Here is a 72,089-nt window from a genome sequence, read left to right on the forward strand (position 1 = left end):
CTCAAGCTCCCCTTTTCAATCTTAAGAGTTGTTCATGCTTTTATATTTACATAGAATGTGTCATCTTTGGGCATGGGAGTTATCGCTTGTCATGCAAAGGGAGGTTTGTTTTTCTTCGAGGGGAAATATTTATGAGAATGGGTTGTCCTCACCACATAAACGTGTTTCACACTCATTTCACACACTCTTACACAAGTGTTGCCTTTATCCTCCCAAAGTCTATCATCAATGTCACACTTATCGTAAGCTGCCACAAAGGTTGTTGCATTAAGAGAAGTATGCCTTATATGTTTTGGATGGTATATGTTGTATCTCTAAGTTTTCAAGTGTGTGATTATAGTCAAGTTTTATCACTGTTCACATCAGTTTCATTAATCCCACACTTCGCCAAATCTTGGAGTTTCCTTAGCAACCTAGCCTCATCCAACTTTTCTGAACTCTGCACTTCACATATGTAACCCTCAAGACTTTCCCTTTCCTATTGGAACTGTGAAATGTGCAGAAATTCCAACCTCCCTTAGCATTAAAAACTGCAAAGTGATTTCCTCCAATCTCCTTCCTTCAGCCGGAACCCACTATCTCAAGAAATTGTGTAGTTTTGTCCCTTGACTACCCAGTCTACCTTGCATCCTCAAACTGCGTAGATGTGTCCTCCTAGGGCCTCATCCCATAGCAGTGGCTTGCATCCTAAAACTATGTAAATGTGTCCCCCCAGGGCCTCATCCCGCAACAGTCATTGCCCGCTGAAACTACACAATTATGTCTCTCAGGGGCCATGAAGAATGATGACATGATAGATGACTCTCAAGGAGCTAAGGAGAAAAATAAGAAGGAACCAAAAAGGAACCAAAAACCTTGAGATGCCTCGCTGAAGGAATGTGGCCATACCACATTTCATAGGGAGCCTTGTTTCTGATAGCATGAGATGGACACCTATTATTTATATACACAACACATAGAACCACATCAGCCCAAAACCTTATGAACTTAACTTGTGAACTATGCCAAGTTCATAGTGAAAGTAATACATTCTAGTGAACTATGTGTTGAAAAATGCAACAACAAATTCTCGATTTGATTTTTCCTTGATTAAATTGAAAAAATTTAAATTTCCACATCAATAGACAACTTGAATGGTGTTAACTTGTGTGACATGGCTTATCTCACGTAGTTTACTCAGTAAATTCGAGTTGGAGGAGTTAGAGTTCAGTTCTCCATATGTGATTGCTAGTTTGTAGCAATAAAGGTCAATTATCTCAGGTTATTGTCAGTTAAACTAGTTCTAACTTTTGCAGGAACTAGTGGAAGGTCATTTAAGCAGTGGGACTTCAGTCAAACTCAGTGATCATCCAGTTAACTGATCAATCTACCCAAGATAGTTAGGGCATGCAGAGAAGTCGAGTTCCCTAAGGTTGGTGGAGATTTCGAGGAAGTTTTAATTTCTTGTAGCTCACACAGTTGCAAAAACTTACTATAGCCATAGTGGAGGAGGTAGCTTGAGTAGGAAGGTGGTTTGGAAATCCGAGGCAATTCCAAAAATCAAGTTTTTTCTTTGGACCCTCCTCAAAGGGAAAACCCTCACGGCCGAAAATTTGCAAAAGAGGGGAATTAATGGCCCCTCTCGTTGTCCTAACTGCTTAGCTGTTGAAGAATCAATACATCATCTCTTTATTGAATGCCCTTTTGCCATCAACTGCTGGAGGAACTTGTCTCATAACAATCAAATCCCATGGAACACCCAAAACACCATAGGATAAATTCTTTACAAATGGAAAAAAAACTACCCCTAGCAGCACAGGAAAAATCACAGTGAAGAGAGTCTAGGACATTCTTCCCCAAAATATGCTATGGAATATTTGGCTGGCATGAAATCGGAAGGTTTTTAAGGATAAGGACTCGACTGTTAGAAGCCTTTGCACCAAGGCAAGGAGTCTTTCCCTTGAGATCATCTCAGTTAAGAATCCGAGAAGTATAAATGTCAGTGAACTCATCATAGAAGAACACATTTTCATTGGACACCTGTTAGACTAAAACACCAACAATTAGAAGGGAAATGCTGCTAGCAACAGAAACAACAATGTTTCCCCTAGCTGGAAGATCAGGCTAAAAGAGGAAGAATTTTCAGGTTGGCTTAAAAATAGCAATAGGCATTATCTCTGTTTCGATGGGGCCTCAAAGTCAAATCCTGGGGTAGCAGGGGTAGGAGGAGTTATTTTTAATGCTAATGGGGATAACATACTCTCATACGAGTGGGGTCTTGGCCACACTTCCAATAACAAAGTAGAAGCCGTGGCCCTTTACCAAGGTCTTATCCAACTTGGGAAGCTTGGTATAGACACAGTCACGATATTGGGAGACTCGACGATAGTCATCAGTGCAATGGTTCAGAACAGGGATCTGCCCAATGCTCCCCTTTAGCAAATTATCAGATGGTGCCAAATTTTAGGACACACCATGAAAGATGTGCGCTACTATCATGTTTTGTGATTGTGCAATAAAATTGCGGATAGTCAAGCCAACAAAGGTTGTGCCAGATCACTGGGCTGCCTTATCTGCAATGGCGTGGAATCATTTCAGCATATACCATAATGAAGAGACCTCCTGGATCCGAACAACATCTTAGCTCATCCAATATACCTTTAGTTTCTGCTATTCTGTTTTCCCAAAGGAACAACAGAAAAAATGGAACAATAGAAAAGGAACAGCAGAAAAAATGGAACAGCAGAAAAGGAACAACAGATAAAATGGAACAACATAAAAGGAATAGCAGAAAATACAGCAAAAAAGTAACAACAAAAAAAACGGAACAACAGAAAAGGAACAGCAGAAAAAACGGAACAGCAGAAAAAACGAAACAACAGAAAAGGAACAACAGAAAAGAAAAACGCAGCTCCAACAAGTTCATCAATCTATGTTATTATGTATTTTCTTCTAGCTTATACCACCTTCTAGAAAGAAATGTGGTTTCCTCCCTACCACGAGATTAGTCACAGATGAAATCCCCCCCCCCCCCCCCATGCTCTTCTCACAAGCATGATGTTCTAGGACAACCTAATGTCCTTGTCAACTCCCTCTCATCTTCCTTGTCACGTTTTCTAGGACTTGCGTATTCAACAAGAAATTTGGGATATGAATGCCATCAAGGTAGTAAATCAAGGGGTTTTCAAGTCATTTTTTTAGGGTTGCCACTAGCATAGTCTCACAATATGATCCATCCAGTCCCTAAATTGGGGTCTAGCGCTATTTCAATTAATTATTAGATGATCATGGTGGGCCATAATTCCAAGTTAAATGTTATGACTCTTCATAGGATATTATTGGAGATACTTGAGGAGACACCTCTTTGGCTAAAGGGTTAAAGATTTTGACTTCAATATTGAACCATCAACCATATCCTCAACATTTTTCCCATCAACCATATCCTCAACATATCGAACCAACAACCAAGAAGATAACAGAGGTGAAGCATGGGCATCCTCTATCGCCCACATTGTTCAGGATATATATAAATCTATGAATGCCTCTACACTCCACCAATTGTGCATTAATAAAATTTTGGGTTGCCCCACTATCCACCAAGATGGGTACACATTGTCCCTGCAATGTGCCTTTGATTCCCAAAATTGCAAAATTGGGATTTTCCATGTTAAAATTTTAATTCGAGACTCACCATGCATTGGAAGGCAATTAACACATTATTAAGACATTAAAAATGAATAATTCACACAATACCAAATACAATACATGCATTGATTTTTATCTCACAAGGTATTTAGATGCTAATTGAGCAAGTTCACATGAAGAGAGAAAGGAAATATCATGATACATTGTTCAATTTGTAATCAAGAGCATTATATTGGATAAGGGAGAAGTAACATTTAATATCTTTCTCATATACAAAGGAAAAATTATGAAGCAATGTAAAATGCCTTTCGTGAAGCAATGTTGTTGTAAAGGGTGGGGATTTTGGGTAGAGGGTTATAGGTTTTGGATGTATTAAAATAAGTATTTGGTAAAACTAGGGGATATGTACTAAACTAGTCATGAAGTAGTATTGACTATTTAGTAATAGAAAGAAAAGGGTATTCTAAATCGTGAACACACTAATGGTTGTTTATCTCACCACTTGAAAGGATGTTATGAGTTCAATGAACCACATGAAGGAGAATATTATATGCTAGTAGTAATTTTTTGCAACGTTCCAAATCAGATGTGAATGGAGAGGACTTTGCAAAGGTCTTTTTGCAAGGGTCAAGGGTTTCTAGGCTTTGATAGTTGATCAAAATGGTGGAATGAGGACGAGTTATCCAATGCAATGTGATCATAGGAGGTGGATTCAGTTGTATGTTTGGATGTCATGAAGATGCTAAAGGTTGCGAGGTTCGTTCTGGCAGGTGGAAAGGACAATGGAAATTGTTCTTTGCTAAGGAAGAGTAGATTAGACTCCTCTTCTTTGGCAAGAGATATACAAAACAAGGGGTAACTAACAAATTCATTTGTGCATTTTGACATCATTGTCGATGACATTTATTGTGAATGGGTTGTCATGTTGATTAGCTAGTGTTGGGGAATAATATGATGGAGACAAGCAAGAAATCTACTTTCACTACAAAAAAGGGGCAAAAAAGAAGTTAAATTTTTTTGCAAGGAAATTCTAAATACATTATCACATTAGTTTAGTGGTTGTAATTTATTAATATGATCATGGTGGGTCATACTTTCTAAGCTAAATGCTATGACTCTTCATAGGATATTTTTAGAGAAACTAGAGGAGAGACCTCTTTGGCTCAAGGGTTCAGGAAGGATTTTGACTTCAATATCAAACCATCAACTATATCTTCAACACTTGTGCCATCGTGGAGGAGGGGAGACATTTCTCTTCAAAATTATTCCTCTACTTTGTAGATTTTTCGAAGTTGTTTGATGTTATCTTCAGGGAGGCATTGTTCCATGGATGAAATTTGCATTTCAAAGATTTTGTTTACTTTTATTATATGTCTACTAGTTTCTCTAGGAATTTTTTCTTCTTCCTTGTTCCCATTTAAAGTGGGCAAGTCTCTGCTTTAAAATGTCCTGATATTGTTTTGCAATTACCCAAATCCACTTCCCTGTTGTGTTTGCTGAGGCAATTTTGACTTGGCCCAAATGATATGTTTCACAAAATATGAGATTTCCTTGCCATTTTTAACATTTACTATTGATTTGTTTTCCATTTTGGGATGAGGCCACTCACTAAATATCCTCAATGAAAATAACACATGAACCTTGATGAAGCCCTAAAAGAACAATCCCTCGTTCATCCGTAAAAATTGTCAAATTTCGCTTTGAACAAAACAAAATATGCTCAATACTAAACTACCCACATAAATGGTATTGAGATTTAAAAAAATTTACTCGAAGTCTAAGTTTTCGATTCCTTCTCGAGTCAAAAAAACCACTGGCGGTATCGAGTTGGTAAAAGAAAGTAGGATTTGTTATCCAAAATCCTAGCTTAGTGCCCTGAATCCCTAATGTGACTGATACTTTGATTAATTGAGCTGATGTATCGATCCTTTGTCTCATGGCTAGTTGTGACAACTCGATTTATTGATTTAGCGATCTAATCTCAGTGTTAACTGTGGTAGTCGAATTTGAATCAATGATCCATTTTCCATTTGTAGAAAAACCACGAGTTCACTGAAACCATCAAGAGAACATGGACAATTCTTCATGTTCTTCCACTCCAACATAATTATATTATCAACATTATAAAACATATAAAATATGTATCAATTTGTACCAGGCAAATCTACTTGAAAGGATCATAACCTATAAGCTCGACCATGAAGTCTTACTCCAATAACGTCAAGATAATTAAACAAGTGACCTTTTAATAGAAAAGATTTTTTAACAATGGGAACTCAACTAACTAGGTTGACCCTTAAGATTATGTATTTGTACCATTCACTTTGAAATTTGGGAAAAATAATTTTAAATTTATAAAATTACTAGCATTATAAATGAAATATTTATAATAAACTCATTTTTGCATTAAAATAAAACTTTTGTTAACTTAAAATTAAAAAAATTGTATTACCAAACTCCTCCAACAACCAGAAAAAACAAACAAAAAAAAATATCAGAAATAATAGTACTCAAGGTGTAAAGAAGCAATAAATGTAAAAGACACTCATACCGATGAGAACACACTTAACATAATATCAATGAATTTTATGGTTAAAGACTTACGTAATTACATTAGCGTAAGTTTTAGCGTAGGTTCTAGATAGAGCCACATTCTGTGGAGGGGGTCTTATGCCTCCCATCCTACCCTACCTTTTCAGTTTCAAGAACAAATCTCTTTCTTCCGGAGCATTCCGCGCACTCCAATAGTGAGCAGACTTCGGAGGGATCGAATCCCATTACCACACTCCAATAGCGCGCAGACTTCAGAGGGATCGAATCCCATTACCTCAGTTCAAGGTAAGAATTCTTTGAATCAAAATTATCCTCCACTTCCTTGTCGGAGCTTGATTCTATTTCTCCTTCCCTTGGTTTTAATGCTCTGAAAATTTACAGGTGTGCTATGTTTTTTTGATATTTTGATATATGTCCCTATATAGGTTTGGTGTATAAATCGGTGACCTTCTTTGCCAATCTATTTTATATCCTAGGCATTTTGTTCAAGTAAATCCTGTATTTGGTGTGTCAGTCCCTACTGCTTCCCAGTATGCATAGGGTATCCAGGTTTTTGCCCTGTCTTTGCTACAGCTTTCAAAATCTCTTGCATGTATTATCTGTTTCTCTTGATATTGCCTCAATATAATACAATTATGCTTTTTCGTTCTGAAAAAAGAATAATGTTGCTGGAAGTTGTTCAAAGAAGAAATTTTAAAGAATTTATGCTTGTATTGTGAAAGTTTATTTCTTTTCATGATCGACATGATTTTGTCCAGCTGATTGTGAATGTAATTTTACAAGCTCTAGGTTTTTTAGTGAGGGTTTATGGTTTTGGTGGTAATTTTGGAGAATAATGTTTATATCCTATAGAGCATTATTAATGCCTTTGATTTGGCTTTAGCCGATGTTTGTTTTGTGCTCATTTTGTATTTTTCCAAAATGGAAGCTTGATAGTTAACAACACCCGCCTACCTAGGGTTCGAATCAGGGATCTTGGATGAGGATAAATCTAAATGATCAACGAACACCCGCATACCATGGGATTTGAATCCACACCCTACGATGCTTTTTTTGAATTTTTCCCAAACTGGAAATTGATTGATAGACAACGACACCCGCCTAGCGTGGGGTTTGAACCCACTACGCGAGATGATTGTTGTCTGTTAAACTTAGCGATGGTTGTTTAGTATTTTTCCAAAACAGGGGCTTGAGAATAATAAATCTCGACGGTTCTAACAAACAGGAGCTCAGAGAATAATAAATCCAGAGACAAAAATATTTCATTTCAAAATATGCAATAAATCAACACAACATGCCAAACGTAGGGTTCGAACACACGACTACAAGATTAGGAACCTTGGGCGTTAACTACTGAGCTAGATGGGTTACTCCTTTTGACTTCCCACTTAAATCAAACTCCAGAATTATTACCTTCAATGAATTTCGGTTAAATTCAACACAAGTAGTTTAATATTAATAATTCCACGTTGTGGACATGCTCTTGAATTGCAGTAACATCAACTTTTAGTTTGTTCTCGGTTTTGAGTGTCCACATTCTTGTTTTTCTTTTCAAAGGATGGGGATGTTTTAATATATATATATATATATATTCAAAAAATATGATGGAAATATTAACTACGTAGACCATGAAACAATAATTCGGTCACATTTTCGTTCCATTTTAGACCATGAAACAATAATTCAGTTGCATTTGGCTTTTACATTGAAATCAAGGAAATGGAGGCTCAGTTGTAGTGAAGGGAAATATGGAACTAGGAAGAAAGAGAAAGTAGGGTTTATTTTATTTTCGCTGGAACCCCTTTTTGTTGTTGATCTCATTTGTTTATCGATAGGGATGATGTAGGTGCTCGTGATAGCACTAGTTGAGACATGCCAATGGGGTTGTGGCTTAAGGATGATGACGTTCCCATGCTAGGCTACCCCGAGGATTCACTTCTCTTGGAGGTGCGAATTAGTTGTTAGGGCCAATATTATGGTGAAAATTTTGGTTGATTTTGATGAAAGAGCACCCCTTGGTGTGGCAAGTCAGCCAATGGAATTCATTTGTTGTCAAGTTATTGAACTTTTGTTCATGGTCAGTTGTTTAACTAACCTACGGGTCTTTTTTACCCCACCGAGTCCCTGACATTTTTGGGCCAGTTGTAATGCTTTTTGACCTAAATACAGACTTCAAACAAAATAGTATGCAATAGGCACCACTAGTACGATTGTCGTTGTATACAGTAGTCACCACTAGTTTGATTACCATAGTATGCAGGAACCACTAGACTTTATGCAATCTCAAATGCTCTTGAAATCTGGAATTGTTGATTTCATGCCTTAAAGAACCAAATTGATGCCACTAAATTTGGATCTGATTTTTAATTGTTGTTTCCTTTCTTTCAAAACCTCTTCCAGTTATTATTAATCTCTTATTATTTGACTACTCTGCCATTTACCTCTGAAATAATCAAATTTACTTCTTGAATATCTACAATAGCCCCAAATTGGTTGATCCCTGCCTTAGAATACTCTGCCACCTCATTCAATCTGAAATCATCACATGCCATGTGTATAGAGTAGATAGAGCACAAAAATGCTTCATTGTCATCACCTATTAATGCAACAAAAGGAGACAAAAAATCACTCATTTGTTGGCAGTCTCCACTGTTCGAATCATATAGAACATAAGTCTCAAGGATGGTGAGTAATTTTTCATAATGATGCTTACGAGATGTTTATAGGCATTCATCATTAATAGTAACCACAAACTTTTCTGGAATGAGATTATATTCCTCCATAGATTCATTATCTAAGAAGGCCTCACTTTCTCTATTCCTATCATTATTTTGTTCCAATTCTTCTGAGGAAATTCTCTGTAGTTCATTATGTAAACCATTATGATAGCAGTATGTGAAACATCATTGAGTTTTTCTAATAATCCCTTGCATTGGATACAGGCTGCCTAAAATCTCCAACTTATAGTTTGAAAGCATGACTAGTAGCGACAGGCATAACAAAAATATGTTATCACCACTGTCAAGTGAAATTATAAGTAGTAGAAGAGAACTTAATTTCTTCAGGTTCCATCCTCCAAAACCATAACACAGGAATGAACTTTACAATCTTGTTGACCTTAACTTTCTTACTTGTTAAACAATTACAATGTTTTTCCCATTTAATGGTAATGGTTTTTAAAAGAAAATGATCATGTTCTCTCACAATTATTTGATAGTAGGCTCTACCTGCAAAATGGAGAGTGTACTTAATAAAGTATGGACTATCTTCAGCCATAAACGATGACTAGGGTCTTTGAAAAAAATTTCTATAACCGACGACCTTTCCATTAATTTCTGTGGTACATTTATCCATTGTGTACCGTCCTGTCCACATGAGTTGAAAAATACAAATTGAAACACCTAATACAAATTCCCTTGAAAATAAATCCTTTGGCTTCGAGATGGTCTTCGTTTGATGGTTTTTGTTTGCAGTTAAGATCCACCAGGATCACTAAACAATCCAATTCAGATGTCCATGAATGTAGCAATTTATTCCTATAGCATAAGCAATGATCCTAACTAGTGTCCACAAACTTTTCTTTGCAGATTTCTATTACATTATTCTATACAAAATGGCAGACCAGGTATTTATGTTGCTTTTGGTATTTGTATTATTTATGTTGTTGATTTAGTTAGAGGATGGATTTGTTTTTAGAAATAACTTTAAAATGATACTTCAAAAGTTTGTTTGTGACTAGTTAAATGCTTGTTGGAACACTCTAATAAGCTTGCCTCAAAGTGTTGGACAGATCTTCAATGCTCACTCAACACATTGGTAGAGTTTTGTTCAGGGTTTTGAACCTAGTTCTCAATTTTTTTCATATCTAATTCCTACAGAAGCACTAAACACTACCTTGAAACAACAAAAAAACAAAAGTACAAACAATCAAGTGATCAAAGAGCCAAAAAATGCATTGAAAAACTACATATTCATAGATTCACTCCCTATGTTTATTCATTGGTCATGTTCTCTTGAAAAATAAGTAATACCCAAGTTAAAAATTGCAGTCTTATTGTTTAAAAAACGTGGTGCATTTAGGGAAATAGCACATCGTCATCTGAATATTCAGATGAACAGGAAACAAGACCTACTCCAGGTATAGATGAATACTTCAATGAAATGATATATTGCAGTTGCAAAATGTGCCAAAATAGGAAACTAAAGAAGCGAAGGCTTGTTGGTATCCATAGATTGGAACATGGAGTTTATATAGAAGAGGTACATTATAATTAACAACTTGTTATTCTTATAATAAATAAATATGCACATTATTTAATACATTATTATTGATCATTTCATTTGATTTTTTTATTTATGAAAAGCTGCTTCTAGTTCCCAATATTCGTGAAGAACCAATGGATGATATTGATAATAGCGACTCTCAAGATGAAGGACAAGACACATTTATGGAAGAAGCCACTTCGCAGATAAATGAGGCTGGTGTCAATGAATTTATCCAAGAATTCTACACATCTTTTGAAGAATTTGTTGATTCACCCCTAGCTCATTTGGCTAGGACACCTCTTTATGCAAATGCTAAATCTTCTATATTAGCGACACTTATGTTGTTGTTGAACTTTAAGGTTACACATGGACTGACAAACACATGCTTTACTGATATATTAAGGTTGGATTGATATTCCTATAAATTAATTCTCTAGATGTCTTAAAAGTTTTGAATATTGTGTATACTTATAAAAATCATTTGTTGCACTATGTAGACTTTTGGCAAACAAAATACTTCCAAAGGACAATAAGTTGCCTCATTCTCATAGAGAAGTATCTTCAATAATGAAAGACATTGGAATGGAGTACAAGACATATGATGCATGTCCAAATGACCATATATTGTACTATGGAAATAATGCAAATTTACAACAATGCCCAAAGTGTCACACAAATAGGTATCGTCAAGATCAATTATCCAAGAAGGTTCCTTATAAAGTATTACGACACATTCCACTAAAGCCAAGGTTTGAGAGAATGTTCAAATGCAAGGAGTTGGCAAAATATATGGATCATCATGCACAAGGGAGGAGCCAAGATGGTGTCATGTGTATGGTTACGGATAGTAAATGTTGGAAAGATATTGAGGTAAAATGGCCACATTTCAAAAATGAGCCAAGGAATGCAAGAATTTCTCTAGCAATGGATGGCATAAATCCTTTTGGAGATCTTAGCACAACATATTCTATTTGGCCAGTGTTAATTATAAACAACAATCTCCCCCCTTGGATGGCAGTGAAAAAGGAACATGCAATGTTAACTCTTATCATACCAGGTACTAGAACATGTGAATGCAATGTTTTCTTGAAGATTATATAAAAATATTTCAATTCAGTTAATCCTAATAAATAACTCTTTGTTCACTTAGGGAAATATCAGGTAAAGGATATGGATGTATACATGGAGCCCCTCATTGATGAGCTTCGTGAATTATGGGATGGTGTAAATATGTTTGATGTATCAAGACCTATCAATGATAGAAACTTCCTATTTCATGTGATTCTTATCTGGACAATTCATGATGCCCCAGGGCTCTATTTGTTGTGGTAATATAATATAAATTACATTTATAATTATTATGTTCATTTTAGCATTTACTAAATATGGGTTCCAATCTTATTTTAGGACTACAAACAAAGGGGAAACATGGCTGTCCATCATGTGGGCCAAAATTGTTGCATAGGCAGTGAAGGGATCTCAATAAAACTGTCTATGATGAGTATCGACAATTATTACCATAAAATCATCGCTATCGAGTGCTTGATAAACATATGTTCAATGGAAAGGAAGTGGAAATGAGGAAGCCAATAAAGATGAACCTTGCTAGGTGGAAAGCAATGTATGACAAAAAAGAAGGGACAAGCTTTCCCCTAGGAATGAAAAGACTCTCTATTTTCTACAAATTAGAATATTATGAGAGCTTGCCAATAGCCCACCTATTTGATACTATGCACATCATGAAAAATGTGGCAGAGTGCTTGTGGAAACATCTAAATGGAAATAACATTGAAGCACAAATAAAGTTAAGAAAGGACCTTTGAGTTTCCAATATCATGCTGAACATGTGGTTGCACGAAGACAACTCATATGTTCATGCTCCATGGACATTTACATCAAATGAGAAAGAAAACATCATTTCTACTATGAAAAGCATAAGATTTCCTTCTAGCTTTGGTGCGACATTAAAAAACTTATTCACAAGAGATGGATCAGAGTTCTCAGGCCTAAAAACACATGATTGGCACAATTGGATAAAGGTAACGTTGTCACATGTTATATTTGTTGGAAACTTAATTATAAAATTGTATATCCTAGTGATAATATCAGTTCATGAATATTTGAACATGGTTATTTGTTAATAGACATGCTAGTATAGTGATGAAATTAGTTCATGCATATTTGAACATGGTTATTTGTTAATGGTCATGCAGTATGTGTTGCCTGCAGCAATACCAAGTAATTTTGACCACAATGTCACTTTGACTATTTACAAATTATGTAAATATCTGAGGTATTTTTCAATCCATCATGCATACTCTTCCATTACTCTTATCATTTGAAGTGCAACATTGATTATGCCTTTATATGAGTTTCTACTTTTGGTTTACAAGAAATAAAAAGTCTTTATTGTAATACTTGTAGGTGGGTCTCATCTAAAGAGATACATCAGGATGACTTGAAGTATTGGAAGAGGAATGTTTCACTTTTCATGTGTGATATTCAAATGTGCTTCCCTCCAAGCTTCTTTAATTCTCAAGAGCACTACCTTGTACACCTAGTATAAGAGATTGAACAGTGTGGTCCTATTCATATTCGAACAATGTGGCTCGTGGAGAGATATATGAAGGTCTTGAAACAATTTGTGAGGCAAAAGGCTCGACCAGAAGGGTCCATAGTTGAGGGGTACATGGTTTTCCGGGCCATGGTTCATTTGAGTGAGTACTTACCTCAATTGCATCTTGAAGCTTCGCGATTATGGAATTATAACCAATCTCAATCATTTGAAGGAGAAAAATTAGAGGGAGAAGGGACTTCAAATAGGATAAAAGGTATAAAAAAATGTTAGGAGTTATTTGTATCTTAAGTTTTATATTACATGGCTTTAAATAATTATTAATTCATTGAACAATTTTTTTTTCATCGTAGATGCGAAGGAGTGGGAGGCATTACATTTGTATGTTGCATACAATTCTGCTTTGTGTTGGAATGGATGGAGAAACACGCTGAAAAAAAGGAATTAGAAGATGAAAATGCATGGGCCAATATATATAATAGACATGGTCAAAACACTACTCGAGCATTGCCTGCAAGCCATAAAGAAAGTGGCCAGAGAGATGCTCGTGGAATTGGCTAAAGGCCAATATTGAACATGAGGCAACAAAAGGGAATAATAGAGTAACACAACAACAATTGAATTTCATTAAAGGATCCATAAATGGGGAGGTGATATATATTAATATATTGCATATATTTAATAAATTTTTTGTTAGATTTCATATCCTTGAATCTAATTAGTTGATATTTTTAGGTAAGATATTACAAAGGAATGTGGAATTTTGGTCATCATTTTCGCATTAGAAAAGTTGATGAAAAGAGAAAAACTTATGATTGTGGAGTTTCAGCATCATTTGAGGTGGAATGTCGTTCACGTGCAAATGATAGACAACTAATCACAAGAATACTTCGCAACTATGGAGTGTTGGAGGACATTATCGAGCTTGATTTTATGTCTTTCAAGAAAGTTATTTTTCGTTTTGAATGGTACAAGCTTATTGAAGTGGGAGAAGAAAAAACTATCTTGCTCCATGATAATGGATTCCACATGATCAATACATCTAGGTTTGAAGCCACTTTTGAACCTTATGTGTCTCCAAGTCAATGTGACCAAAATTTTCTCATTCCAAATTTAGAACAACCTGGTTGGTCATTTGTGATTGATTATGATCCAAGAGGACGAAGAGTAACATTTGTTCAAGATGTAGAGGACCATGATTTACTTGAAGATGCAGAAGTCCCCCTGAAGACATAGATGGCCAAGATGGAGATGATGAAGAATTTATTGTCAATGATGCATATCACCAAGATGAAGACCAAGACGAGTTTATTGAAGTTTTTGAAGGACATGAGCAACCACATGGGCATCAAATCCATGAAGATGATGAATTCATTGATTTTAATTTACCTGTAGTTGAAGGTGATGAAGACTATGAAAATGATGGTATTAATTTATTTGTGGATTTAGGGTCTATTAATGATGGGGTATATATGCCATCAGATGAGGAGATTTCATCCGAGAATGACATTTTATGATCACTATGTATACTTTAAGATAGTTTTAAGGATTCACTACAATATAATTTTTCTTTACAAGTTAGACATATGAGTTTTTAATTGTAATGAACATTAAGTAATTTGAATGTTTAATGTTTTACTTGTGAGGATGACATTTTTCGATCACTATGTTTACTTTAAGATGGTTATAAGGATTCACTGCAATATAATTTTTCTTTACAAGTTAAGTATTGAGTTTTTAATTGTAATGAACATCAAGTAATTTGAATGTTTAAGGTTTTACTTGAAAGACATATATATTTGGTGTTACCGATTCTATTTTCTTATCGGTTTTTTGATCAAGGTTTTCTTATTTTTATGTTATTATGTGTTTTCTTAAGAATGTACCCATGGGTGTTACTGATGCTACTATGGGGGATTCAATGATATTCACTACTTTTATGGAAATGTTAACAAATGCACGAGGGCAGGACGCTGCTATGATGATGCATGAGGTAAGCTTGAATATTGTCTTTTATATGTTCAATTATATTATATTCCTTATTGTTTTATGCTAATTTATATTTGTGGAATGCAGGAAATTGCTAAATTCATTCCAACCCCTATAACACCTTATAATACATCTAAGGTAATGATAGTGGTAAAACTTGATCAATATTTTGTGCATTTAGTTAACTTATTTCACTATATATATTTATTAATATTTGTGTTTTTACTAAGCATGCATTTTGTTGGCATGCAGGATTCATTTATGCCCCTCAATACAACCAATGTTGGCATGCAGGGATCATTAATGCCCCCATATACATCTAATGTTATGAAAAATGTAAGATTCAACCATTTATTTGTGTGAGTTTGATTATGTTATTTGTTGAGAAATCTAGGGCATATATTTAATAAAGTTTTTGCACAACGACTCCATGATTTATGAGGTGTTACGAAGAGCTACATCATGCCTTCAAATGGATCACCCCATCCGTTTTTTTCTTCTTGGACATACAATACTATTTTAACAAGTAACCCAAGCAATATATTATTCCAAAACATGATGTCAAGTTACTTTTCTAGGGTTTTTATGTAATCAAGAGGCCTTTTTAGGGTTTCTTAAATTCAAACCTTAGATCATACTCTTTTCCCTTTATGTCATTCTAGAGTTTATCCCATGCCCTAGAAATCAAATCATAGGGAACAAATACTTAAGATTAAGGTTTCTAAATACTAGGGTATTTCTTAAAATATAAACCCATAAATTCAACCCTACTACATCTTATGATGGATCCTTTAAAAGAAAATTATTATACATACCTCATGGACACCTATCTGTACTGATTAGTATTTAGTAAACAACACTACATGGTAAACAGCAGAGGCCCCTTCATAAAAACCACTTACAGCCAGTACTCCCCTCCGCTAACAGCTTGTGGTTTCAACATACAGCTGTTACAACTCAAGGAGGACAGGAAGCTGTAAATCCATGTGGTCAACCAGAAATAGCCCAACTTATTCATCGTGATCCTAAAAGGTGTGCAAGTGTTTAGCTAATACGACATCAAGATGTTGAAAACCGTAAGGTTGGAGGGCCATTGTTGCTCAAATTCATCAATGTAGATATGTTGATGAGGGTATGACCAGAGCTTACTTATATTGAAGCATGTGAAGGGATTCAAGGGAGAAATGGTGACCAAATCTTCCATAATGTTGGGTCTTGAAGAATCTGATAAAGAGATAAAGCAAACAATGAATGACACATGTGCTGTGGGTGTTGATATCCTTACAATGGAACAGTATTTGCAGCCCATGGCTTTCAAAGAACGAAATTTGTTTAGTATTGTTGATACAGGCTCTGGAAAAACAATGGCATATCCTTTACCTGCTATTGTTCATGTTAATATGCAACCTTATCTAGCTTCAGATTCTGAACCCTGAATGTGAGCATTCTTGCATTCATAGTCGTTGCATTATTATTTGTGGAATCTTATGCACACCTTTCATGAAGAAAAGATTATGGTGCTATTACTATTGAGGAAGCTAACTCCATGACAATCTCCTGATTGTTTTGATTCACATTGCTGATTCTTTGGGTGATAGTCAACAATTTGGATGAATTTCCTGGCGATAGATTAGAATCTGGATAAATATGATGCCAAAAAGAAACTGCTTTGAGCACATTGTAGCTAAACTCCAATTCATGTGTAAATCACACCAGTTCTGGATCGAGGATTGTGAAAGCAGGTTTACTATGGAATAGTTTCTGGTGTTGAATCATTAGGTCTCAAAAGATACAGGCTTGTAATATTGGTTAAGAGGTGCCTCAATTTCCACTATTCTGGACCTGTAGCACTCAAAGGAAGACATAAATCATGCCAAGAATATTGTGGCCAATAACACTGGACGGGTGAGGAAAATCGCAATCTATTTAGCTACCACAGGTTTATCACACTGGATACTCAAAAGAAGATCTCAAGTAAGTCTTCTAGTTCTCAAGGCACCATGCTTTTTAATGAGTTTAACCTTCCAAAGGATACTTACTCCTAAATATCTTAGCAATTTCCATGAATTACACAATCTGTAGATTATATATCCAAAACCTAGTGGACCTGCTATAGCACTAATTTACTGGAAACCTGTCTGAAATTGTATCTAATTCTACATATGGGAAAGATTGACAAATGTGCACATCAAATTGTCTGGGGTGTGTGAACATTTAGTTAACCCTGTGTGTTGTTAAGGAATAACATTTGATTTACTTGTTCCAGGGAATGTACAAAATTCATGGTTGACTTCCACTTAAGTGTAGGAAGAAATGAGCTAAGATATGTTCATGAGAAGTATTCAGATCCATGTCATGGCTATGTTACTTTTTTATGCCTTGCCAACTTACCCAATGATGACAGTTGCACCACCAGCAATGACGCTGTCATTTGTATTAGTGATAACATCGACTCAAGTGCACAAGAAGGGGGATTAGAAAGACCTAGCCAACTAAAAGCCAGGAAACACACTGCACCATCATTGACTACAATGCTAACATCTCAAAGTGAGGTCTGTGTCACTCTCTTATACTTTTCTTGTTCTTGTTCAACAAATATACACAAACCAAAGACTGTAATGCTAACATCTCAAAGTGAGGTCTGTGTCACTCTCCTATACTTTTCTTGTTCTTGTTCAACAAATATACACAAACCAAAGAGTATCCATGTCCACTCCAAATTACTAGCAAGTTTTATAACCTTAAGATAGCTTTGTCTTTAGTCATGTTGTAAGTTGGATGAAAATGATTAGTTATCTTGATAGCCTCAAGTTAGTGTTGTGTTTATTTATGATGTAAGTCGGCTGAAAATGATTAATAATCTTGATGAATGTATTTCAGGATGCATTCAGGGATTCCCATCAGGTGCTTCCTAGCATTGATGATGGAAACATTGAAAACCAATTGGCAGTTGTTGAATACGTTGAATATATATACAAATTCTACAGGACAATTGAGGTATGTTTCTCTCTCAATGATTGCAATTTCTTGTTAGGGTGAAGGTAAAGTTTTATTTTCCTTAACTAAAATTTGGCATTCATGTATGCCCAGGACGTGAGTTGCATACCTCCAGATTATATGAGAAACCAGGTTAAAATCAACGCAAAGATGAGGGCAGTCGTGATTGATTGGTTGGTGGAGGTAGAACTTTGTTCCTATGCTAGTTCCAACTTCCATTTGTTGTCAAACTTAGATCTAAAAGAGATTTATATGGTCTATCTCTTAGGCCTGACATCAAAATCTTAAAATTTTTAGGTGCATTTGGAATTAGAATTAATGCCAGAGACGTTGTATCTCACTATGAACATCATTGGCAAATACCTTTCTATTCAGAGTAATGCAAGGAAGAATTTGCCATTACTTGCTATCACTGCAATGTTTATAGCTAGCAAATATGAAGAAGTCTGTCCTCCACAGGTAGGATGACTTGATGACATCTGTAAGAAAGGATGTGTATATATCTAATTAAAAGAACACTTTGTTGGCTGTATAAAAGTACATACACCAACAATATCTACTCCTACAGAAGATTACGCTTTATGCTGGAATCAACAAAAAAATTATATTATAATAGGTAACACAATATTGATAAGAGCTGGTTTATACTTGGTTACAGGTCAATGACTTCATCCGCATCTTCCTAAATGAATGCATGTCAGAACAGATAGTGGCCATGGTAATTAGCTCTAACTGATAATTCTTTGTCATTGATTGCAACATAGTCTCCAAACATTTAGATTGACTGATCAATTGATAATAACTCTTTGCAGGAGTTTAAAGCAACTGAACTTCAAGCTTACAGTTCCCACTCGGCCATATGTATTCCTCCTCAGGTTTCTAAAGACAGCTGATTCCAACAAAGTGGTAAAATTTTGAATGACACCACTTTTTATAGTGTTGAAAGCAGCCTGTGTGGCATTGATCAAATCTACTTTCGAAAATGCCTCATAAAATCTAGCATTCATGTTTTAAATTACTTTTCTTTATTGTATTCCTAATAATACCCTGCTGTACTAACAATTCATACTATCTATTATTCAGATGGAAAATCTAGCATTCTTCTTGGTTGAACTGTGTTTGCTTCAGTACATAATGAGCAAGTACAATCCATAAAATTTGTGTTAAGGGCTTTGAACACTTATCGGCTATGGAAGGCTTGTTTGTTGATGTGGTTTTTGAAATATTCAATGTATTTTTTAAGTTGTTTGTGCAAGCGTTTTCCATAACATTAGTGAAGGCTTATCTGGATCTCAAAATATTGTGCATAGGTGATGTTTTTCCCTCCTCTAGTTAGTTCATTCTTGTTTATTGTGTGTTTTTACAAACATTTTGCAGTATGGTCCACTTTTTATCGTTTTTGATAATATATCTCATGTATTTGATACTTGTAGACCTTTAATCCATAAAAAAAGCCCAAAAATCTCAGAAATAGACACCTATAAATATAAACTAGTCATCAAATTTCAAGGAATATTTTTTCATGGGGCTGAAATCCTATTAAAATTTGGAACAAAATGCATATTTTCATATTTATGAGATGTATACTTTGTTTACTGAACTAGATTTGTATGTGTTCATATTGAAATCTTGTTACTATGTTTTAAATTGCGAGAAGCTTGATGGCTAAATGTTGTTTGCTTTATGATCCTTAGTTACCATTTGTGAAGTGTTTTAAGTAACTGGTTACGGCTGATGTTATGCTGGATCCTTTATCGAAGGTTCTTAATGTAGGTTTTGATTATAGCTGGTGTGATAACTTGCCAGGTACCAAAGGGACTGTCACATGCTTTGCATCATACTTGGTGTGCACCTCAACTTTCAATTCCATTATGGCATTAGTTGGCAATATCAATGTAAGACTTAAATTATAAATATTGGACAGCCAGACATTATGTTTATTTTATCAGCATTTTGTATCTGAAAATGTAGTTTGTCATCGTCGTTTTATATATCTTACGATATTAGTTTTCATTATTTTGTTTTATACTTTGTAGTACTATGATGTTCTAAAGGAGTGCAATGGTGGCCTGTGCTATGATTTTTCAAATATGGAGAATTACTTAAACTAGGGTTCCGTTAGGGATGCCCTGGGGGTTGGAAACTGAAATTTTTTCTCCTGTAGCCCCTTGGTTTATGAAGCTATGCTTACTGACTAGATGCGGAATATGGAAGTTGGAATTCCAACACTCTTGGAGGATGGTGTTAAGTTGCTAGTTTATGCAGGAGAATATGATCTCATTTGCAATTGGTTAGGTAATGATACTGTATACATATAACATATAGTTTTTGTTTTGGACAATGACTTTATGATTTAGGTGTTAAGTCTGTTATTAACTTATTTGCAGTTGTGTTTTTCAGGCTTGTCAGTCTAATCTTCAAAATTGAAAAGTTAATTGTTCAAATTATGTGTCTTTCAAGCAATTCAAGATGGGTGAATTCCATGGATTGGTCTGGAAGTGAGAATTTCAAGAAGGCACCTACAATCTCCTTCCTTATAGACGATAAGGAAGCAGGTTTAATAACCAATTATGGACCACTCAGTTTTCTCAAGGTAAAAGGCACTCGATGATCATCTTTGATTCCGTTGTACAAGTAGATAATTTCTTCCTTACGGAATCTTCTATTTTGCTGCACCAGGTTCATGATGCAGGTCATATGGTCCCAATGGATTAGCCAAAAGCAGCCTTGGAGATGTTAAAACGGTGGACACAAGGAAGTATTACTGATGATAATTCTCAAATTTTAAAGACAATGACGGAGATGCCAGAGAAGAATTTCGAGAGTTAGTTATCTGCTTAACTAGGAGAATTGCTCTCTTCAACTAGATTAATGTAAATATTTCTAGATTTGCAGTAGTGTGCATCCCCAAAGATGTGTATTTTCTGATTTGGCAAAATAATTGTGCATTGGGACCATCAGTCTTGCTAACTTGTGTCAAATCTTTTGATGGAAACTTTTTAACTGTATAGAAATAGTGCTTCTTATTGCTTACCAAGCCTTGTGGAATTATGATTATACATGGTGTTAAAGTTATATTCAAGAACATGAATAGTATGTCTCGTGTTCTTATTCCAGCATGTTCTGATGTCCTAATGGATGAAAGAAATTGTAAATTGGATGACAGAAATTGTAAATTCAACAAAAATATTTGGTTAGAGTCTCGGGGAATTCAAAGCATGATGCTCTTAGCCTACATTCAATTTTATTGAAAATGACATGAAGACATTTATGTTGTTTGCAATCATACAACGGATGCCAGTATTGTCTACTTATATTTGAATTGGAGGCTATGTGGTTTGGCTGTGTTTCACTTCTCGTTCGTTCTATTATTTTATTGTTGAATATGCATGTTTCCTCTTTTTTCCTCTTATCCCTTTATAAGCCTCTTGGACATTAAGTGCTTGGCATGGCAAGATATGTCCATAAAGCGCATGGACTATCTACAGTCCATCAATGCTTGCTGATGCTGCTGTCTACACTGCTCGATGCACTTTGAGGAAGGATCCATGTTGGAACAAAACACTTACCCTTCATACAGGCTACTCTGAAGCAGACCTGAAGTAAGCCTTAAAATTTTTAAAGCATCATGCTTTTCGTGATTTTACCCTTCTAAAGAAATCCTACTCCTGGAAATTTTAGATTTCTTCATCAATTACAGATAGGCATTGTTGATCAGCTACGGCTAGAACATTATGTCTTGATCAACTATATGTTGGAACTCAGCTACTAACACCCTGTCTGAATTGAATCTTTATCTAATACTAATGCGCATACTAAGCGTCTGGAGGCGTACGTACATTTTGTTAACTCTGTACATTGAGGTAATAACATTTATGTGCATTGTTCCAGGGAATGTGCATATTTCATGGTTGATTTTCACCTAAATAAGGGAGGAAATAAGCTGAGAGTTGTTCATAAGAAGTATTCAGATCATTGTAGCAAGTCTATCTTTTAGCAACTCTTAGAATTTCAGAATGAGATTGCATCACATGACATCGGCTGACATAATACATTTTAAATGGTCTTTTTTGGATTGTAGAATTGATGCTTATGGGATTCATCTCGTTTCTACTGACCATTGGAGAGAATCCCATTTCCAGATTTGTATACCAAAAGGAATGGCTTATAGTATGCTTCCATGTCAAAAGGAATAATCAATGGCTCCTGCTATCGATCATTGTTCTGAGGTGGACACCAAACTCTATGTTTTGTATTCGAATTTCCCAATGCTATTAGATGTTACTTAGATCGTGTTAGTCCATTTGATATGATTCAAGATATTTATGATAGTTTGATAATTATTCATTCCCTCTTGATTCAAGGGTAAGTATCCTCTAGTCTCCCTCACTGGCATGAACCAGCTCCACTACTTCATCTTTACGTTGGCAATTGTCCATGCGTTATATAGTGTCCTAACAATTGCCCTAGCAAGAGCAAAAGTAAGTGCCATGGGAAATAACTGATCTTCTCCCATGTCATTCAGTTTAAATTTTTTCTCGGTTTGAATTTGCTTTCATATCTTCATGCGTTCAAAACATCTTTAACTCAAAATACAAGTCATTTTCGGTCATAGATGAGGTGTTGGAAAGCATGGGAAAAGGAGATAGTGACAATGGATTATCCATGTTCACATGGTGAGTTCTTTTCAATTTTCTTCTCTAAATGGCCTCGTCTCGCAGTCTGTCATGTTTGAAAAATGGCACCTAACCTAGGTTATGAATCTGGAAATTTCAACGGGGACATCTGTGAAATTATTTTAGGTTCAAACATCAAGAATATTTACGATTGGATAACGTTTTGAGGAATTTTAGAAAGATTGTTCTCAAGAACAAGCAGCTACGTGCTTGCTGTTTGTTTCATGCAGATCCTTCAAGGTTCAGGTTAACCCAACAAACTACATTTGTAACGTGTCATATGAATTTCTGGAGCAGAACACCCATTATTAAATGGGTGGTAAGTAATTCATACTCCAAATTTTCAAGGGATTTATTTTGCTTGAATCCATTTTACATGTAATATTAATATTCATTGCAGGTTTGCTTCTTCAGACAATTCTTTCAGTCAATAAGGAAAGTTGATTACCTAACCTTGCGGCATGGCTTCATCATTGTATGTCTCCATAACTTGAAAGATTCGTTTAGATTTCAACTTGGTTATGTAAACAACCATTTCATTCACGTGATTTATCTGATTTGCCTTGTGAATTTTCTTCCTTGGTACTGTATAGCCCCATCTCTCTGCAAATAATAAGAAGTTTGATTTTCATAAATATATAAAGAGATCATTGGATGACAACTTCAAGAGGGTGATTTGAATCAGGTTCTATTAACTTTTGTGCATAAAAACTTTGGTCTCTAGCAATAATAATTGATTTTCCTCCTGCAATGCTTCTCAGTCCTCCTTTTGTTTTGTTTCTCTGGGAAACCTCCCCTTGCTTTTTACCTAACACTACAACATTTATTGCGTTATCTGCAATGTTCCCCTATGGACTTTTACCATGGGCTTTTTGCTTATCCACTTGCATAGTAAGACTTCACAACTCTCTGTCTTACTCCAATGTTTAGTTTTGTTTCTGTTACTAGCGAATCTGACGTTGTCTCTTTCACTGGCTGCATTACTGGGTGAGCAGACTGGCATTCATACTTTTGGTTCTCCTTCGTTCCCTTAGCTGTAAGTCCCTGTAAATGTTCGAAAGTAGAATTACTAATGATATAAGTTAATGATATAGAAAAGTTGTCAACTATTGACTTCTGCGTGTTTATTGCTGCATTACTTGTGCAGATAGTTTTGATAGTTGGAGTGAAGCTGCAACTTATAATATTAGAAATGGCCTTAGCAATTCAAGGGAGACATTCTGTAGTTAAAGGAATTCCAGTGGTGCAGCCAACCGATAAGTTGTTTTGGTTCGATTGCCCTGAACTTATTATATTCTTGATCCATTTCACTCTGTTCCAGGTATCGAAATAATTGCGTTGTAAATTTTATTTCCTTAATTGTGTCTATTATATTTATGACAATGACATAAAGGCTTGATGGTTCCTGCAGAATGCTTTCCAGCTTGCTTTCCTTTCGTGGACATGCGTAAGCCACTTTTATTTTTAATTATAATAAATTATAATATCAGCTGAGACTTTGAATTTGCACAGTTAACAATAGGATCACAATGATGATTGCAGTGGCAATTTGGCTTAAACTCCTATTTCCATGATAGGATTTATACGGTCATATTGCGAATAGTCATTGGGTAAGTACGTCGATCATTATATAAAAGCATATTCCCATCATAAAGATCTTTTCTCCGGTTAATTTTAACAATTACTTTGTATTTAATCGTTATAGATCAAAATTAACTGATAAACTTGTTTCTTGTTAAAATTTATAATCAACCTAAGTTCAAATTTAGCATAATATTTTTAAATTCTAATTTAATTTTTTTTTAGCACACATTCTTTGTTTACTAAAATTTAAGTCTTTGGAAATTGCAAAAATGTATTATAAATGTAAGTCCCAACTCTAGCCTGAATTTTAATGTTTGGAATAGATTTGCAAATATTCTCACCCTTGTTTTATACTTCCCCTTTAAAGATCATTAATGGGGAACTGAAATTATATGTATGTATTGTGTGGAAGATTCTTGCTTATTATCTTACGAATCTATTCCAGGTGAGAATGATACAGGCCAACAGACATTGAAAATGATTTTATTTATTTTTTTTAAAATAATTTTTTATATTGTCTCTAGAGAGACAATAGTTTGAATTATGGAATTGTCTCTAAAAGGACAAAAATGTAATTGTCTCTAAAGAGACACAAATGAAATTGTCTCTAGAGAGACAAATCAAATTGTCTTTATAGAGACAATAATAATATGTGTTCTATATTGTCTTTATAGAGACAAAATTTTGAGACATTATATTTTGAGACACCCGCTTAGAGACAATATTTGAGTTTCTTTTTGTCTTAAGACAATTGACTCAAACATTGTCTTAAAACCCCCATACATGTAGTAGTGTTTGTATTATTTCTATTCAACCTGGCATAGCCAAAATCGACTCAGATATTAAATGAAAACCCTGTTCGTGAGTTCTCATCCGAGACAGAGAAATGTCTTGGTCTGAATAAATAGCTGTAATGTATTTATATATAAAACCATTGATGAAATGCTATACATATGAACTAAAAGTAAAACCCTCTTGACCATATTGCAAAATGGTATCGCACTGTTGAATTAATTCAAACTGTTTCCCCATTATTAGTCCTTTCCATCTGGCAATGGCCAAGGACTATAGTAATCGTTTCTGATGTACTTAACATTAGTTCACCTACTTGAACACGCCTGTTTATCGAGTATAAACAAATTTTTTTAGATCATAGTGGTTTATGGTCTTATTTGGCCTCTTACCGAGGCAGAGGCGCTGCAACCATATATTATCTTGCATTTTCCTGGGTCTTTCTCATTCATTTTCCGGAGCTGTTGATTAATGCTAACATTAATCTGGCAATATAAAATGCTAGCTCTTATTGCATTTGAGCTATCACGAAGCTGAACTGGTTGATATCACGCGGGGTAAGGATTACTGAAATTGCCACTGTTGCAATGTGTCACTCTGCATGCATGCTGTTGTGGTGTCTATAGAACAGATGCTCTGCATGCTGCGGTGTCTACAGAACAGGCATATCCAGATCGATATGCATAACTACATTAAGAGATTAAGGAGCATCCATTCATTCATCGGACTTTGTTGTATTTTCACCGTTACCAGCGCTTGGATTTCGCTTCCATTTCGGCCATAAGCAGCAACGAAGACAACGCTATTACAATTACGAACACAGAACAGTCGGCCAGAGAAACCAACAAATATCAGTCAGGTCAATTTTTTTGTTGAGCTCCCTGTTCTTCTGATTTTGTTAAATTTTTGATATAAGATGAATTCCAAATAGTAGAAAATATATAACTCACCTTGTGGAAGGAACTCCTCAGCCTTCATTTTCCGCCAAGACAACGTCCAGTTCCACTTGCTTGTCGCTGAGAGGCTTGGCCGTATAGAGGCTCTTCTGCCCAGTGGAAAGGGTTTTCATCTTTTTCTTTATAACTGCTTGGTCCATCTGCTTCTGAGCAGCAGATTTCTGCTCCTCAACAGCAGTAGCCGCTGCCTGACGAGCGGCGAGTGAGTAAGGCTAAGCCATGGACAAATGTGTGAACTGTTCTTATATTCTGCATAAAGCTAAGTGATAAACAAAGTATGTGAGTTACTCTTTCTTTTTCCCTTTTTTTTAAGAGAGTCAACCGAAAAATTATCTCTTTTACAACTAAACATTCAGCACATCAAGGGAAAGAATTAACTCTAAGAAACTATTATTCAAGCTGGGGTTTATTTGGTAGACACAAAATTTATAAGATTTACTATACCAAAGACAAAAAACAAAATAATATTGATTGAGAAATAATTAACCCTGAGAAAATGTTATGCAAGCCGAGGTTATTTGGTAGCCACAAAATTTATAAGATTTACTCTACGAAAGACAGAAAACAAAATAATATTGATTACACTTATTCGTCAAATAGCAGATGTGCATATACCGAAGATTACAGAAAGGGTCGAGAAAATACAATTTCTTATAACTATTAAATTTCTTCTCCATAAATGAAAAGCCCAAAAGTAAATTCACAGATTTACATATCAACTTTGAAAAAACAATAAATTCTGTGCATCTTTTGATTCACCTGCAGTTTGCTGCTGTTGTACACCCTTTTCTTTTTCTGTAGCAGACGGTTGTGATGGTTGCGAGTACTGGTCCGTTGTCTTTGCATTTTCCTATTGCACTGATGCCATTTTATGATCTTAAGCTCGTGTTACAGGCTGCAGCTTACAGCAAAAGGCTCAAGGTCTCCGACAACGGTAATTGAAACTGAAAACATTATTAACAAGACTTGTGAGATAAGCCTGAGACACACTCTGCATGAGAGCAACATCCCTGGGAGTTATGGGATGCTTTGCTACCTCTCCACAAACACCAAATACATTACCATATGTAAGCGTCTCCAATACAGAATTGTATCTCTCATTGTCTACCAATCCCTAGATAATTTCGACCTTAGCGAGCCATAAATCTCAGACCTATCTCTCACAAACCTCAGTATTGATCGCAGTTTCTGTGCTTCCGGCGATACTCGTTCTGGATGACCATTTGAAAGCATAAGTGTCAGGTTCCTGTAATTGAGTCCTCTGGCTATTAACACGTATGTTGTACGCACGGAAACGTGGCATACAACCTCCCGCTATAAATGTGCAACAGACACCATCTTTCCTGCACGCCATGGCTGCCTCGGCTTCATTAATATATGTATGACACAAACTGCTTGAACTACAATTCAATGGCGATGCCAGTATTATAGGATCGCATTTCAACAGCATAACCATGTTCGTACTTGTAAGATTGAAAGGCAGGCTCTGATTCAATTGCAGTCCCTGGTTATTCATGTTTCGAGTCTCGCAAGAATCGTTAAGCAGAGGTGAAGGTTGAATAACCAGCCTCACAGTGGCTGGAATGATACTAATGTCACAGATCACCTCCCTGCTGCCAAGAACATGGCTTGCATGCAATGCACGTGGTAAGGGAGAGGGAAAGTGGCTGGTCCTCATAAGTTGTCCAATACTAACGAACTTTTATAATGACTTTAATAAGTTTGGTTCCGTTTATGACGACATGGATCAGCTACAGTTATGGGAGCCACTGTGGACATAACTAAGAATGAATAGCTATTTTCTTAATTCAAGAATAATTGTATGCTAACTTCCCCAAGTCCATTCTCATAACTTATGGAGAAATGTAATTATTGTTCGATCACTAAAGTTTTTCGTAATCACGCGAATCGGTTTTTATTTATGTTATTGACACAATTTCGATGAAAAAGGATTCGAACATTTATTCACATCGTTTAAGGAAGAGATGAGTTCGCATGTCTATATATGTCATAACACTAGATTCGGAATGGAAGAAAACTAGAATAACACTATATTCAGTGTTCGTCGCTATTTCCACATGCGGACAATCAATATATGCACGCAGTTCTTCCAGTCACATATTATATATTTCGATATGTGATTACGCTTTTTTATTTATATACGTAATTACGCTTTAGCGGCCAATGCTGTTGCGTATTATATATGTAACAATACTAGATTTAGTGTTAGTCGAAGGATTGAAGCAGCGGCTCCAGATCGAGGAGACCCGGTTTCTATCTTTCAATATCATGAAAGTGAAATATCTTATTAACGTAATTATACCGAATAGGTTGCTAATCTTTCCTCTTGCTAGTGCTGGTTCAGAGATTGGATATTATTACTTGCCAAGCCGTCCAATGCCTACAAGCCATACAAAGCCAGCAGCATTCCTTCTAGTTAGAAAGCCAGCAGCCTTAGCTATATCACCGAAAACTTATCAGCGGGGTTTCTGTATAACACGAGTATTTGATTCACTGCCAACTAAATCCTTAGATTGTGAAAACTATGACTGGATCTGAGGTTTTGTCGCAGCACATGGCTTGCATGCAATGAACGTGGCTGGTCCTCATAAGTTGTCCAATACTAACGAACTTTTCTAATGACTTTAATAAGTTTGGTTCCGTTTATGATGACGTGGATCCGCTGCAGTTATGGGAGCCACTGTGGACATAATTAAGAATGAATAGCTATTTGCTTAATTCGAGAATAACTGTATGCTAACTTCCCCAAGTCCATTCTCATAACTTATGGAGAAATGTAATTATTGTTCGATCGCTAAAGTTTTTCCTAATCTTTATTTGATTCACTGCCAACTAAATCTTCAGATTGTGAAAACTGTGACTGGATCTGAGGTTTTGTCCCAGACGTTATATACCCAGAATTTCTTCAAATATCTTAAACTTCTTAATATCTAGTAGCTTTAACTATTTATTTCTTTAATATTTAAGTGTAAATCAAGGATGGATTGCATAGGATTGCTAACAATGCATTACATGGCATTGCCTGTATAGTGAAATGAGGAACGACTTTCTTCAGGCTGCAACAGGCAAACAAAATGTTTGCCAATCATATCCGGATACCCTAATAAACTATTAACTTTATTGCACATTATAGCCGCCATATTGGTTGGCTATGACTCATAGCTCTCTGCATCATTAATCCAAAAGATTAATTAGTGTCTTAGCTTAATGTCTCACTTGACATTGCTGAATTTGCAAATGAAAATTAATTAACTAGAAAAGCAATGTCTTGATTTCTATGGTTTTCTGTTCTATCAGACTACAACAGATGATGCGCTAAAATGCTGAAAGAACTCTCTGCTTCGCTCTTTTATTTTTTTGGCTGTGGATATTTGCTCTGAGGAGTTACTTTACCAAACTAAGGGCCCTTAGTTCTCATTGAGCTAAATATTTGGTCAATGTTACTTGGCAGCGTCTGAATGTAGAACCAAATATCATTCCTCGTCAAAAAGAGGAACAGTTCTATCAACCCAGAAATGGAGGCTGAACTTAATGTATTGATTTTCTATTCATGCTACTTGTTCTGCTTGTTCTGTTCTGCTACTTGTTCTGCTTGTTCTGTTTCTGTTCATATTTTATGTTCTTCTGTTCTGTCAACCCAGAAATGCATGCTGAAACCCAGAAATGGAGGCTGAACTTAATGCAAGGACTTGCTGCCTCGCACTCTCCCTTGTTATATTAGAATTAGAATTTGATAATTATATAAAAAACTTTTGTGGTATTTTAAATCCTAAGCTAGAGAGATATAATTCAAATTTTCAAAAATTCTTGTAAAATTTATTCAAAATCATGATAATTTTTTTATTGTTTTTGAACAAAATTATGACCTATTTACACTGCGGGCAATAATATTCTCTTTTAAATCAATTAAATTTTGAATAAGTGGAATGCGAGTGATGTACTGTCAAATCATCACTCTTTATTTGTTTGATATACTATAATATAAGTGATCTAAAACGTGACGCATCCATCTAATTTCAACCATGATTTTTGAATTTATGTTAGTCTCATAGTCAGCTTGGAGGTAAAATGATGTCGTATCTATAGGATTATATAAACAATGCGGCCTGTAAACAAGAAGGCTGGGTCGTTCAACACATGGAAAAATGCAAGTGCGCACTGTCTTTTATATATATAATACATAATGCGGTCTGTGAACGAGAAGTGTGGGTAGTTGCACACATGGAAAAATTGAAGTGCGCTGTGTCTTTTATATCAATGGTCAATATAGGGAACGACATGTAGCTGTTTATATTAGTCAATATGCAGAAGAAAAATTAATGGTGGTTCATAATTGACTACGCTTCCCTGGTCTAGAAAAGAAAAATAAATCTCCCCATAATGAGTTCACACAGAAATTCGCAGCTTGAAGGGCTGGATCGTGAAATCTATTCACAATCCCAACTCCCCACAAGCAAGTAGTGGGTGGGTTCAAATCCCTTTAACATGCGCAATTGGGAGGAAGCGATTAACTAATGTTATGCATTTAGTTGCAGGCCGATTCGATCGGACGAAATGGCCGCAAGTCCGGGACGGCCAATGCTAACGAATTCGTTCCATGTGATCAGAACGCCGATTGCAGTCTTGTCTGTGGCTCCCTTCAGCCCTGACAGAGACTATACGTATTCCACCAGGCCTCGCCCCGCAAAAGCGCAATGGGGCTCTCTAATTCCGCGCAAAGGTGCCGGGTTCGAATCCAGCGAACCAAGGTCTCCTGAGATAGGTTGTATGGGGCAGATCAAGTTGAAAGAGACATGGGGCAAGGCGTCCAAGGACATGGACAACAAGAAACCCGGACCGACGGCGAAGGGTAAGCTGTTGAGGCTCAGGAAATTTGTCTTCGGCAGCGGTGGGGAACGAGAATGAGAATGTGGGGCAGGCAGCGGTGGTCGCCCTAAAGGCTGTAGGTTGCCCTACTTTATATAAGGGTAGTTGAAACTGTAAGCATTTGAGTAGAAATGAAATGGAATGATATTTTAAGATTTACTATGCTAAAAAAAATAATTTATGAGACTAGATTATTACTAGATGGCCAGGAACTATAGTAATCGTTTCTGATGTACTTAACATTAGTTCACCTGCTTGAACGTGCCTGTTTATCGAGTATAAACAAAGTTTTTTAGATCATAGTGGTTTATGGTCTTATTTGGCCTCTTCCCGAGGCAAAGGCGCTGCAACCATATATTATCTTGCATTTTCCTGGGTCTTTCTCATTCATTTTTTGGAGCTGTTGATTAATGCTAACATTAATCTGGCAATATAAAATGCTAGCTCTTATTGCATTTGAGCTATCACGAAGCTGAACTTGTTGATATCACGCGGGGTAAGGATTACTGAAATTGCCACTCTTGCAATGTGTCACTCTGCATGCATGCTGTTGTGGTATCTATAGAACAGATGCTCTGCATGCTGCGGTGTCTATAGAATAGGCATATCCAGATCGATATGCATAACTACATTAAGAGATTAAGGAGCATCGATGAATGAGCATCCATTCATTCATCGGACTTTGTTGTATTTTCACCGTTACTAGCGCTTGGATTTCACTTCCATTTCGGCCATAAGTAGCGGCGAAGACAACGCTATTACAATTACGAACACAGAACAATCGGCCACAGAAACCAACAAATATCAGTGAGGTCAATTTTTTTGTTGAGCTCCCTATTCTTCTGATTTTGTTAAATTTTTGATATAAGATGAATTCCATAGTGGTAACAAAAAGCAAATAGTAAAAAATATATAACTCACCTTGTGGAAGGAACTCCTCAGCCTTCATTTTCCGCCAAGACAACGTCCAGTTCCACTTGCTTGTCGCTGAGAGGCTTGGCCGTATAGAGGCTCTTCTACGCAGTGGAAATGGTTTTCATCTTTTTCTTTATAACTGCTTGGTCCATCTACTTCTGAGTAGCAGATTTCTGCTCCTCAACAGCAGTAGCCACTGCCTGATGAGCGACGAGTGAGTAAGGCTAAGCCATGGACAAATCTGTGAACTGTTCTTATATTCTGCATAAAGCTAAGTGATAAACAAAGTATGTGAGTTACTCTTTCTTTTTCCCTTTTTTTTAAGAGAGTCAACCGAAAAATTATTTCTTTTACAACTAAACATTCAACACATCAAGGGAAAGAATTAACTCTAAGAAACTATTATTCAAGTAGGGGTTTATTTGGTAGACACAAAATTTATAAGATTTACTGTACCAAAGACAAAAAACAAAATAATATTGATTGAGAAATAATTAACCCTGAGAAAATGTTATACAAGCCGAGGTTATTTGGTAGCCACAAAATTTATAAGATTTACTCTACGAAAGACAGAAAACAAAATAATATTGATTACATTTATTCGTCAAATAGCAGATGTGCATATACCGAAGATTACAGAAAGGGTCGAGAAAATACAATTTCTTATAACTATTAAATTTCCTCTCCATAAATGAAAAGCCCAAAAGTAAATTCACAGATTTACATATCAACTTTGAAAAAACAATAAATTCTGTGCATCTTTTGATTCACCTGCAGTTTGCTGTTGTTGTACACCCTTTTCTTTTTCTGTAGCAGATGGTCGTGATGCTTGCGAGTACTGGTCCGTTGTCTTTGCATTTGCCTGTTGCACTGATGCCATTTTATGATCTTAAGCTCGTGTCGCAGGCTGCAGCTTACAGCAAAAGGCTGAAGGTCTCCGACAACGGTAATTGAAACTGAAAACAATATTAACAAGATTTCTGAGATAAGCCTGAGACACACTCTGCATGAGAGCAGCATCCCTGGGAGTTATGGGATGCTTTGCTACCTCTCCACAAACACCAAATACATTACCATATGTAAGCATCTCCAATACAGAATTGTATCTCTCATTGTCTACCAATCCCTAGATAATTTCGACCTTAGCGAGCCATAAATCTCAGACCTATCTCTCACAAACCTCAGTATTGATCGCAGCTTTTGTGCTTTCGACGATACTCGTTCTGGATGACCATCTGAAAGCATAAGTGTCAGGTTCCTGTAATTGAGTCCTCTAGCTATTAACACGTATGTTGTACGCATGGAAACGTGGCATACAACCTCCCGCTATAAATGTGCAACAGACACCATCTTTCCTGCACGCCATGGATGCCTCGGCTTCATTAATATATGTATGACACAAACTACTTGAACTACAATTCAACGGCGATGCCATTATTATAGGATCGCATTTCAACAACATAACCGTGTTTGTACTTGTAAGATTGAAAGGCAGGCTCTGATTCAATTGTAGTCCCTGGTTATTCATGTCTCGAGTCTCGCAAGAATCGTTAAGCAGAGGCGAAGGTTGAATAACCAGCCTCATAGTGGCTGGAATGATACTAATGTCACAGATCACCTCCCTGCTGCCAAGCACATGGCTTGCATGCAATGCACGTGGTAAGGGAGAGAGAAAGTGGCTGGTCCTCATAAGTTGTCCAATACTAATGGACTTTTATAATGACTTTAATAAGTTTGGTTCCGTTTATGACGACGTGGATCCGCTGCAGTTATGGGAGCCACTGTGGACATAACTAAGAATGAATAGCTATTTGCTTAATTCGAGAATAACTGTATGCTAACTTCCCCAAGTCCATTCTCATAACTTATGGAGAAATGTAATTATTGTTCGATCGCTAAAGTTTTTCGTAATCACGCGAATCGGTTTTTATTTATGTTATTGACCCGATTTCGATGAAAAAGGATTCGAACCTTTATTCGCATCGTTTAAGGAAGAGACGAGATCGCGTGTCTATATATGTCATAACACTAGATTCGGAATGGAAGAAAACTGGAATAACACTATATTCAGTGTTCGTCGCTATTTCCACATGCGGACAATCAATATATGCGCGCAGTTCTTCCAGTCGCATATTATATATTTCGATATGTGATTACGCTTTTTTATTTATATACGTAATTACGCTTTAGCGGCCAATGCTGCTGCGTATTATATATGTAATAATACTAGATTTGGTGTTAGTCGAAGGATTGAAGCAGCGGCTCCAGATCGAGGAGACCCGGTTTCTATCTTTCAATATCATGAAATTGAAATATCTTATTAACGTAATTATACCGAACAGGTTGCTAATCTTTCCTCTTGCTAGTGCTGGTTCAGAGATTGGATATTATTACTTGCCAAGTCGTCCAATGCCTACAAGCCATACAAAGCCAGCAACATTCCTTCCAGTTAGAGAGCCAGCAGCCTTAGCTATATCACCGAAAACTTATCGGCGAGGTTTCTGTATAACATGAGTATTTGATTCACTGCCAACTAAATCCTCAGATTGTGAAAACTGTGACTGGATCTGAGGTTTTGTCGCAGCACATGGCTTGCATGCAATGCACGTGGCTGGTCCTCATAAGTTGTCCAATACTAACGGACTTTTATAATGACTTTAATAAGTTTGGCTCCGTTTATGATGAAGTGGATCCACTGCAGTTATGGGAGCCATTGTGGACATAACTAAGAACGAATAGCTATTTTCTTAATTCGAGAATAACTGTATGCTAACTTCCCCAAGTCCATTCTCATAACTTATGGAGAAATGTAATTATTGTTCGATCGCTAAAGTTTTTCGTAATCTTTATTTGATTCACTGCCAACTAAATCCTCAGATTGTGAAAACTGTGACTGGATCTGAGGTTTTGTCCGAGACGTTATATACCCGGAATTTCTTCAAACATCTTAAACTTCTTAATATCTACCAGCTTTAACTATTTATTTCTTTAATATTTAAGTGTAAATCAAGGATGGATTGCATAGGATTGCTAACAATGCATTACATGGCATTGCCTGTATAGTGAAATGAGGAACGACTTTCTTTAGGCTGCAACAGGCAAACAAAATGTTTGTCAATCATATCCAGATACCCTAATAAACTATTAACTTTATTGCACCTTATAGCCTCCAAATTGGTTGGCTATGACTCATAGCTCTCTGCATCATTAATCCAAAAGATTAAACATGAATCTTAAACTTTCTAATAAATAATAATAATTACTGTCTTAGTTTAATGTCTCACTTGACATTGCTGAATTTGCAAATAAAAATTAATTAACTAGAAAAGAAATGTCTTGATTTCTATGGTTTTCCGTTCTATCAGACTACAACAGATGATGCGCTAAAATGTTGAAAGAACTCTCTGCTTCGCTCTTTTATTTTTTTGGCTGTGGAGATTTGATCTGAGGAGTTACTTTACCAAAGTAAGGGCCCTTAGTTCTCATTGAGCTAAATATTTGGTCAATGTTGCTTGGCAGCGTCTGAATGTAGAACCAAATATCATTCCTCGTCAAAAAGAGGAACAGTTCTATCAACCCAGAAATGGAGGCTGAACTTAATGTATTGATTTTCTATTCATGCTACTTGTTCTGCTTGTTCTGTTTTTGTTCATATTTTATGTTCTTCTGTTCTGTCAACCCAGAAATGCTTGCTGAAACCTAGAAATAGAAGCTGAACTTAATGCAGGGACTTGCTGCGTCACAGCCTCCCTTGTTGCCAATAGTTATATTCACAAATATGACGAGAGTCGTAGCATCTCTGTCAGCGAAAGAAACAAACCAATTATTTTCTTCAAATAAATAAACCACTCCATGGCTAAATAAGGTAGGCCGCCTAAATAACATTCACCATTTCAAGCCAGAAGAAAGACCAACCTGAAAAGGGAATTAACATCTGTGGTGAGAGAATGACTTTGTTCTGAACCCCCCCTTTCGATTATCTGCATATGGCATCCAGAATGTACTTGCAGACAATAGAACGCCAAGGTTCAAACCCTAAAATCATGCATAAACGAGTAATTAACGAAGAAGTATTTCTGTGGGAAAGAGCTTACCTGAGATAGGGTATTCGAGCGATGGAAGACGTAGCATGCCTGTAAGAGCACAACATTATCGTCAGGAGTTCCTCGGGGTAAGAATTTACATAAATACACTCTCATAAATGTGTCTATTACCTCTTCATCATCATAGGGTTCCAAACGCGTCTTGCTGGAGTGAAGATGATGGCTATCAGTGATTTTTCCTGCGCAAGAACCGAGCAAATGAATCGGGAAAAACATATGTCAAATAACGAATGAATTAATGTACCATTAGATAGATTTACACCGCCCCTTCATATACCTGATAACCGGTGTAGATGGCTCCTTCAGACAAGTTGTTCCATTCTGTCTTCATCTTCCAAGTTACCCGCTGTAGCAGAGCGACGACGCAAGCAGTTGTGTGACCAAATGACCTAGCCCTCGGCCAGCCTACGTATTAATCCACAGGATCAAACCCCAGGTTTGGTGCACCATAGATCTCATCTGATCCGACGGTGCAAGTTAGGCCAGGTGTTGTCTAGAGCTTTCAACAGTCTCTTCACTTTTATCACAGTACTCCCTTGGTGTCAGTGAGGAGCCTCAGGATGCTCTCTGCAGTAATGGAGACTCATGCTACCGTATGCATGCCAGTAAGGATCAGTAAATGCGGTAGGGGTGACTGTGTAAATGGGTCTCCCATTCTGCCAACTAACTATAGTAACGTGGTAAAGTGCATAAATGAGATGGTAACAATAATTTTTTTTGTAGGGTTATTATAGTTAAGTGTAAAAGCGTGTTAGATAAGGCAATGTGTAATTATTTTATTTCTAATATGGAAGTGGTATTAAAATGAAAACTATATAGAGATAAAGATGGAGAGAATTTTTATAGTATTAATAGTTGTTTTTGAATTTAATGTGTGAGTGATATTTGTAATTATTTCAATACTTAAAAAGGATTTGATATCTAATATTTTTAAAAAATATTAATAATAAAAATAATTAAATGTAGATATACAAGAAAAAAAGGAAGGGACCTATTTTACCATTTTAATGTGAACATCATGAATTATAAACAAAATATTTCAATGTTAAATACATATATATTATAGCATATCAATCTTTATCTATATACCAAGCACTGAGAGGGATCAAATCCCTTTTCCAATCTAAAAGAAGTTTACATCTCAAGATATTTGATCCCTCTCGAAACTTGGTAGATCCAAAATTAAGATGGATCTAATTTAACATTTAATGGAGAGAACCACTATCAATTTTTCTTTTAATTTAATATATATATTTCAAGTTTAAATTATTCATACATCACTATTAATAGTTTATGTTAAACACTTTATGTGTTTAAGTTTTTGTCTAAAATTTTTAAAATTTATTTAGTTAAATTTTATTTAAATTTGAAAAAAATTCTTAAGGATTGTAAATTTCAATTTCAAAGCAATTTGAATTTTTTATAGACTTTCTAATTGTTAAATTGATTTATATATTTAAATAAATAAAAAATTAGAATCTCGTTAACAAATTATTGTAAAATTAAAAAATAAAATAAAAAAAAAAAAAGAAAAATAAAAATAGAACAATTAAACTACTTAATTCTTAAACATATGATGAGTTATTAGTCCATAAATATCTTATTAAGATAAATCATATATCAACTAAATAAAGAAGTTTGAAGTTTGTTCCTACTCTTTAATAGGTTGTTAGATCTAGTTAAATTCGGAAATATTCTCCATTAACTAAATTCCTATATTGGAATGTAATTCAGATTTTTCTTTAACCAAATTAACTATGCCATCAAAATAGTTTCTTTAACTTTACAAAGCATTCACATGTTTATATTATAACATTATTTAATTAATTTTCATATACTTATATTATAACATTATTTAATTAATGTAAACGTGATTATAAAATATTAATTTGATATGAGAGGTGGCATGGGGCCACTCCATGGGAGGGCGCAGGGCAAATGAGTGAGTAGAGTAGATAATTGTGGTTTTTAGTGATTGTTGAAGTGTATGCATACACGATTTGTAAAATCTTTGACATTGATGTCATTTTTTGGGAATCGAAGGAAAAAAATGTTATTGGAAAGTGAAATCCATGAGACCCTATATTCCAGGCGCACAAGTGTGACTTATTTGTTTCACTGTGAGTAATTGGAGATTCGTGTTTCATTTCATTTGAAAAATAGTATGTTGCTCTCAAGTGCATGCTTAGAAGTCATTTCTGCCTTAATCCTGCTCTGTTTGGGGAATATAACTTGCGAGAAATGGTTGGATAAAGCAGGACATAGCATAAACTAATATGTGTATATCCAAAGTTGAAGATGGCCCATATTATTCTCCGGAAAGAGGAGATGCTTTTGCAGAACTGCCGGGACATTTTTTTGAAGGACAAAGTGACTTAGCATATGTAGATTTGTGAAGCACTACTACATAAGGGGTTTTAAGACATTTTAGTTAACCTAATTTTTTTAAGTTATTTTTGATTTTAGTTATTTTACATTAAAATTAAATTATTTATTTTACATTAAAATTAAATAACAATTAAACTGTCTTAAATATAAAATTTAAGATGAAAATGGTTTGAGACAAAAATTATTTAAGATAATTTTATATTTAAGAGAAAAAGAGACTAAGACAAAATTTTATATTAAAGACAAAAACAGTTTGACACAAAAATATTTTATGATAAAACTATTTATGACACAGTGAGATGAAAACACTTTGAAACAAAAATATTTTAAGACAAAAAAAGCTAAAGACAAAAATATTTTAAGACAAAAACATATTGAGACAAAAATATTTTAAGACAAAATTTTATATTTAAGACCATGACCAGATAAGACAATGAAAATTAAGACCAAACCCATTTAAGACAATTAACAATTAAGAGAAAACCATATCAATTTAACAAAATATTATCTAACAACTGGAAAATTGACTCTAACAGTGCACCCTAAGTCCACCAGTTTGCAGGCTACTATTGTCTCGCACCTATATTGAGGTTGCTATTTCACTTACCATTCATGTTATATTATATAAAGATAGTTTGATTTGTTGGGATCTTCATTTTGTCTAGGTAGCCGACTCTGAAGAACGCGACAAATTTTCTTGACAAATTTCCTCGAACATCAATTCCTCTTATGTCCCTTCAATCTTTGTTGATACGATTACAGACAACTTGTCTATCATTGCATTCAACACTACTACACAGAGGGGGATTTTAAGACAAAAGAAATCTTGTGTCTTAAAATTTAATTTCCTATTAAAATTTTCAATACGAGGTACTAGTAAAGAAGGTAAAGGAAAAGGATTAGGGGTTTGTCTTTACATTATTGATGGGTTCTTCAGGAAGCGTAGTGATGGAGGCCAACAACAATTGATGGGAACTAGGGTGATGGAGGTTGCAATAGAGGTGTGCTTGGCGAGAAGAGCGATGGAGGCACTTTCGCTAAACGTGGATAGGCAGTAGTAACATAGTTGGAGTACATTTCGCGGTCTCAAATGAATGTCTTTTAATCTATGTTTTTTACTGCTTCATTTATATTGAATGCTACTTCTATCCACCATTTGTTTTTATCACCACATTATTGTGTTGGAATTCCTGACTGTCATTGACAACATGGATTAGATTCACCTAAAGGATTGTTTAAAATGTAGCAAGAAATTCTCAATTTGATTATGCCTTGATTAAATTGAGAAAATTAGAATTTCCACATCAACAGATAACTTGGGTACAGTTAACTTGTGTGACATGGATTGTGTCATCCAGTTTACTCAACAAATTCGAGTTGGAGGAGTTGGAGTTTAGTTAAGCATTTGTGATTGTTAATTTATAGCAATCAAAGCTAGGTATCTCAAGTTTTCTTCAGTTAAACTAGTTCCAAGTATTGGAGGAAGTAGTGGAAGGTTACTTGTGCAGTGGAATTTCAGTCAAACTTAGGGATCATATAGTTAACTGATCAATCAACTAAAAATAGCAAGTGCATGTAGAGAATTTGTTGCCCATTTGCGGTGGAGATTCCAAGGCAATGTAACATCAATTATAGACTAGTCTTGAGTGTATAGATGTTGCATGAAGTCAAATGATCAACCTTCAGAATTGCACAATCTATTTTGGAAAAAGTCTTAAATAATAGGGGCATAATTTCTCAAGGAATTGCGAAAGGAAAGAAGGGCTCAAGTAGAGGTAGAAATTGATTAATTCTGGGTCAAAGCTTCTCAGTTAGGAGAGAGGTAGGTTATTCACTTGCATATTGTGCTATGTTGATCAAAGAAATTGTAATATATCTCTATTCATTAGATTAATGCAGACATGCATTGGGCTTTTTAGCAAATTGCTTTCCCCGAGAAAAATATTGTGTGCATGTGTATTATTTATTATTGCATGTCTAGAATTTTTGTTCTAAATTGCGAATTAAATTTCGTAAAGAAGTAGAGTGGGTTTGTGTCTTCTGATTTTGGTTAAAAATTCATGAGCAGTTGCAAATATACACCATAATTACTACATGGTATCAAAGTAGGATTTACATTGGAGCATGAATTTTGAAGTTGTTTACGAAGAGGTTCAAATTTGCAGTTCAGTGTAGAATGATCTCTTTAGATTTGAGAAGATGACATTTAACAGGCCGAGGCTAGATTACACCTTGGAAGGTAGCTCTAATTTCATCGCATGGAAGGATTATATGGAGGCAGTATTCGATGACAGTGGATTTTTAGAATAAATCAGGAGAGATATTGCAAAACCAATGAAATTTGATGCCCAAAACCTTGCTCAATGGAATAACTATCCCAAGAGCTGGAATAACTATCAATATTTAGTGAACGGGAGGGAGACACTACCAAATTGGGAATGCTTATGGTTTGGTTTGGTACATGAGGAAATAAGGCAGAATACCAGAGATGCGACCTCATCCAAGGGTAAGGATGAAGTAAAATTTTCATTGGTAGGAAAGGAAAAGAAGCGAAAATGGAATAAATATCAAAACAAACCAGAATCCATCCAAGGGGGAGAGAAGAAAGATTTCTAAAAAATTAAATGCTTCCATTGGCATGAATACATGCATTATGACATGCAGTGTCCAAAAAAATAGGCAAGCAAGAAGACCTCAGGAGGGGCATCAGGTGAAGCATTGGCTTCAAAGTTCGAGATTGACTTTACCCTTATCACATGCATGACCAACACATTGATGGGGAGCATGTGGTACATGGAATCAGGTGCATCATTCCACATGACATGGTGTAGATATTTTTTCAGTTACTTGGAGGAGAAATATCTCTAGATACACATCGAGCTAGGGGACGATGGAAGGTACACACTACCAGGATCAGTATAGTCACCTTTTAGAGAGAGTCAGACTTCCCTCTCAGGCTGAAGGATGTCTTGTTTATTCCTGGCCTAAAGAAAAATCTCATCTTTGTTACAATTTTGGAAGACCATGGTTATGATGTGATCTTCACCAAAGGAAAATAATTCTTGAGATACATAGCCATGGGACAGGCAAAGCAGATCATGGTTTTTGTGAAGAACCTGTATAAGCTAGATGTGTAAGATTGTACTTCATTAAGCACTAAGGCAGAGAAATTACGGGGCTATGATGTGAGTGAACTTTCGCACATAAGACTTGTCCATTCGCATTATGGATCCTTGAAAATGTAGCAAATAACTGCTGGCCTCCCTAAACGATCACTTGAGCAACAATATGTATGAAAAGGACCTAACTTGGGGAAGTACATAAATTCCACATTCCATGATCGAGACAACAAGGAACATGCAGTCCTAGAAATGATCCACTCTGATGTATGTGGACCTTTCTTGATAGCCTCCACTACCAGACACAAATATTTTGTCATTTTTTTTTATGAATTCCCACATAAGTGTTGGATCTTCTTAATGCAGAAGAAAGATGAGACATTCTCCAAATTCGTAGAATTGAAGGCACTGATTGAGAAAGAAACCAACAAGAAGGTTAAGGCTCTCAAGAGCGATAATGAAGGTGAGTTCGTGTCTAATGAAATTTTAAAATTTTGTGTGAAAGAAGGTATTCAATAAGAGTTGAAAACACCCCACAACCCATAGCAGAATGGGGTGGCTGGGAGAAATAACCGTAGCATTGTGGGAGAAGCAAGGGTGATGTTCCATGACCCAGTCCTACCTCTGCATTTGTAGGATGAGGAATGTAACACATCAATATATTTGCAGAACTAGAGTCCTAATTAGATTCTTAGCATGATTACTATTATGAAACCAACTCACAAAAGGATAGCAAAGATAGATAAATGCCTTATAAATAAGCCTCTTCAAGGGGGCAACCTGCTTTACATTACGAAAATGAAAAACTCTTGGATGATACAAATGAAAGACCTCCTTTCTGTATATAGGAGTCTAAGGGGTAATAACATAATCAGAGCCGACATAACAATAATACTGTAAGGGCACAATAATAACAATAATGGGATTCTATGGGGCACAATAATAACAATATGGGGACTACATAGGCACAACAATATAATGAGGGGGTTGTACTAATAACAATAAGTGGTTACACTAGTAGTATAGGGACCTAACATGCCCCTCTCCTTCAAAAAGTGTTGTCCTCAATGCTTGAGTAGTTCTTGATGCTTCTGTATAAAATTCTCATCCTTCCATGTGGAATATTCAGCGGGTAAGTTCTTCCACTTGATGAGATACTTTGAAATTGATAGATTTGATAGCTGTCGACTTCTCAATTATGTGAATGCTTCAAGTTCCAATATGATTTTTCCTTCCTTGTCAAGTTCTAGAAATATTGTTGGAACTGGGATCTTTGGCAACTTTTGAATGAGTTCCCACCCTGCTTTGCCATTCTTCCATTCATACCTTTCTTTTTTTTATCAAATTTGGTTGGATAATTATACCAACCTCTACCATTTCTGCAACCATATGTTCAATTCCACCCCTTTGGGAATATGGATATCTATAGGGCCTGATGTTTGGAGGAACACTTCCTGGAATCAAATGAATAGCATGATCATGATCATGAATATGTGGGAGACCTTTGGGAGTCTCAAATACGTTTGAATGATTGTCGAATACTTTTTGGAGATCTGGAGAAATAAATTATTTCGATGCGGGAAACATTAGTGAACATAATTGTGCAAATATGCCTCGTTTTTCTTTCTTTAGAAGCTTTGTCATTTCGTTAGAGTTGATTATCTTTCTTGGTTTCCCTGTCATAACCCTTAATTAAACTTCTTTCCCTTTCGAAGAAAATTTCATGAAAATTTCTTGAAAATTAAAAGCTATTGTACCCAAGGATTGTAGCCATTGGACTCCTAGTAGAACATCAGCACCACCAATCGGAATGGAAAGCATTGGGATATTCAATACATATTATCCCATGGATAGCTTGTTATTATGGAAATTTTGAGAGCAATTTATGGTTCCTCCGCTTACAACTATCACTTGACACTTTGGTGCTAGATATAGGAAGAAATTCAATTCCTTGGCTATCTTAGAATGAATAAAATTATGGGTACTACCCGAATCAATCAAAACTATTACCTTTCTCTTCTTGATATGTCCTTCTATCTTTATAGTTTGAGGAGTGGTAATTCCGACAATGCATTACAAGGTATTGTTGGATTAATTCCTTGATGCTCAATGTGATATTTCGCTTCTTTAATATTTTTCTTCTTGATATGTCCTTCAATCTTGAGAGTTTGAGGAGTGGTAATTCTTGCCAACGCATTACAATATATGGTCGGATTCATTTCTTCTTTCTTTGGGGTTGGTTCCTGGTGTATATCATCTTCTTTTGACGTTTCTGTATCCTTTTCTTCCTCCTCTTCACAATCAATGTAAAATAATTTCTTCTCAACACACTTATGACCTTTAATATATTTGTTATGACATTTGTAACAAAGCCCTTTTTCTCTTTTTTCTTCCAATTATTGTGGTGTCAACCTTGCAGGTTGTGGAAGGCTAGGAGAGACAACACTTCCATCTTTCCAGTTGTGAGGGGTAGACATCCTTGTTGCCATAATTTTGCTTTCCACTTTTCTTTCCAACTTGAATCCCTTCTCCTATGAATCAGGTCCACAAAGACGAACCTCATGTTGAATATTATCCTTTAGAGTCCCTATGGAGACATCAATCCTCTACTTCTCCAGAATATCGTTTTCCCTTATATTCAATTTTTTAGAGTCCTCAATGTGCAATGCTATTGACCACATTCGTTTGAGATTTATCAATTGGCTAAAGAAGGTGTTGCTCTTCATATCCTCATAATGTGCTATCATTTCCTCCGTGAAAATTGACCACGTAACAAGTGGTTTACGAGAACAAAGCCCTTTATACCATAAAAATTTATTCGGTTCTAAATAATTAGATGCAATACATACCTTTTGTAACAGTGGTACACCATGTAGATCAAAATATTTCCTCATTTGTACTATCTAATTTACTGGATCCTTCCTATCAAACCTCCTCATCTCACTTTTTTTATTTTAGGAGATCGATCTTGAAAGGACTGTAGCTCTATAATTTTGGATCTTTAGGTTTTGAAATTTCGACATGTAATAGCCCTCTAAGTCCTCTTTCTAAATTTTCATGTCGAATTACAATTGGATTCCCGAAGAATGATTTATTCCCAATCTCTCATGATGACCTAATTATAGACTAGTTCAATAGAGTGAACTTGTATGACATGCCACATGTCACTGTTTCAACCTTAGGTTCTAAACATTATACCTAAACAAAATACAGTCCGTCCTCTTTCTGAAACTTCTGACAAAATTTCAATCCAATGCTCAAAGAGAAAGTTATGACGATTTTCCCAAGGTCATCTGTTTATGACGTAATTTGGGAGCCTGAAAAAATCCTAACTTCCTCAGATCATATATCTGAATATATAGTGAGCCAAAATCTAAAATTTGGACCCAAGGTTCAGACTGATTTCTTCTCAAATGGGTTTTTTTAGCTTCTAAAACTTTGTAGCGAAAATGTTATAGAGAAACTTCCACGATGACCTGTTTTAGATGAAATTCTAGAGCTTGAAAAAACCTTAACTTTCTCAGATCATATCTCCAAAAATACAACAAGACAAGATCTGAAATTCAGACTCGAGATTCAATGCAATTTCTTATCAAATGGGTTTTCGTTTTAACTTCTGAAACGTCGCAAACAAAAAATTATAGTGAACCTTCCACAATGACCTGTTTGGAGCAGAGAAACCCTAGAATTCAAAGCTCTAATACGAGATGTTATGAAACTAGCTCACAAAAGGATAGAAAAGATAGATAAACGTTTTATAAATAAGCCTCTTTGAGGGAACAACCTCCTTTACATTACACAAATGAATAATTGATCATACAAATGACAAGACCTCCTTTCTATATATAGGAGTCTAAGGGGTCATAATATAATCAGAGCCGACATAATAATAATAATGTAAGGTCACAATAACAACAATAGTGGGGACTACATGGGCACAACAATATAATAAGGGGGTTTTACTAATAAGAATAAGGGGTTACACTAATAGTACAGGGACCTAACAATTACACCGGAGGATGATTTCTCGGGGAGAAATTCGATGTGTCGCACTTCAGGATTTTTGGGGCCTCTATTTACTACCATGTCTCCAAATAATCAAGGAAGAAGCTTGAGATGAATGCAAAATTTCGAGTATTTTTGGGTTACAGAAAAACTTCCCACAACTTCCATGTGTGCTTGCCATCCCTTAGAATGATAGTTGTGCAAAGGGATGCAAATTTTGATGTGGAGAAAGTGATGTGGTGATCTCTTGAGAGGGAGCTTCAGATCCCACCATAAGAGGAGCTTTTAGTTTCAAAGGAGGAGCCTCGAGAAGTTTTGGAGCAGCCACTAATTGCATAGAAAAGAGTGGGGACATCCACTCAAGCAGAACCGTCCAGAGAAGCTAGAAAAATAACCAAGGAAGTTCTTATACTTGTGTAGGATGCGAGAGAGAATGTAGTAGATCATTCAAATTTGTGTAGGAAAAGGAGGTCACCTGAGAGGTACACTGGCTACATGGATATAATGACTGAGCTTGTAGAGACTAAGCCAGCCTTTTTATGGAAGCAGTAGAGCAACAAGTATGGGCTGATGCAATGGTTGAGGAATACGAATCCATTATAAACAATAATGTTTGGGAAGTGGTCACAAGACTAACATATAAATAAGTAGTGGGTTTGAGATGGATCTTGAACATGAAGCAGGCAATAGATGGAAGCATAGAGAAGTATAAGGCCAGATTTGTGGCCAAGAGGTACTCTTAAGTTGAGGGAATTCACTATGACGAGACCTTTCATCCTATATCAAGGTACTCATTGATTATATCAATTCTTGCTATGGTTGTGTGGATGGGGCGGAAGATCCACCAGATAGATGTAAAAATAACATTCCTCAATTGGGTTATTGAGGAGGAGGTGTACGTCCAGCAACTATAAGATTTTGAGACATTTGATTGGGAGTCTCATGTGTGCAGAGTTAAGCATGCATTGTATGGTCTCAAACAACCACCATGTGCTTGGTAAACTAGGATCGATAACTATCTCACTGGTTTGGGCTTCACCAAAAGTGAAGTGGATGCAAATGTCTATCACATTTTGGTAGCAAGTAAATTGCTTATTGTTGTCTTATATGTTTATTACTTGATTTTAAATAGTGATGAGCAACTGATCAAATCTTGCAAGAAGGACCTTCTAAGGGGATTTAAAATGAAGGACATGGGTCTCATGCACTACTTCCTTGGGTTGGAAGTATGGTAAGGTGATGGGGAATTGTTTGTCTCTCAGGGAAAGTATGAAAATGAGATACTGCAAAGATTCTGCATGGAGAGTTGTAAACCCATGGAGACACCTATATCAACCAACTAGAGGAAGGAGGATGCCACTTTGGGTGAAGAAGTGAATGATACAATTTATCTATAGCTAGTGGGTTCACTCATGTATCTTGTTAACACACGACCAAATATGTGTTATGCAGTCAACCAACTGAGCCAAGCTATGGTTAGACCAAAAAAATTATTTTGGAAGGAAGCTAAGCATATTTTACGGTACCTCAGATGCACTACGCATTTTGGATTGTTGTATAGATGGACAGAGGGAGTCAAGTTGTGTGCCTTCACAAATGCAGATTTGGCATCATAACATCCCCTCCTTGCAACTCCACCCAATCAACCAACTAGCCGAGCACACTTATGATGAGAGAGGTTACTATAAGGGATTCAATCTCCTTGGTGACCTTAAGAAAATGGAATTGGTGGCGCACATCAAACAAACCCATCCACATCAACAACAACACCCCCATGAGACATTTCATCCACTCATACATTCTTCCCCTGGGTCCCACTGATGTTTTGAGAATTTTAACTCAAATTCAATCTCATGTTATACGAAGGAAAACAACCAACAACCCAAAGTTGGTCTCATAGGCCTATGTGCCAGCGATTGTGGACTTTTGTTAGCAGACCTGTGCTAGCAACCCCTAGATTTGAGCCACTTTTCTAACGCAAAATCCCAGATTCTACCCATAACTTGCTACAACCTTTAGAATCCATCAAAGACATGATGAAAAAATAAAAAATAAAATAAAAAATCAACTTCAGGACTATGACTAAGCATCCCCAACTGGGACTGACATTTAGTTAAACACTTGGCATCAATACAACCTACAGGTCTAAGAGACAAGACAAAGAATAAATGACTGAAAGAACTTAGGGAGCATAACCAAAAGGATCACCTCCTTCTCCATTGAACTATTATATCATCAATTAGGTCTTGCATCCATCCATTTAACAATTACAAATAAATACATGAAATAACCATGACATGAACCAATCATTTAACCATGCTTATAACCAGCATAAAACCATATAATTATCAGAGATATGACAACCATGAAATCCACATATAAAATAGTGCAAAATAAGAGAAATTAACTTTTATTACTCGTAGGAAAATCTACCTAGGTTTGGGACTTCAACATATCACCCCACCATAGACATGGCTAAACCAAATCCCTCTTTCAACTAGTCATCCCCATGCCATATTCGAAGAATGAATGTGGGATCTCATAGAACAACCAATCAAAGAACAACCAAGGGAATCCAAAAGTTAAACCATCTCCACCCTCATCAAACTCTGATCACACCAACATCGGTGCTCTGATCACAACCGAAATGAACTTGGAATGCCATCCTTAATCCATCACTATCCTTGAGGAATTTACCATCTCCTTGTCTCTCACGCTTTACCGCAATCCAAACTAGATCACTGGGCCCTAAACTGAGACCAGTCTCTCAAGGTTTACAATAATCCAAACCCGAATCACTAGGCCCTAAACCGAGACTTATCCCTTAGGATTTACCATGTATCATGCCAAAACCAGTCAAGGCATTCCCATACCTTTGGAAATGAAACTTGAGACCACCTCCGCTCTAGATTCTGAAATCCATTCGGGAAACCAAAGCTCATAACCAAGATACACATCCCAACATACCATGGCATCCAGAAAAAGGAAAGGCTAGGCTGACAACCATTGTCATGGCCTGATAAAACCATTCCACCAACAACAAGAGAACCATACACCAACATGCAAAGCCATGCATGTCCAAACTGTCTAGGAAATCACACATACAAAAGGTTACTTGCAAGTGTTCCTGCTAAAGCTACTTGATCCTCCTTTTCCTTCCTTTATACTTTCTTTCCTTCCTTTCCCTTTGCTTGCTTTTTCTTCCTTGATCCAAAGCTAGAGTTCTCCAAGAAAACTCTAAGTGACCAAGAGTGAGAGAGAGAGAATAATGAGAGAGCTCCAAACTTGAACTGACCAAGAGCTTACATTGACAAGACTTGCTAACTAATCCTCATAAGCCTTTTTATCAATGAGGCCTCTATTTTCTTCATTTTCCATTAGTTTCCTTCAATTTCCTCCTCACATGCAACCTATGACCTTTCACCTTACTTTTATCCTAAGTTCCTTTATTTTCATAAATAAATGTGTCAAAAATTCCTTTTTTCCTTTTAATGCCTTTTCCTTTGGCTTTGTCTTTTCCAATTTTCCTTAGCAAAAACACACATCCAATTATGCCAACCAAGATAACTTTTCCAAACATTCAATACACATCCAATTATGCCAACCAGGATATCTTTTCTCAACATTCAACTTAGAATAAGTGTCCCTTACCTGTGGTCTTATTTTTGCTTTATTAACTTTTATTACATGAAATTTTTACGAGGGCTGTTACGAAAACCTCCCCCTTGGGGAACACCATCCTTGGTGTTAGACCACACCAAGACCTTAGCAAAACCGTTGAAACACAAAAATACTGCCCATGGAGATTTATAACTTAGCTCGTTGTAATATTTATAATGAAAGACCTGCTCAAAAGAAAAACATCATGACAACATGACCAGATAACAACCATATTCCATACTGGAGCTTTATAACATAACTCATTACGATATTTACAATAACCACATATACACATATTTACATTTTCTAAAGCAACAAATAAAGGATACAATACCTATAAGATCAACAAGGGATTCCAGAGGTTCAAGCCTCCACCCTCAAATGTAGTACCAGGATTCACCTCCTTCCTAGGAAGTACAGAATCCAATGCCATAGGAAAAGTTGCATCCAATGTCCAACACTACAATCCTGCACCACTTGTCCTCTCACCGAAAATTTATCGGCTCATTGTTCTAGGGCACACACCCAATGTGCATATCATTCCGTCTAGCAATTCTAATTACCGAAAGAACCAAATATATCTACGACCTTCCCTTCTCTGCTAGATAGTCCCTCGGGAAATCTAGTCACCCCCTTCCATGCAGTCACTCACCATCCAAGTTCCCTAGAATCCCCTAACCCAGCGATCCATCCCTTCGCAAGGCTTCCTGACATTGGAATATGCAAAACCAAGGCATATCCCTGCCTCATCACAATGGTCATAGCATGCTCATGGAAATCAATGGAGACTGTTGGGTACCACTGTCACACAATGGCCTTGCTCTTGAATTCTTTACCAACATACTACTGCATGTTCCAATTTCTTTCACTACTTCTTCCAATTCTTCCAAATGATTTCGGCCAGTTAATCAGGCATGTTATTCCAAGCAGATAACTTCCATTAGATTAAAAATAAATTGAAATAACATCAAATCACACCTCATTGGTAGTTCGTCAATAAGTTACACTTGCAATCTTGTTCGATTCCTATCACAAGAGGTAAAACTAACTGTTTGATCAAAACATCATGTATAAAAATATCACATCTAGTTATCTCAAAACACAACCATCATAAATCACATGTAACCATCATAAAGCAGAATCATAGATCACATATATTCATCATATACCATAGTCATAAATCAAATGCATAATACCATACTCACAATTATGTCATTTTCCTTTCCTAATTTTCTTTAGCAAAAACACATATCTGATGCCCACAAGGATATCCTTTCCTAACATTTAGCTTGGAATAAGTGTCCCTTACCCGTGCTCTTATTTTTCCATTATTAACTTTTATTACACGAACATTTCACTAGGGTTGTTATAGGCGTGAAGTCCACCAAACCTAAAGATTATAGTTGGTGAAATTTTCAGTGTTGGGTCCACAGTTGTTTCCTGCTACAGTAGGAAGCAAATATTTGTAGTGCTCAACTCGACAAAAGTAGAATACATGGTTGCAAGTCAAGAAACATGTCAGGGATATGGATGAGAAATATACTTGTTGGACTATTTGGTTAGATGATGGATCCAACTATCGTCTACTATGATAATTATAGTTTCATTAATTTCTCTAAGAATATTGTATTTCACAATCGATCCAATCATATATATATATCCAATATCACCATTTATGAGAATGTGTGCAAAGGCATATAATGTTGCTACACTACGTTTCGACAGAGGAAGAAGATGCTGACATTTTGAAAAAAGTTTTGTTAAGAGGGACGTTTGAGTTCCACAGGTGTAGGATAAGGGTGGTGGATAATTCATTTCTTGTTGAGAGGAAGTGTTAAAAAATGCAACAAGAAATTCTCAATTTGATTTTCCCTTGATTAAATTTAGAAAATTTGAATTTCCACATCAACAGACAACTTGGATGTAGTTAGCTTCTATGACATCGCTTGTGCCACCCAGCTTACTCAGTAAATTTGAGTTGGAGGGGTTAGAGTTCAATTATTCATGTGTGATTGCTAATTTATAGAAATCAAAGTTAGTTATCTCAAGTTTTTTTTCTTTAGTTAAACTAGTTCCAACTATTGGAGGAAGTAGTGGAAGGTCAATTGTACAATGGGACTTTAGTCAAACTCAATGATCATTAAGTTAACTGATCAATCAATCCAAAACATCTAGTGCATATGGAGAATTCGAGTTCCCCATATCTTGTCGAGATTCCAAGGAAGTGTAACATCATTTGTAAACTAGTCTTTAGTGTCAATTTGTTACATGCAATCAGATGATCAACCTTGGAAATTGTGCAATCCATTTTGGATAAATTCCTAAATAATAGGGGCCTAATTTTTCAAGGAATTACACAAGGAAATAGCGGCTCCAGCATAGGCGTAAATTGACTAAGTCTCGATCGGATATTCTTAGTGAGAAAAGATATAGGTTAGTCACTTGTAGGTTGTGCTCAGTTGAGTAACTCTTTTCATAGATAAAGTTTGAAACCTGCAACTAATAGAATTCCACTCATTTGAAAGCATTATCTCATCATCTTGCTTGGATAACACCGATAATATTTGTAGATGGTTCCTATTTGATGTCTATGCAAAAATTCCCTTTGAGATAGCTAGACGAATGGTCAGAGGAAGGTTTCTCTTATAATGTTCTTAGTATGTTGCACCTCTGGTATTTGAGGAAAGACAATGCTCTGTTTGCAAGACTAGAGAAAGATATACGATTCAACTATTTTTGTACACTTTATGCAAAGCTAATTTGTGTAATTTGACAACAGGAATCCTATTTTGATCATTTCAGTTTCATGGCCTTTCTTTCAGAGGGGTACACTTCTTTGAGTGGGGTATGAGGAAAAATTACTATTATATTTGTTTTTCTATTGACACGTTGCAACAGCACATGGTTTTGAAGATTGTGTCAAACTCCTTCTACAATATGGAGCATATGTGATTAGCAAGGATATATTCTATCATCTAATGTACTTGTTAATTTTCAAATAAAAGATTGTATTATAAATATAAACAATGTTTTTGAAAAACATTTGTACCAATCCACTAGTATAGACTACAAAATGGACAATAATTTTGGCTTTGGCGACCTATTTTGTTATTATATCCTATTCAAATTGTTCTTACTAGCACCCTAGTTCGAGGCTCTTCCATGTATTTTCATGATTTATCTGCATGTTCTTTAATCCTTAGTGTGCCCATGGGCCATTACAAGTTGTCTCATTTGATTAGCTTGCATTTTTCTCATTGACAATTGTCCCTCGCTAGTAAATGGGAATAATTAACTTGGAGATGCCTACTTGGATGTTATGCATGGTGTCCTTTTTTTCTTGGCGTTAGTGTGAACCACCTTCTCCAAAATTATTCTTATATTTGCAATGGGAAAACTTAATTCTATTCTTAGGCATCAGAAACGTGGTTCTTGTTGCTATTGTGGCTTCTTCTAAGGGAGGACTTGCTATTTGGTGAAAAATATCCCCATGTTGCTATGGCTGTCAAACTGTTCCTCCTCTCTCATTAGATTTCCCATAAACTTTAATTGATTTCTACTAAAGGGAAATCCTTCTTCCATAAAAATTTCTAGAGTGAGAGTGGGTTGCTCCTCTTTCTAGTGTTGTTTGTCCACAATCTAATAGTTGTCAAAATGTTCAAGCTTATTACTTTCTTTTGTGATATTGGAAAAATATTGTGAATGCTTAAACCTCATTTGAAGTATCTATGGAGATTGTGATCCTTCTTCGATGTCTCCCATTATAACTTATGCAAGGGATGAAAAATGTAGTTGGGGGTCTAATCAATGGATCTTGTAAATATTTTCTCAAAGGCTCAAGAAGGACAATACAATGGAGAAAAGAAATTAGATGACACTCATGAGATCCACCCACCTACCAATCTTTCTTATATGCATTACTTTTATTTGTTTTATGTTGAGATGCAGAGAATAAATAAGATATTAAGCCACAAACTACTTAATCATTTATGTTTAAATCCTCTACATTGGTGGTATCCCCCACAATTGTTAGCATCAACATCAAGGGAAACAAATTGACATCGTCAATCAACCCCTCACCATTGGAGGCAGTGTTAGAGACTACCCATATATATTCAATCGTTCTGCACATACTCCCTTGACCATCTAATATTTTTAAGCAATCAATTAAGGTTTAATATCCCTTGGTTTTTATAATTTTATTGAAATGGAAATAGAGTTTAAATTGAACCGGTCATATGGCATCGATCACTAGGAGGTTGCATGATTGTTTCCCCCATCCTGCCTCGCAACCCACTTGCAGTAAACTGTTTTTCTTGATGGAAACAATGGGGATCTGAGTGGCATGCATGTGGTTCTCTTCCTGTAGTTTTACGATTGGGATTCTCACTATGTAGTTTCTCTGAAGGGGATGTTTGTTATTGCTAACATAATCAGCCACATGTACGAGAAGGAGGGCATGGACCCCATCTGTGAGTGAGCTTCCATAGTGGATCCCTAATGGTTGGTAGGGCTTGAGTTTGGGATCTTCAAAATGGTTTTTGTGGAATACAAGTGTAAGGGGTTTCTTTTCCTTGAACAATTTAGTAACATTAAGGTGATTTTTTATTGGCAGGGGTTGAAAATCAAGATAGACGAGACACAATATATTTGGGATTTGTTATGAGATTGGATGCAAGAGTGATGATCCTGATAGAGAAAATAAATTTCTTGAGGGTTTTCTCATTGAAAATGGCGTGCCCTTCTCATAGTCAATGAAAACCAAGTTTTACATTTTAATGTCCGGAAAGCTTCGCAATTGAAATTGATTTGGTATTTTGATCAAAATCCATGAATTTATTTTTATTTTTAGTTCCCTTAATGATTTTTCCTCGAGAAATCAACATAAAATAATTCTTCATTTGTTGCAAAGCTAAGAATATCTAAATATTACCTTGCTTAGTTGTTAGGATCCCCCTTATTTCCCTTTGATTTCTCTCTAAGATAGGCTAGTTTTTGTTTTTTGGACTGTAACACTGATTCATAACATAAATAAATCCCTCCAAGAAAATATTCTTTTCTTCACACACACACACACACACACACATTGTTTTTTATAGCATTGATTACTTTGGTTGGCCTTTTGAACCTAGAAATTCACTATTTATGTTCTTGTTTTTTGATGAATTATGTGCAGAAATATGGTTTACAAGAAAGTAGTATGTGTTTCAACAGATGGAAGGAAGAATTACATTGGACTTGCCTATGTGCAGCTCAATGAACCAGCTGACAAAGCTGATGGTGATGAACGCACCTAGAGTTGAAGAAGAAAATGATATTGTTTGTACAGATAGTTCCTTGTAAACTTGGATTGCTTTGTAACTACTACACTAATAGAATTCCTAGGAAAAAAATTACATAAGGTATTTTGTAACAAATTAGTCATTTTCTTTACTTTAGCCTTCATTTCTTTAGTGGAAAGTGGGCAACCTCGTTCGCCCTGATACTTGTCTTTTGTGGAGTAGCAATAAGGCAAGTAGTGGGTAGGTTGAAGACCCTATGAGTTGGCATCCTTGATGTACAAAGGAGAAGATATAGGGCAGATTTTTTGGGCCAAAGGTCAGTGAGCTAAAGGAGATGCATTCACTAATAGTGGAAGATTGCGGAGCTAGAGATGCACACTTTCAGAGGGAGAAAAAATGTAGGAAGTTCTCAGAATAAAGAAGTGATAGACTTGCAGAGCATTGTGGGAAAGAGCAAGTATTAAAATAAAGTTCCCCAAAAGAAAGCAGGGAGGCCTTCTAGTTCAGAGGGCGAAACTGCAACAACAGAAAACATGGTAATGTTGGAGATAGATTTAGGTGGAAGAGGTTCTTTGAGGAACACCTTCCTCATTAAGAGTGAGTGTTGAAAATGTTAGCGAGAAAGGGTTCCTTGATTTGTGCCTTAATCAATGGAACCACAATGAGTTTGTCATTTGAGCATGCACAAGTTCCTATTAGTTAGGAGATAATTCCTAAAAAGTGGGATGAGCTCGTAAAATTTAGGGTGAATTCCTAATATTTAGGAGTGCAAGAAGCAATTGACTAGTGCTAATTAATGGAAGACTGAGTTTATTGTCTTCTAGTGCAAGTTATTTTGGCTAAAGGATGAGCTAATTGAGTCAGGCTCTTAAATTATAGGAAGCAAGATCTAACACAATCTGTGATCCTTTGTTAACTAGTCAATCAATATTTTAATTTTCCTCAAATAGAACTTGCTAGTAATATCCTAATAAAAGTGCTTATAAGGATGAACGAAGGAATAATTTGATCATTGTCTTGTGAGCACGAGTTGGTGAGACAAGATAATATAGTTCACATCTTTTTTAGAAGGTTGCACAGGGTTTTGCGTCAAGCTTGTGAGAGGAAGAGTGTGCAAGAGAAGCTTGTGCACAAATTGGTGGAGGGTGGAAAATATAAAAAATATTGCAAGGGTTTCATGCTTAAAAAAAGAAACAAAAACAAGTGTTTTTTCTGATTGAAACAGTTATTTTGTAAGAAATCTATCTCGCTGTCTTTTTTCTTCGATAAAATTCTCAAGCAAGAAAAGGGTTTTCCCAGTTGGGTTCCCTAGAAAAAAAATTGTGTTTTGAATTGTGTGATTGTTGTTATTTCTGTTTCTATTCCATTGCAAATTTGAAGTACATAAATTCCATGTTTTAGTGAAAAGAAAGTAGTTTTCACTTTTCAAATTGTTCACTATAGTAGTTGCAGAATTTCAAGGAAATTCTACATTTGACATCATCTTTTCATTTTTCTACCTCAAGTGGATGCTCCAAGAAAAAAATACTTGTTCATTTTACTTGATCTAAGTCCATGAGATGGTTATCTAGCTCTTCTACTCTTAGATCATAATATTCTTCATGACAATGTTAAGGGGAAATCATATTATCTTATACCCTAGAGGAATGTGGTATATCTACCTCTTCTTGCTTTGTGTCTCCTAACAACACATGTGTAGGCCTTCTAAACTATGACTATCTTCTAATAGGGTATTTTGAGCTCTAAGTGAAGTTCTCCAAAAATAATGGGCTACCTACAACTACTTGAGTTTATTGATAACATTATTCACAGATTTGAGGATATTTCTCACCTCCTTAAGGGTTAGTGGATATTTCCCTTATTTGTAGACCTCATGTCCCCTTTCCCTCCTTATATTAACATACTCGATTTCATTAGGGAGGTCTTCTAAAGTTTTTATTGATGCCCTTAGGCCAAAATTATCACTCTCTAGGCCTTGATCATTAGATATAGCCTCTATGTCAAGTGACTTTCTTTTGCTCAAATGGAAAGATACTTAGACCTCTCTAGCCTAGTAGGGAAGAGATATTGTAATGTCGTGTCCTCTTATGCTATGTAAACATTTTGATTAGGTCAAATTACATAAAAATAAAAATAAAAAAACATAAAATTAATATTTATAATTATAATTAATAATTACATCAGCCAAGATTCATCTTAACTCCAAATTTACAAAGAGCCTAGATACATCAAATATCTTGAGATGAAAACCATTTTAGAGTGAAAATAAATTTGATCTTTCTCAATACTTGGTAAATCCAGAATTAAAATAGATCTAAGATGATTAATTAATAATAATACTTTTATTATCCCCGCATTCAATTCAATTTTTTGTTTGACTAGTTATTATTCATATTTAACACAAATTGTATTATAGTTTAACCTTACAAATTATATTTTATAATTTTTAGTATTATTTATAATTTTTAATATTATTTTAAGAAAATTTCCCTCCCTCATTTTGCTTTGTGCTGCTAAGGAAATTTTCCCTTCCTCATCAGTTTCACCCCTTTCCTACCACTAAACATCTATTCCAATTGTTACTCTATTCATATTGTTACTCGAGTATGACATCTTTCTATATGGTTTCTAACTCATCATCAACTTTCCAGAGAAAATCATATTCCTAGGTTAACATGGATTCCTGCTCGTAGGTGATTGTGGGTGGACCTCATTTTCCTTCAATACGAAAAAATATTCTTCAGGTTTTCTTCATCAGTAAGATTCTTAGCTAGGCTTTTGTTATTTTATATAGGCATAGGTTATAAAAAGTTGTTACTTGGCTTACAATGTTTAAAATATTCATTCATTTCTTTCGAGAGTGAAGGCTCTGGCTAATATTTAGGCTAGAAATTGCAGTTATGAGTAGCTAATGTTCAACTTCTCTAGGGCCAAACCATAGTTTTATCATTTTGCATTCATTTGGTAAACATTAGGTATTAATTTTCTTTTGAAGCTTCTCTATCAGGTCAGGGGAAAGCTTTTGGTCTGTTCTAGATTACTTATAATAATCATATATGGAGGAGCAGTATGACTCCAAATAATCATGCACACCTCTGTCATGTAGATCTTCTGTGTAAAATGACTGTGATTATCTTTTCTATATGTACTAATTCTCACATGTTGTTGAGTTCAGGGCTAATGTACAATTTCTATATTAGGTTAGGTACACACTAGCTTTCAACCATGAATCCATGTCATAGATGTTGTCGACTACTTATTGTTTTGATTCAATGGTTTGCATTAAGCCTCATATAGATGCTACTAGCACTATCCTAATGCCTAAGAATGAAATTTCTTTTAGAAGAGAGTAGGTTTCTATCTTAAAATATAGTGCAGTGTAGAAGAAATGTTGCCAGATTTTCCATAAGGGTTGTTTCTGTGAAGGGGAAATAAGTGAAGACAACATCCCCTGCCATGGAAGGGGGAGTTAAAGGGAAGAAAGTAATGGTTGTAGGAGGGGATGGTTACTGTATATGGGTAACAAATTTGCATCTCTCAAACAGAGGATACCAAGTTTCCATTGTTGATATCCTTGAATCCAAGTTGTTTGACCAACAACTTGGGATTGACTCTCTAACTCCCATTGTCTCAATTTAGAAGAGAATAAAGAGATGGAATCAAGTCTCTAGCAAACAACTTGACCTCTTTGTGGGAGATGTTTGTGATTTTGATTTCCTTGTAGAGGCTTTCAAGTCCTTTGAACCCGAGGCAGTCGTACACTTTGAAGAACAGAGGTATGCTTCTTATTCCATGATAGGCAGAGGAAGATCAGTCTATACTCAACATAACAATGTGATTGGAACCATGACTCTGCTTTTTGCTATCAAAGAATTCAGCCTAGAATGCCATTTGGTTAAATTGGGTACCATGGAAGAATATGCTATATTCTCTCTACTCCTTATAGTTTCACAAACTCTTGTGGGAGCTCACAACACATTTGAATGAAGTGAAGCTCTTTCATCCATTTATGAATTTTCCAAGTGCCCTAGGTTGGACAGTTCAAGTGATTTTCTCATTTATCCTCAGCGACTTGGAGAAAAGGATTGTACTCCCTATATGATGACAAGAACCTATAAATTTGGAGTTGACTACAAGTTTGATCATCCTTTTGTGTTCCAGCTGGTGGAATTCCAAACTGGAAAGAGGTGATTATTAACTTTGTATTGTTATTTAATTGTATTGAGTTGTAACTTAGTACTTATAGTAGCTTGTTTTCTCTTAGCATATAATGTTATAATGTTTTAGCATATAATAATATACAAGTTACTTTTAATTGTAGTATATAATTCTCCCCTGACAATATGTACCTTATTTAATAAAATCCCTCATTTTGTGATTGAAAAAAAATTGCAGATTGTCTAATATCTTCAATCATATGTATTTTGCTGACCATTCACATCTTCCCCTTTGTTATGGCTTGTGTGCAATTTTATGATCTGTCATGCATATCTTGTCTTCAATCTCTATTTATTCAGAAACAAAAGAAAGGGTGGATTTATCTATAATTTAGAAACACAAATATGTTACACTTTTAAATGGAGACATATGTCTCATGATTGAATGTGTGTGTGTGTGTATGTCTATTCTTATTTATTCCCCAATTTCTATTCTTGATTGATTGAATAAGTTGTGTTCTTCTATTCTCAACCAAAAGAAATATATTTCTTTTTCTCTTTGCCCATGTAATTTTCAATGGGCTAAATGAATTACTTACCATATTAAGATGTTGAATCCTCTCCAAACAACATCCACTCATAGATGAGTTTGATTGCACTTAGAGGCGCTTTCCAGCATAGTATGGCAGAGATGATGTAATGTCTTGTAAACATTTTGACTTGGGAAATATAAAAAAAATAGAAATAGAAATTCCACATTTTATTATTATTTTATGATTTTTTGTTGGCAAAGCTATATGTGGTCAACTTACTGGGATTTTGAGGTTTCGGTTTATCGGAACCCATGGTATTGACACATAGTATTCATGTGGAATATAACATATTTAAAAGGAGAAATTAAACCATCCTAGATCCATCTTAGCTCCGAATCTACCAAGGGATGAGAGGGATAAAATATATTTTCACTCTAAAGGAACTGTACATCTCAAGACATTTAATCCCTCTTGGTGCTTGGTAGATCTAGAGTTAAGATGGTTCTAGGCTGGTTTGTCCAACATAGAGTTCCAAGCTCCTCAAATTTTATTTCTCAAGTGTTGTATGTGAAGTTCCAAGGTATGTGAGAGGTAGGTTCTATAGGAACAAACACAAAGAGAAAAAGGGAAGGTCAAAAACATGGATCAAATTTGTTGAACAATATACTTTCTAAGGTCATATGGGGGAATTCAACCTGGGTGGGGAGGATAACACTCTTCCCAACTATCTGGACTAGATCAAATTGACAAAATTGGCAGATCCTTGGCTACCACAACAATTATATTAATTGTTCGAAGTTATATTGTAGTATTTGTTATTGTTTGTGTGACTGCCAATCCAATTAGACCTAAAATGTAGATAATAAGAATAAGAACACTTGATTATGTGTCTATGTTTTTGTGAAATAAATAGACATCTCTCTTCTAGTGTGGAAAACTTATTAGTGTGATATGTTATAAGTGGACTACGGGATGTGTGGCAATTATTTACTACATGCAATTGTTAGCATGTTATTAATTTTTTTATATCAAGGCATGAGGATTATTTTCCCCTAAATAGCATGTCTGATCTTATGCTTAGATAACACATCCTAGTTATATTAGGGAGTAATTTGTTTCACCCAGACTCAATTAAATTGAAAGACTTGACAGATCCTTGGCTATCACAATAATTATATGATCGAAGTTCTATTGTAGTACTTGTTACTATTTGTGTGTGTGCCAATCTGATTAGCATCAAAATGTAGATAATAAGGATAAGCAAAGTTGATTACACATCTGTGTTTGCGAAGTAAATATACATCTTTCTTCCATTTTCGAAAAATTATTAATGTGATATGATATTAGTGGGCTGTTTGGGCTATGTTGTGGAAAATGATTACCACATGCAAGTGTTAATATGTTATTAACTTTTTATATCAAGATATTAAGATTAACTGCATAAATAGTTTGACTAAACTTATGCTTTAGGTAGCATATTTCAGTTGTATTAGGGAGTAATTTGTTTCTATGAAACATTTATTTTCTTTAATAAATAAAATTTCCAATCATGGGCTTAAATATAGTTATATCATATGGTATGGCTCTTACCATCTTTACGCAATTGGTTTTTAACCCTTGAAAGAATAATAGCCTTACAATTAATGTTGCCTTGTTGTCTCTATTATTTACCACCTTAGATTTGTAGCTCTGATTGTTTTTTCTAGCCCCATATTGAACTACTTCTTGCAGTGTTATGATATGAACTTCCTGTTGGGTATATACATGTTTATTGTAAATTTCAATCTAAAGAATGCCCAAGTAAATTGTCAGGTTTATGTAACTTTTGATTCAATATATCCAATCTTGTAAGGTTAGAAACAAGGTTGTTCCATTTTATAATATATGATTAATTTTGATGGGACAAGTACTTTTACATATTTTGTGTGGATCTAGGTTCCATCTATTGCCACAAGTAGTGAGTCCCCATCGGAGTGACCAAGCGAGCCTGAGTATCCTATAAGTTAAATAGAGCAAACTATTTTTATTTTGCCGTAGCACACATCCTTATGATATTGTTGTAATTTAGCTTTTCTTTGTAATGTTTGATTTCTTTTGACGTTGCTTAATTTAGATTTTTGTTGTGTTGTTGATTTTCATATTATTGAATCCAGTACTATATGAAAACTAGCATCTGCAAATTTGGTTAAAAATGAAATTTCCAACATCCAAAAGATAGGTTGGAAACCTTAAAATAAGAGGAGAATGTCAATGGAAGTGAGTTACTCAAGTCAGTCTTTGTTTTCATCCATTATTTTTTGTGTTCCATTCAATATGATATGTAATTAGTCCCTGAATTTATATGCTCTTGATTTTGTAGGTCAAACATGTTGCTGTTTGTTATGAAACCAACTCAAGAAAAGATAGAAAAGATAGATCAACACCTCAGAATTCAGCCTCTTCGAGGGGGCAACCTCCTTTACATTACATAAATGAACAATTCTTCGATGATACAAATGACAAAACCTCCTTTCTATATATAGGAGTCTAAGGAGTCATAATATAACCCAACCGACCTAACAATAATAATATAAAGCCACAAAAATAACAATAGAGGGATTCTATGGGGCATAGCAGTATTAATAGGGGGTATAACTACAATAGTAATGGGGTAATCACTAGTATTATAGGGACCCAACATGCCCCTCTCCTTCAAAAAAGTGTTGTCCTCCACGCTTGAGTAGTTCTGGATACTTTTGTATAAAATTCTCATCCTCCCATGTGGAATCTTCAGCAGATAAGTTCTTACACTTGATAAGATACTTCTAAATTGATCGATTTCGTAGCTGTCGAGTTCTTGTTTCTATGACTGCTTCCGGTTCCAATATAATTTTTCCTTCCTCGTCAAGTTCTGGCAATATTGTTTGAACTGGGAGCTTGTCGCCTATAACCTTCTTTAAACATGAAACATGGAAAACTGGGTGCAATCGAGAAGCTGCAAGAAGCTCCAATTTGTATGCCATAGTACCAATCTTTTGCAACACATTGTACGGACCATAATACTTTGGTGATAATTTATTATCCTTGTTAGCTTGCTTGAGGGACATTTGCTTATATGGTTGTAGCCATAGGAATATCCAATCACCTACATCAAAACTTCTTTCACTGCGATGTTGATCTGCCTGTTGTTTCATTCTATTCTGTGCCAACATGAGGTTATCCTTTAAGAGTTGGAGGACTTGTTGTTGATGTTCGATGTGATGTTCCACTGCCTGAACCTTAGAATTTTCTCTTAAATATGATGTGATGGATGGTGGTTGATACCCATAAAGTGCCATAAATGGGGTCATTTTTGTTGCTGTATGGAAGGAAGTGTTATACCACCATTCAGCCAGAGACAACCATTTGACCCATTGTGTCTGTTTATCAGATACAAAGCAACGAAGATATCCTTCCAAACATTTGTTTACTATCTCAGTTTTCCCATCAGATTGAGGATGATAACATGAGCTATGAGCTAACTGAGTACCAAGACAAGAAAATAATTCTGTCCAAAAATTTCCAGTGAAAATGGGATATCTGTCACTTACAATAATCTTTTGGTTTCCATGTAGCTTTTTAATTGTTTCCATAAATGCAGTAGAAACTGTACTGGCCTTAAATGGATGCGATAATGCACAAAAGCGTGCATACTTGGTAAGTCTGTCAACTACCACCATGATGACACTTTTTCCCTTAGACTTGGGTAAACCTGTGATAAAATCCATTGAAACCTCCTCCCAACGTTGGCTTGGAATGGATAAAGGTTGTAATAGACCTGGTGTCTTAATTGTTTCAACTTTATTTTGTTTGCAAACCAAACATTTTGCCACAAACTTTTGAATATCTGATTTAAGGCCATCCAAAAAATATTCCTTCTTAACCCTGTGGTAAGTTTTTAAAAATCCTGAGTGCCCTCCTAAGGGAGAAGTGTGCAATTCCATAAAATTTTTTTTTTTTAGCTGGGAATTCTTACAGAGGTATAAGCAATCTTTGTACCATAACAAATCATTTTTCCAGCTAAATGTATCAGACGTACTGGAATCTTGTTGTAACTTTCGAATAAGTGCCCACACTTCTTCGTCATTCTTCCATTCCTCCCTTTCTTCATTTATCCAATCTGGTTGGATAATAGAAATGGCGCACAACAATGCTTCTACGTCCTCATCCTTTCTTGAGAGTGCATCTGCCACCACATTTTGCTTCCCTTTTTTGTAGATGATTTTAAAGTCATAACCCAACATCTTTGTGACCCACTTTTATTTCTCTTCAGAGGATAATCTTTGTTCTATAAAGTATTTAAGGCTATCATGATCTGTTTTTACCTTGAAGTGTCTTCCCATTAGGTAGGGTCGCCATTTCTTAAGTGCATGGAGCATTGCCAACATTTCCTTCTCATAAATAGCTTTGCTTAAAAAATTTCCCTTCAAAGCAATGGGTTTTTCATCTTGCATTAGAACAACACCAATTCCATTTCCTGAAGCATCACATTCCATAATAAAATGTTTTTGTGAAGTCCGGTGTAGCTAAGGCCGGTGCTTGGCACATTGCCTCTTTAAGATGTTCAAAGGCCTTTGCTGCTTCTAGAGTCCATGAAAATGCATCTTTCTTCAATAATGTTGTTAGAGGTGCTTCTATTCTCCCATAATTCTTAACAAACTTGCAATAATACCCTGTCAACCTGAGAAATCCTCGCAAATGCTTTATGGATGTGGGAATTTTCCATTCCTTAATGGCTTTAATTTTGCTAGGGTCTACCTTAACTCCTTCATGAGATACAATATGACCCAGGTATTCCACCTCCTGGAGTCCAAAGAAACATTTGGATCCTTTTGCATATAATTGTTTCTCCTCCAATAGTTGTAGCACCCTGTCAACATGTTCAACATGATCCTTCCAAGACTTGTTGTAGATTATTATATCATCAAAAAATACTAACACAAATTTTCTAAGGAATGGTTTGAAAATTGAATTCATCAAACCTTGAAATGTTGAAGGTGCATTGGTAAGGCCAAAAGGCATGACCAAAAAATCATAATGACCCTCATGAGTTCTAAATGTTGTTTTCAGAATGTCTTTAGTCTTCATTCTGATTTGGTGATATCCTGAACGAAGATCCAACTTGGTGAAGTAAATTGATCCATGCAATTCATCCAGTAATTCATCAATGACAGGAATGGGGAACTTATCTTTAATAGTGAGTTTGTTGAGCTCCCTATAATCCAGACACATGCACCATGATCCATCCTTCTTGTGCACCAATACTATTGGAGAAGAGAAAGAACTTTGACTCGGTTGAATTATACCAGCCTCTAGCATTTCTGCAACCATACGTTCAATTTCACTCTTTTGGACATAGGGATATCTATACGGCCTGATGTTTGGAGAACACTTCCTGGAATCAGATGAATAGCATGATCATGATCATGCATAGGTGGGAGACCTTTGGGAGTCTCAAATACCTTGGAATGGTTGTCCAAGACTTTTTGGAGATCTGGAGAAATAGATGATTCCAATGTGGAAACATCTAGTGAACATAATTGTGCAATTACACCTCTTTGTTCCTTTTTTAGAAGCTTTGTCATACCATTAGAGCTGATTATCTTTCCTGGTTTCCCTACAATACCCCTTAATTCAACTTCCTTTCCTTCCATAGAAAATTTGATGAAAAGTTCTTGAAAATTAAAAGCTATTGTACCCGAGGATTGTAGCCATTAGACTCCTAGTACAACATCAACACCTCCCATTGGAATGGAAAGCATTGGGCTAGTCAATACATATTCTCCCATGGATAGCTTGAATATTACGACACTTTCCAGAGAAACTTATTGTTCCTCCATTTGCAATCATCACTTCACACTCTGGTGTTGGATATAGGAAGAAATTCAATACTTTTGCTACCTTACAATGAATAAAATTGTGGGTGCTTCCTGAATCAATCAACACTATTACCTTTTTCTTCTTGATTTGTCCTTCTATCTTGATGGTTTGAGGAGTGGTAATTCCCACCAATGCACTACAAGATATGGTTGGATTTATTTGTTCTTCATCTAGGCTTTGTTCCTGGAGTATATCCTCTTCTTTTGACCTTTCTTCCTCCTTTTCTTATTCCTCTTCACAATCTATGTAGAATAATTTCTTCTCAGCACACTTATGACCTTTAGTGTATTTGCTATCACAACTGTAAAAAAGCCCTTTTTCTCTTTTTTCTTCCAATTGTTGAGGTGTCAACCTTATAGGTTGTGGAATAATAGGGGCAACATGTTATGAAACCAGCTCAAGAAAAGATAGAAAAGATAGATCAACGCCTTAGAATTCAGCCTCTTCGAGGGGGCAACCTCCTTTACATTACATAAATGAATAATTCTTGGATGATTCAAATGACAAAACCTCCTTTCTATATATAGGAGTCTAAGGAGTCACAATATAATCCAGCCGACCTAACAATAATAATATAAAGCCACAAAAATAACAATAGAGGGATTCTATGGGCACATTAATAACAATATGGGGGCAATGGGGGCACAACAATATAAATAAGGGGTATAACTACAATAGTAATGGGGTAATCACTAGTATTATAGGGACCCAACATGCCCCTCTCCTTCAAAAAAGTGTTGTCCTCAACGCTTGAGTAGTTCTGGATACTTCTGCATAAAATTCTCATCCTCCCATGTGGAATCTTCAGCGGATAAGTTCTTCCACTTGATAAGATACTCTGAAATTGATCGATTTCGTAGCTGTCGAGTTCTTGTTTCTGTGACTGCTTCCGGTTCCAATATAATTTTTCCTTCCTCGTCAAGTTCTGGCAATATTGTTTGAACTGGGAGCTTGTCACCTATAACCTTCTTTAAACATGAAACATGGAAAACTGGGTGCAATCGAGAAGCTGCAGGAAGCTCCAATTTGTATGCCATAGTACCAATCTTTTGCAACACCTTGTACGGACCATAATACTTTGGTGATAATTTATTATCCTTCTTAGCTTGCTTGAGGGACATTTGCTTATATGGTTGTAGCCGTAGGAATACCCAATCACCTACATCAAAACTTCTTTCACTGCGATGTTGATCTGCCTGTTGTTTCATTCTATTCTGTGCCAACACGAGGTTATCCTTTAAGAGTTGGAGGACTTGTTGTTGATGTTCGATGTGATGTTCCACTGCCTGAACCTTAGAATTTTCTCTTAAATATGATGTGATGGATGGTGGTTGATACCCATAAAGTGCCATAAATGGGGTCATTTTTGTTGCTGTATGGAAGGAAGTGTTATACCACCATTCAGCCAGAGGCAACCATTTGACCCATTGTGTCTGTTTATCAGATACAAAGCAACGAAGATATCCTTCCAAACATTTGTTTACTATCTCAGTTTTCCCATCAGATTGAGGATGATAAGATGAGCTATGAGCTAACTGAGTACCAAGACAAGAAAATAATTCTGTCCAAAAATTTCCAGTGAAAATGGGATCTCTGTCACTTACAATAATCTTTGGGTTTCCATGTAGCTTTTGAATTGTTTCCATAAATGCAGTAGAAACTGTACTGGCTTTAAATGGATGTGATAATGCACAAAAGTGTGCATACTTGGTAAGTCTGTCAACTACCACCATGATGACACTCTTTCCCTCAGACTTGGGTAAACCTGTGATAAAATCCATTGAAACCTCCTCCCAACGTTGGCTTGGAATGGATAAAGGTTGTAATAGACCCGGTGTCTTAATTGTTTCAACTTTATTTTGTTGGCAAACCAAACATTCTGCCACAAACTTTTGAATATCTGATTTAAGGCCATCCCAAAAAAATTCCTTCTTAACCCTGTGGTAAGTTTTTAAAAATCCTGAGTGCCCTCCTAAGGGAGAAGTGTGCAATTCCATAAGAATCTTTTGTTTTAGCTGGGAATTCTTACAGAGGTATAAGCGATCTTTGTACCATAACGAATCATTTTTCCAGCTAAATGTATCAGACGTACTGGAATCTTGTTGTAGCTTTCGAATAAGTGCCCACACTTCTTCGTCATTCTTCCATTCCTCCCTTGCTTCGTTTATCCAATCTGGTTGGATAATAGAAATGGCGCACAACAATGCTTCCACATCCTCATCCTTTCTTGAGAGTGCATCTGCCACCACATTTTGCTTCCCTTTTTTGTAGATGATTTCAAAGTCATAACCCAACATCTTTGTGACCCACTTTTGTTGCTCTTCAGAGGATAATCTTTGTTCTAAAAAGTATTTAAGGCTATCATGATCCGTTTTTACCTTGAAGTGTCTTCCCATTAGGTAGGGTCGCCATTTCTTAAGTGCATGGAGTATTGCCAACATTTCCTTCTCATAAATAGCTTTGCTTAAAAACTTTCCCTTGATTGGACGACTTTCAAAAGCAATGGGTCTTTCATCTTGCATTAGAACAGCACCAATTCCATTTCCTGAAGCATCACATTCCACAATAAAGGTTTTTGTGAAGTCCGGTGTAGCTAAGACCGGTGCTTGGCACATTGCCTCTTTAAGATGTTCAAAGGCCTTTGTTGCTTCCGGAGTCCATGAAAATGCATCTTTCTTCAATAATGTTGTTAGAGGTGCTGCTATTCTCCCATAATTCTTAACAAACTTGCGATAATACCCTGTCAACCCAAGAAATCCTCGCAGATGCTTTATGGATGTGGGGATTTTCCATTCCTTAATGGCTTTAATTTTGCTAGGGTCTACCTTAACTCCTTCATGAGATACAATATGACCCAAATATTCCACCTCCTGGACTCCAAAGAAACATTTGGATCTTTTTGCATATAATTGTTTCTCCTCCAATAGTTGTAGCACCCTGTCAACATGTTCAACATGATCCTTCCAAGACTTGCTGTAGATTAGTATATCATCAAAAAATACTAACACAAATTTTCTAAGGAATGGTTTGAAAATTGAATTCATCAAACCTTGAAATGTTGAAGGTGCATTGGTAAGGCCAAAAGGCATGACCAAAAATTCATAATGACCCTCATGAGTTCTAAATGCCGTTTTCGGAATGTCTTCAATCTTCATTCTGATTTGATGATATCCTGAACGAAGATCCAACTTGGTGAAGTAAATTGATCCATGCAATTCATCCAGTAATTCATCAATGACAGGAATGGGGAACTTATCTTTAATAGTGAGCTTGTTGAGCTCCCTATAATCTGGACACATGCGCCATGATCCATCCTTCTTGTGCACCAATACTACTGGAGCAGAGAAAGAACTTTGACTCGGTTGAATTATACCAGCCTCTAGCATTTCTGCAACCATACGTTCAATTTCACTTTTTTGGACATAGGGATATCTGTACGGCCTGATGTTTGGAGGAACACTTCCTGGAATCAGATGAATAGCATGATCATGATCACGCATAGGTGGGAGACCTTTGGGAGTCTCAAATACCTTGGAATGATTGTCCAGGACTTTTTGGAGATCTGGAGAAATAGATGATTCCAATGTGGAAACATCTAGCGAACATAATTGTGCAATTACACCTCTTTGCTCCTTTTTTAGAAGCTTTGTCATACCATTAGAGCTGATTATCTTTCCTGGTTTCCCTGCAATACCCCTTAATTCAACTTCCTTTCCTTCCGTAGAAAATTTGATGAAAAGTTCTTGAAAATTAAAAGCTATTGTACCCAAGGATTGTAGCCATTGGACTCCTAGTACAACATCAGCACCTCCCATTGGAATGGAAAGCATTGGGCTAGTCAATACATATTCTCCCATGGATAGCTTGATATTATGGCACTTTCCAGAGCAATTTATTGTTCCTCCATTTGCAATCATCACTTGACACTCTGGTGCTGGATATAGGAAGCAATTCAATTCTTTTGCTACCCTACAATGAATAAAATTGTGGGTGCTTCCTGAATCAATCAACACTATTACCTTTTTCTTCTTGATTTGTCCTTCTATCTTGATGGTTTGAGGAGTGGTAATTCCCGCCAATGCATTACAAGATATGGTCGGATTTATTTGTTCTTCATCTAGGCTTTGTTCCTGGAGTATATCCTCTTCTTTTGACCTTTCTTGCTCCTTTTCTTCTTCCTCTTCACAATCTATGTAGAATAATTTCTTCTCAGCACACTTATGACCTTTAGTGTATTTGCTATCACAACTGTAACAAAGCCCTTTTGCTCTTTTTTCTTCCAATTGTTGTGGTGTCAACCTTATAGGTTGTGGAAGACTAGGGGCAACAACACTTCCGTCTTTATAGTTGTGAGTGGTATGCTTCCTGGTTGCCATAATTTTGCTTTCCATTTTTCTTGCTAACCTGAATGCCTTCTCTAATGAATCAGGTTCCCAAAGGCGAACATCATGTTGGATATTATCCTTTAAAGACCCTATGAACACATCAATCCTATGCTCCTCTGGAATATCTTTTACCCTTATGTTCAATTTTTGGAACTCCTCAATGTGCTCCATTATTGAACCCTTTTGTTTGAGACTTATCAATTGGCTAAAAAAAGTGTTGCTTTTTGTATCCTCATAATGTGCTATCAATTCTTTCGTAAAAATTGCCCAAGTGATAAATTGTTTACGAGAGCAAAGCCATTGATACCATACAAACTGATTTGGTTCCAAATATAAAGTTGCCATACGTACCTTTTGTGTGTTTTGCACATTATTGAGATCGAAGAATTGCTCCATCTGTAATATCCATGTGGCGGGATCCTTGCCATCAAACTTCCTCATATCGATTTTTGGAATATGGTGGGTCTTCGATCCAACATTAGAGTCTATGGAATCATGATTAACATTTCTTTTGTTCTCATCATGAGTTTCCTTTACTACCTTTTCACCATTAGTAAGTATTTCTTGTAGAAAATTTGTCAAATCTGTCTTCAAATCTACCATGTCTGTCTTCAAATCTGTCCTCAAATCTATCTTCAGATCATCCATCTTAGCTTCCATGCCCTTTATCTTAGATTCCACGCCATTTATCTTAGATTCCACGCCATTTATCTTAGCATCTGTTAGCTTTTGTGAGCGTGACATTTGTTGCACTTGTTCTTGTAATTTTGATATATCATGTAGCATTTCTTCCTCTTCTTCATGAGTCATGCTAGAGCTTTCAGGTTCCTTACTAGGTGTTTGCATTTTCTTTCCTCGGGGCATCAGTTACCGATAATAATGCTTTACTATGCCCTTTGAATTCCTTCAAACCAAGCTTATGCAAAAATTAAAAAAAAACTACACACCTTTTTTCACTTTGTAGAAGCCTGATATTGAATCTGATGTATCTCTGTAATTTCAAATCATCCAGTTCTGAAATTGTGACTTGTAGTAGCCTTCTATGTCCTCTTTCCAATGCCACTAGTCTGATCCAAATTGGATTCTCCAAGAAAGAGTTATGCACAATCTCCCACAGTGACCTGATTATAGACTAGTTCAGTAGAGCGAACTTGTACGAAGTGCCACGTGTCACTGTTTCAACCTTTGACTCTGAAAAATATATACAAGAAACTACAGTCCGTCCTCTTTCTGTACCTTCTTACGAAATTTCAATCCGATGCTCAGAAAGAAAGTTATGACGATTTTCCCCAGGTCACCTGTTTTGAATGTAATTCAGGAGTCTGCAAAAATACCAACTTCCTCAGATCATATCTCCGAAAATATCGAGCGAAAAGCTCTGAAATTCAGACCCAAGGTTCAGCGTGATTTCTTCTCAAATGGGTTTTTTTGCAACTTCTGAAACGTCACAGAAAAAAAGTTATAGCGAAAATGCCACGATGACCTGTTTGGAGCAGCGAAACCCTAGAATCCAAAGCTCTGATACCAAATGTTATGAAACCAGCTCAAGAAAAGATAGAAAAGATAGATCAACGCCTTAGAATTCAGCCTCTTCGAGGGGGAAACCTCCTTTACATTACATAAATGAACAATTCTTGGATGATTCAAATGACAAAACCTCCTTTCTATATATAGGAGTCTAAGGAGTCACAATATAATCCAGCCGACCTAACAATAATAATATAAAGCCACAAAAATAACAATAGAGGGATTCTATGGGCACATTAATAACAATATGGGGGCAATGGGGGCACAACAATATAAATAAGGGGTATAACTACAATAGTAATTGGGTAATCACTAGTATTATAGGGACCCAACACAACAACACTTTCGTCTTTATAGTTGTGAGTGGTATGCTTCCTGGTTGCCATAATTTTGCTTTCCATTTTTCTTGCTAACCTGAATGCCTTCTCTAATGAATCAGGTTCCCAAAGGCGAACATCATGTTGGATATTATCCTTTAAAGACTCTATGAACACATCAATCCTATGCTCCTCTGGAATATCTTTTACCCTTATGTTCAATTTTTGGAACTCCTCAATGTACTCCATTATTGAACCCTTTTGTTTGAGACTTATCAATTGGTTAAAAAAGGTGTTGCTTTTTGTATCCTCATAATGTGCTATCAATTCTTCCGTAAAAATTGTCCAAGTGATAAATTGTTTACGAGAGCAAAGCCATTGATACCATACAAACTGCTTTGGTTCCAAATATAAAGTTGCCATACATACCTTTTGTGTGTTTTGCACGTTAATGAGATCAAAAAATTGCTCCATCTGTAATATCCATGTTGTGGGATCCTTGCCATCAAACTTCCTCATATCGATTTTTGGAATATGGTGGGTCTTTGATCCAACATTAGAGTCTATGGAATCATGATTAACATTTCTTTTGTTCGCATCATGAGTTTCCTTTACAACCTTTTCACCATTAGTAAGTATTTCTTGTAGAAAATTTGTCAAATATGTCTTCAAATATGCCATGTCTGTCTTCAAATCTGTTTTCAAATCTACCATGTCTCTCTTCAAATCTATCTTCGAATCATCCATCTTAGCTTCCATGCCCTTTATCTTAGATTCCATGCCATTTATCTTCGATTCCACGCCATTTATATTAGCTTTTGTGAGTGTGACATTTGTTGCACTTGTTCTTGTAATTTTGATATATCATGTAGCATTTCTTCCTCTTCTTCATGAGTCATGC

General features: G+C 35.9%; 3 protein-coding genes across 3 annotated transcripts; 2 read left to right on the forward strand and 1 right to left on the reverse strand.

The window, feature by feature from the left end:
- Positions 1 to 23,537: 23,537 nt before the first annotated feature.
- On the forward strand, positions 23,538 to 24,127 carry LOC149178230 (MLO-like protein). Its single transcript, XM_089423573.1, has 3 exons — positions 23,538 to 23,571; positions 23,676 to 23,716; positions 23,828 to 24,127. Exons 1-3 carry the CDS (start codon positions 23,544 to 23,546, stop codon positions 24,011 to 24,013), a joined length of 255 nt encoding a protein of 84 aa, XP_089279699.1. The 5' UTR covers positions 23,538 to 23,543; the 3' UTR covers positions 24,014 to 24,127.
- Positions 24,128 to 30,409: 6,282 nt separating this feature from the next.
- LOC149178231 (uncharacterized) lies at positions 30,410 to 30,938 on the forward strand. The gene has a single exon (XM_089422027.1). The coding sequence runs from the start codon at positions 30,588 to 30,590 to the stop codon at positions 30,936 to 30,938; it is 351 nt and encodes a 116-aa protein (XP_089278153.1). The 5' UTR covers positions 30,410 to 30,587.
- Positions 30,939 to 33,087: 2,149 nt separating this feature from the next.
- Positions 33,088 to 33,399, reverse strand: LOC149178232 (wall-associated receptor kinase-like 20). Its single transcript, XM_089422028.1, has one exon. It carries the CDS (start codon positions 33,397 to 33,399, stop codon positions 33,088 to 33,090), a length of 312 nt encoding a protein of 103 aa, XP_089278154.1.
- Between the last annotated feature and the right edge of the window lie 38,690 nt (positions 33,400 to 72,089).

The sequence above is a fragment of the Pinus tabuliformis genome, chromosome 4_1, assembly GCF_031772625.1.
Source record: "Pinus tabuliformis cultivar Carrire ecotype Pingquan chromosome 4_1, CPIR1, whole genome shotgun sequence".
In the NCBI taxonomy this organism is placed as follows: Eukaryota; Viridiplantae; Streptophyta; class Pinopsida; order Pinales; family Pinaceae; genus Pinus; species Pinus tabuliformis.

Coding starts and splice junctions, on each gene's coding strand:
- LOC149178230 (XM_089423573.1), top strand. CDS start 23,544: ATGGGCTTTTTGCTTATCCACTTGCATA. Junction 23,572..23,675: donor TTTGCTTATCCACTTGCATA/GTAAGACTTCAC, acceptor CTGGGTGAGCAG/ACTGGCATTCATACTTTTGG. Junction 23,717..23,827: donor TCTCCTTCGTTCCCTTAGCT/GTAAGTCCCTGT, acceptor TTACTTGTGCAG/ATAGTTTTGATAGTTGGAGT.
- LOC149178232 (XM_089422028.1), bottom strand. CDS start 33,399: ATGAGGCTGGTTATTCAACCTTCGCCTCTGCTTAACGATTCTTGCGAG.
- LOC149178231 (XM_089422027.1), top strand. CDS start 30,588: ATGGCCGCAAGTCCGGGACGGCCAATGCTAACGAATTCGTTCCATGTG.